Here is a 70,911-nt window from a genome sequence, read left to right as displayed (position 1 = left end):
CTCAAAGCTTGCTGGGTAACCGTGGGCCAGTAGCACCCTTGGCCTGGCCTGCCCCACAAGGTTGTTGTGAAGATAAAAGCAAAGGGAAGGAATCACGGTACACACGTGCTCTATAGGCCTAAGCTCCTTAGAGAAATTGCAGAATTTTATTTGTTAAAAAAGAAGTCATGTCCTGTTTCTCAACATCTGCAGAGGCTTGCGTTGCAATGTTCTTCACGGTTTGCGTATTGCAACTTTTGCAAGTCTTAATTGAGGCTCTAGGTGCCGGGAAGGGAAAAAAACACAAGTAGCAAACCACGTGCGTCATCCCAGTTCTCAGATCCTAGTGTTGAAATGAAGGAGAAAAGGCATTAAACAAAGTAACGCATCGTAGGTGGATGTGGAAAGCCTGGAAACCCAGCAGAGAGAGGGAGAGAAGTGGGCAAGTGAAGGTGGGAGATGAATGCAGGCGAGGGGCCCTGAAATATAGGGTCAGACTGAGCGATGCTCCTTCTCCTGAAGCAGCGGCTCTCAAAAATTTCCAGGCCACCGCCTCCTTGGTCCCATAAACTCACCCCCAGCGCCCACAACCCCACCCCATAAAAGAGCAGTCAACACAACCCATGAAGGAGCATAATCTCATAGAATGGTAGAGTTGGAAGGGACCCCCTGCAACGCAGGAATAGGCAGCTGTCCCTTACGGGGATCAAACCGGCAACCTTGCCTTTGCCAGCACCATGCTCTAGCCAACTGAGCTAACACAATGACATTTGGAACAGTTACAATTAAGTGCACATAGAATCATAGAATCCTAGAGTTGGAAGAGACCCCAAGGGCCATCCAGTCCAACCCCCTGCCAAGCAGGAAACACCATCAAAGCATTCCTGACAGATGGCTGTCAAGCCTCTGCTTAAAGACCTCCAAAGAAGGAGACTCCACCACATTTATTCAAAACCCAATTAGAATTACTTGGTTTCATTAATTCAACAAAGTTGATTCGGAGACCAGCTTTCCAAAGTGAGATAGACATTTATTAAAACTTCCAACCCTCCATGCTGCTCCCCCCCCCAACAGTACCACCCTCCTTGGGCACCTCTGCCCTAAAGTAAGACTCTAATCCTCGTGATTCTAGAAGAAAGACGGTTTCAGATTGAAACACAGGAAGCTGCCCTCTTCTGAGTCCACCACTGGACCACTTCACTCAGTACTGTCTACAGCGGCTGGCTGTGGCTCTCCAGAGCTTCAGGCAGGGGACATTCCCAGCCCTTCCTGGAGATGCACAGGATTGAACCTGGGACCTTCTGCATGCAAAGCAGATGCTCTGCCACGGAGCTCAGTGCAAGAGCAGGCGCCCTGCATGCAGAAGGTCCCAGGTTCTCCCTTTATCAAAGAATCACTTAGCAGGAGATGGCAAAGAAGCAGTCAGTGGAGACAATACAGAAGGATATTATCTGAGTCATTGTAAGGCAGCTTTCTACATTTCCTATTTTAATAGGACCGTGAGGACTGGGATCCTTATTTTTTCAGGGAAAGGAATTATAGAATTGTAGAGTTGGGGGGGGACCCCAAGGATCATCTAGTCCAACATCCTGCCACACAGGAATATTTCACCCAGTGTGGGGCTCAAACCCACGTTCTACCTACTGAGCGGTAGCCCATGCAGAAATCCATCCCCACATCCCATCCCTGGCAACTCCAGGATCAAACAGCAAACGAACCTCCTTAACCAGAGGTGACCCTGAAGAGCCACTGCCAGTCAGAGTAAGCAATACTGGTCTAGATGCAGAATCTGTCGTGAAAGAAGGCATCTTCTGAAGTCACCAGGACTGCAGATGTAGAAGGCAAGGGAGGGACTGCAGAAACATCATGCATTCAAAGCACGCACCCCTGGAATAATCCCGGGAACTGTAGTTTGGTTAAGAGTGTTGGGAATTGTAACTCTGTGAAGGCGAAGCTGCAGTTCCTGGTTGGGCGGAATGAGCTTTGAATGCATGGTGGGTGCAATTGTGGAAGCAGGAGCTTATGTGGACAGGTGGATAATTATGAATGGAAAGATGGACAGGAGAAAAGTTAAATAGCTGCCAGCTCCCCTCTCTTCCAGGCTCACCTGCTCTGATGGATTTGGCCCCCAAGCACTGGCAGCTGCAGCATCCAATTCTCTCCCGGCACAAGTGAGGTGACCAAATTGTTGTGGTTGCTTTTTGTATTTGTGCTGAAAAAAACACAAAGACCCTAAAAAACACGGTGGCATATGCCCTACCCAGCAAAACAAGAGGAAGGGGATGTTGCTACACACCCAGAACCGAGAAACCACATTTTGGCTTCTGCAGGATGGACCCACCCTAGCGAGAAACAGGGCGGTGGTTGCTGGAACTGTCACAAAAAGTTTTAGGTCTGATCAACCTCCCTTTGCTCAAGAACTTGTTGAGCTTGGAGACTGTTTATTCACAGGGGTGGCTAAGCAATTACTCCTAAAGAACAATTTAAAAGCCCCAGAAGATTGGAGCCTTAGAATAGCTTTAATGGAGGTTCCTTGAGCCAGGGAGCTGTAACCTCGTCTACTGTGTACTTCAGAAAGTTGCCTGTCTGTCTGTCTGCTCTTCATTTGGAGACCTCTTAGGATACCAAATTTTGCATGGTGGTTCCTGAGATCAAGGAGAGGCATTTGTCTACTTTTTGAATGCAGTTGGGTGCCATTTTGAATCAAGATGGAGGGCTGCGCTTTTCAAAACTGTACCGATTTGAACCAACACTGTTCTAAACAGCACTGATGTTTTTAGTTTAGCTAGGCATACATTGTGCAATAATCACAGATAACCCCACTCCCAAACTCACTGTGCCCAGGAGGTGATGCGGGTCCTTTCCCCCTCTTGAACAGTACATAGAGTGAAGAAGCTTGAAAGATTGGTGCTCCTTCCCATTTTGGCTGCACACCAAACCATAAATCTAAAGCACATCTAAAGTGCATACATTTCCCCCAAGCATCCTGGATGCTGTAGTTTTCCTCCCCCCCCTCCCCCTTGCAGGCCTACAATTCCCATTACAAGCTACAGCTCCCAGGAGTCTTTGGAGGAAGTCATGTGCTTGAAATGCATGACGAAAGCATGTGAACATCAGAAGACCCTTCTGGGTCAGGCCAGTGGCCCTCCAGCCCAGCATCCTGTTCTCAAAGTGGCCAAACAGACGACCCCATGGGAAGCCAGCAGGAAGGGTTCAAGCACAAGAGCCCTCCCTGCTCTTGTGGCTCCCAGCAACTGGTTTCAGAAGCATTGCTGCCTCTGGCCGTGGAGGTGCAGCATAGCAACTGTGGCTACTAGCCACTGGTAGCCTCATGGCATGTTTGCAGCCTCTCTCCTTCAACTCTGATTTTCAAGGATTAGATTAATTCCACTGGACCAAATTTCTACCTGAACCCCCTTGGAAAATCTCTCACTTTCTTTGTGGATTTCTCTTCCAGGGGGAAGAGAAGTGACCAGAGGGGGTGGCACCCATGGCACTCGCTTGGAAATCCAAGTGTCCACAGTAAGCACGATTCTAGCACTGCAAGAGCTTCAGGTTTCTATTTACACACACACACACACACACACACACACACACACACACACACACACTGCCCAAGCAAGCAAGAGACATGGGTAAAGGTCAAGGACACCCACCAGCCAGGCAAAAGCTCTTGAGAAAGGCCATTGATAGGTGTGATCTGTGGAGAGTCCTGAGGACAAGATGAAGATGTCTGGAGAGCTGCATTTGGCCCCCAAGTGTCATGGACATGCAGAGGAATGGGGGGGGGAGGAATTAGCTGGGGGACCCCCCAAGTGAAGAAGACTCAGAGCCTGGGGACTGACTGTGGGACAATGATGAGTGATCAGAGGGAAAACACTGAGAAGCGTCAGAAGCTGGAGTTCCCGGCGTGCACAGCGGGAGGATGGCGGACTTTAACATCTTTGCTATCTATCACGAGTTAATTTGGCGGCTGCGATGGGAGTAAGCAGCCTCCCACCTCCCCGGGACGACGGGGAGGGCTGCCTTTGCCCGCGGTACTCCTTAACCCGCTTTGGGTCCTTCGGGACCGGTGGGGGAGTCTGGGCACATAGGGCTCGTTTTCAGATGCAGCTCCTGGAGCCGGCCCCGTTCGTGCACGCTCCCTTTAATTGGATATATAAATTTGTTTAAAGATTTTGGGCATGTCTCGGACAAAGGAGTGGGAAGAATGTTGCTAACTGCAGCCCTGAGTGATTAAGAATGAAGATTGGAAGAAGACGCGGACTTTACATTGGTATGTGAAGGAGGGAAAAGAAGGGGGGGTAAGCTCTGGAATCTCCGTTTGTTTTGCCTCAATATCTACTTAACACGGGCGAAACCTCCCCCTAGAAAATCCACTTTCACAGGCAAATGGCAAGTGGACTTTAAAGACAGAATGGAAATTAGAATGGAAATTACAAAAATAAACTGTGTGGAGGTGAAACTTGATCTGGACTTGACTCAACAGAAATGGAGGATCCTCGGCTGGCTGTGACGCAGCTAGAATTAACTGCCGAGTGCTGATGATAGCCTGTGGAGCTGTACACCACTTCAAAGGGAGAAGCCGGATTTGATGGACGATTGATAGTGGAATTTACGAGGGTCTGGCCCTCCCGGAAAGGAGTGGGGACGGCTCACAGGGGAAGAAATTGGTGTGTCGCAGTTTGATTTACAAGTTTGATTTATGAGAGACTTTCAAGATGGCGTCAGCCGAAATGCGATATTGGGAGAGGATGGCTTTTTCCACACAGAGACATTATTTACTATAAGAGTGTCTGCTTGCTGGCATTTATCAGAGGCTGTGAAAATATTGACTTTATGAAGCAACTGGAAAAGATCATAAGAAAGCGCTCCGGAGTCCGAGACATGGGGAATTCACAAGTTAAAAATTTGGCATAATTGGAATTGTTATAATTGGAATTGTATAATTAATTTGGCATTGTAATTTGTTTGGTAATTGGAAATATATGTTGGAAAATCAATAAATATGTTTAAAAAAAAAAAAAAAAAAAGAGAAGCGTCAGAAGCTGAAGAGAAACAGTGAGCAGGGTGAGTCTGTGGCAGAGAGAAGGCCAGAATCAGAGGCAGAATCAGAGGCAGGAGGCTGCGAGGAGGGAGATGAGTCTGGCTGGTGAAGTAGCCAGGGGGGTCTCCCCCTCCTGCTGCGACAAGCTCCCCTCTCATCTCGCAGAAGCAGGAAGAGCAAAAGTTTCAGAGTGCTTGTAACAAGTCTTGGAGAGGAGGGAGCACAGATGGTTGTGGGGAGGTTGAGACTCTGTCTCGGAAGCTTCATGGGCCAGACTTACAGTGCCAAATCCATGGAGATTTTGCTTTTGCTAATAAATTGTTAACTCCAAGTTTGAACAGTGTGATTTACTGCCGGCTGGCTTTTTGGCACAGAGGCTCCCTGGCTCCACTTCCCTATGTCCTCAGACAGCCCCTCCTCCCCTAGAGGTGTGATGATGTCACAAAAGGCAGGTGAGGAAAGGGCCAGTTGGCTCCATCGCTACCCTTGTCAATCCTCCTGACAGCTGAGATCAGCGGCTTCATCTTGCTCTCTCCTCCTTCCTTGGCTTGCTTTCGAATGCTGGCAGATGGAGTTGTTGCTGGAGAAATCTCTGGCTCAGCTTGGTGAGTGGCATTTCCAAACAGGAGGAGGAGCAATTCAGAACCTCTCCTCCAGCCACCTTCTCCCTCTCTTCCCATCACTGGGCAGTTTGTGTCTCCTGCTCCCCTTTCCACCTGGATGAGGCCTTTGGGGGTGTTATCCTTCCACTGCCAGAGGCAGCAGGGCGACTGGGATCCCAATTGGGGAGACCAAACTGCGGGAGGCAGTGGAGGATAGGCGGGCCTGGCGTGCTCTGGTCCATGGGGTCACGAAGAGTCGGACACGACTGAACGACTGAACAACAACAACAACTGTTCTGCTCAGGTCCTGCTTGTGAGGTTCCCAATGGTGGCATCGAGTTGACCACTGTGAGAAAAGGATGTTGGGCAGTGTTAAACTGTTTTTAATATTGTGTTTTAATAGTTACAACCCACACTGGGACCTTTGAGTGAAGAGTGAGTAATGCATTTTAATAGCAGGAGTAGAATCATAGAATTGTAGAGTTGGAAGGGAACTGAACGGTCCTCTAGTCCAACCCCCTGCAATGCAGGAATCCTGCACATTTTGGCAAAGCAATTTCCCCTAGTGTTCAGTATGATATGCACCTGTAGGCACACTTTACCCTAATCCATGCATTTTTGTTCACTTTACTTAGGTGGAGAAAAAGGCACAAAAATTCAGAGAGGTGCAAATTTCAAAGGAGAGCTTTGTTTCATTCTTTCCGAAAGTGCAAATTAGGTCAGATTTTTCATTCAATGCAAACCAAATCAGATTTCTCCCCCACCCCTAGTCCCTAGTGACTGATGCTAGAAGAAATAAATGCCACGTTTTGTGTGTGTGGCTCAGAACACAGACACTTCTCAGCCTTCCTCTCCTTTTGCAGGATCCCCACAAGGCAACTCTCTCATTGTGCTCTTGGGGTACTTGCAAAAGTCACATGCTTGGGCCAGGACACAGGTGCTGCTGACGCAACAGACTAATGCTGTGATTATACAAGGGGAAGGAGCAGAGGGGTAGTGGCACATGATCTCTAGCAGATAACGATGCTCCTTTCTCAGAAGATCTGCAATTGATGACGCAGGCTTTGTCCCACAGGCTGAGAGCCACAGGGCAACAACCTTAGATCTTTCTTCAAAAAAAGGAAGTCAACATGTGCCAGCAGTCAAACAGGTTGTGAGACATGTGTTTTACCGAGCATCAGTCTGGTTCACTGGGCTTCAGTTTTATTTAGAAGGAACCATGGACGGGGAGGGGGGTGATAAAATGAATTCAATGTGCATTTGAAGGCCAATCTATTTAACTGGCACTTTCTGTAACAATGCAGGAACCAAAACACAGTCCTCTGAAATTCACACTCATCTGAAATTTGCAATTAGGTCTCCAACCAAACCATGTTTGCAAAAGTGCACCTACTATAATCAGGGAATTGTAGAGTTGGAAGGGACCTCCAAGGATCCTCTAGCCCAACCCCCTGTAGGAATCACAGCTTAAAAATATCTGAAAGGTGGCCATCCAATGGCGTGTTAAAAAGCTCCAAGGAAGAAGCGTCCACCTAAGGAGTCCATTCTTGAACGGCTCTTACCACCAGGAAGTTCTTCCTGATGTCGTCAGAATCCCAAGGGAGAAGGCAAAAGGGAGGAACAACTTCTCTCAATCCACTTTCTCCATGCCATGCATCATTTTATGAACTTCTACAGTGGCGTCGCTAGGCTCTGCGCTGCTGGGGGCGGCGGCAGCGCAGAGGCACCCCCTGGGGGAGGGGCACGACGCGTGCGCCGTGACGTCATCGTGACGTCACGACGCACGTGTATACAGAAAGGGGGGATTTCCCCCTTTCCGAGGCTTTTTTCGGCGGGGGGATGGTGACCAGCGAGGAGGGGGTGACAAGGGTGACCCCCACCTCGCTGGTCGCCCCCCCCCCGCCGGAAAAAAGCGGCGGAAAGTGGAAAAAGAAGCAGAGCGGCGCTTAAACGCGCCTGCTCTGCTTCCTTTCCAGGCTTTCCCCGCCCCCCCCCGCGGTTTTTTTCGGCGGGGGGGTGGTGACCAGCGAGGAGGGGGTGACAAGGGTGACCCCCACCTCGCTGGTTGGGCCCCCCCCCCCGCCGAAAAAAAGCGGCGGAAAGCGGAAAAAGAAGCAGAGCGGCGCTTAAACGCGCCTGCTCTGCTTCCTTTCCAGGCTTTCCCCGCCCCCCCCCCGCGGTTTTTTTCGGCGGGGGGTGGTGACCAGCGAGGAGGGGGTGACAAGCGTGACAACCCCCCTCGCTGGTCACCCCCCCCGCCGAAAAAAAGCGGCAGAAGCACCCCATCCGTGTGCTGCTGCTCCCGGGGTGACGGAGGGAGCGGCGGCGCGTGGGAGTGGCGGGAGGGGCCGCCGCTTGACACCCCCACCCGCCGCTGCTCACCCTGTCACTGGGGGCGTACCGCCCCCACCGCCCCTCCCCAGCGACGCCGCAGTCTACCATGTCACCTTAGTGCCGCTAATGCAGCAGCAACAACACAGGAGGCAGCAGTTACGAGTCACCATCCTTGCAGCCAAATGGTTTGTATGGACTGGACACAGAGGAACCAGCTGGGGAACCACTAAGGCTCAGAGCCTGGAGAAAAAAGGAAGAGACTTGGAAGAGGTGTCAGAAGAGCTTAGTGAGCAAGGGGAGTCTGTGGCAGAAGCTGAAGCAGGAGAGGAAGGACACTTTGGGAAGAGGCATGGGTGTCTCCCCCTCCTGCTGCAACCAGCTCCCCTCCCCCCCCTTGTCTCCCAGAACCAGGAGAGGCATGGAAAGGGCAGGGGAGAGGCTGGCTGCAAGCAGGGGGAAAGTCCTGGAGAGGAGGGGACTTAGAGGTGGGGACTCTCAGTCTTGGCAACTGGTTTTCTTGGAGTGAGACCACTGGGAATGAGCGCCTCTGTTCCTTAGGTCTGACATGGAACCAAGTGCGTGAAGATGGTGTTGTTGCTAATCAAGAGTTCACTCAGACTTCAAACTGTGTGATTACTGGCCGGCATCGTCCTGTGACATAGTTTGACTTCACCCCCAGAGGCACACTCCATTGTCTCTGGAGACATACAGATGCTGACTCAACCATGCCACCTCCCTATCACATATTGGGGGGGGGGCTGTATCTCATTTCCTCCTGGGCGCCACATTCTCTGTCTTTTTCTTTTCCAGCATAGACATGTGACGTCTCTGCCGCCGCCCCTGCTGCCTCGTCTATCGCCGCTCCAGTTCCTACGTCACATTTCAAGTTTTCTTCCCTTTTGAAGAAAGGCCTTTTGTCTGCTGGCAGCCTTTCCGAAGTGGATGGGAATTATTCATGGCCCATGCAAACCCTCCGCCATCCCAGGGAAGCCTTAATCCAAATGCCTCCCAACCCCAGCAGCCACATTCTCAGTCATATACCGGCTACCCACCGGGGCCATACCCGTCTGGTTATTCCGCCTACCCGGCGTACGCACCGCCATACGGGTACCAGGGCTACCAGCCCTACCCTGGCCCTCCGCCTTCAGGACTAGTCTATGGGCCTGGGCCTGGACATCCCGTGTACATCATAGAGGAGCGGAAGGAGCCCTCAGCCTTGGCCACCTGCCTGACCGCTTGCTGGGCCACCCTTTGTTGCTGCTGTGTTTGGGACATTTTGACGGCCCCCCATCTACCATGAAGGGCCTCTCAGGACCTCAGTTGTGGATTCCCTTACCTCCTCCTCCTCCTCCTCTTCTTCCTCTACAGCTTTGAGCAACATAATAAAATATTTGATTTGCACAGCAATACAAGTCTGTGGTAGACTTCTGCCTTAAGAACTTAAGCAGAGGCCTGCTGGGTCAGGCCCATCAAACCCAGCGTTTTGTGGGGATGCCCCAAGGGGAAGCCCACAAGCCCACCCTGTGCGCAACAGGCCCCTCCCCCTCCTGAGGTTTCCACATTCTCCATCCTGTAGTCCAACAGGACATTCCTTGCGGGCTCTTATATGCTGCTTCCATAATGGACACTGGCCTGGAGGAGGACAGCCGTGTGGTGGGCATATGCATGGCTATAGAATCACAGAACCATAGAACTGGGGGGCTGGGAGGGACCCTGAGGATCATCTGGTCTCAGCCCCTGCGATGCAGGGATACGCCGCTGTCCCATGTGGGGATCGAACCTGCAATCTTGGCGTTATCAGCACCATGTTTTAGCCAGCTGAGCTGTATGTTCCAAATGTTCCTCTTCCCTTATTCCCCCGTACAGCTTCTGTTCTTTTTTCAAAACTCAGAAAACATGGTTTGTTTTTATTTTTTTTAACACAGTGCAATGGCTGCACAATTTCTTCACCTGCAGATGACCTATGGCACAGCTGCTCTAACCAGTTAACCACCTGTGTAGATTGTGCTCCAGCCAGTTCCTTTCTTCCCTCTAAGAACCACCCCCTTCCCATTAGTATTAAATTTATATTCTTTTCACACCCCATCGCCGCCGCCCCCCAATTGCAGCTGCATATGAATGTGTGTCTAGGGACGCAGGTGGCGCTGTGGGTTAAACCACAGAGCCTAGGACTTGCCGATCAGAAGGTTCGAATCTCCGCGACGGGGTGAGCTCCTGTTGCTCAGTCCCAGCTCCTGCCCACCTAGCAGTTTGAAAGCACATCAAAGTGCAAGTAGATAAATAGGTACCATTCTGGCGGGAAGGTAAACAGCATTTCCATGTGCTGCTCTGGTTCACCAGAAGCAGCTTTGTCATGCTGGCCACATGACCTGGAAGCTGGACACTGGCTCCCTCAGCCAGTAACGCAAGATGAGCACCGCAACCCCAGAGTCGGACACGACTGGACCTAATGGTCAGGGGTCCCTTTACCTTTACCTTTATGAATGTGCTCAAATGCGCATGGGTGCTGTGCATGATCTTGAGAGGGGAAGGCAGAATTTAACTCTTTCCACACAAACAGTGGTCCCACTCAACATTTGGGGCTGGAGGAAGGGGAAGTCTACGCTCTTGCCTAGAGGATCCGCTTTACACCCCAGGTGCCTGGAAAGAGGGTTGCTATCCCACTTCCAGCTTAAAGAAGAACCTGATCAACGGCATCCTGACAAACCTTCCACACCTGGAAGCACCATTAGTTTGCAGCCTTGTCCGGAAAAGTTGTTCCAACAGATGTTATGGATGACAAAAGCCAGCAGCTCCAACCATGGCACTTGTGTCAGGGAAAGGTGGTGGAAAGTAGAGGATGGAACCTAATGTAAGTTAAAACAAGGAAGTTCACAGCAGGGGGAAAATGCTATTCCTGCTTTTCCTCTGCAGTTACCTTCAACCACCCCCCCATCCTGTCCAAAGGGCTAGGGGGCCCTTCCTGGACCCCCCCCCCAGACATATGTTCAATTACATATGCTCCAACATTTCCCAGGAAGAAACCAAGACTCCCCCCTCCATCATCCCACTGCTGCCACTTGCCGACTCGCACACCCTGACAAACATCGCACCCGCTATCGCCGCTTGCCTGCCTGAACCCACCACCACCACCGCTGCCACTTGCTCTCCGGCAGCCTTACTGACTTGCTTGTGTGCATGCCTGCCACTGCGCGCCATTGGTGCCCTGCCGCTCAGCCACATGCCACCGCTTGCCCCCAAGTGCACACAAGGAGGGCCACAGTGACATCCTTCCGGAAGCGGTCCTGTGCTTCAGGGGGCTGTGGCCCTCCTGGCACGTGTGGCAGGCGGCAATGGCCAGTCAGCAAGGTGCAGAACCAAAAGAGCACGAGCTAAAAGAACACCTTCTGGTTCCATGCTGTTTTGGTTCCCCTTGGCTGAAATCCCAGGAAATCCCAGGATGGAATCAGAAGCTAGTGCAGCTACTGTAATTCCAGGATGTCCCGGTAAAAATGGGACCGATGGAGGGTCTGCAATCAGGGATTCAAAAACCCTAATTAAAATTGGCCCTGCCCACCAAATTGAATTTGGGCCTGATATGGGGGTGGGTGGTCCCTGGGAGCAGGGATCAGGGCCACAGAGTGCAGTGGGGGGGGGGGAGCTGTGCATAGCCCCAGCATATACCAGTACTATCAGGGCCAGATTTCGGTTTGATGAGGCCCTCAGCTACTGAAGGTAATGGGGCCCTTTATATGTCTAGCTGTCCTTTGTCAACAACAAATTGTCACTGTTTTTTTGTGTTGAATATATGCTATATGGTAATTTATGGACCTGATAGGTATCTCAAACCATTTGTGCATGTTGCCATGCAACCAGTCCATGCAGAATGTAGGCACCCTATATATAGAAAGGAGCAAACCAGTGATATTTTAGGGAGCAGGCTAGCAGGCAGGGCCCATGACTTACATCATAGGAGCCTACACAACACAAAACATGGTTGCTGTAGGTAGGTTTCATTTTATCTGTTTTTTATCATATTTTGGAAATGTACACCCAGTTTTTTCCCTTTAAATTTTTATGGCCCCCCAAGAGAGTGGAGCCCTAAGCTATAGCTTGTTTAGCTTATACGTAAATCCGGCACCGTGTATGGCAAAGTGTAGCATAATGTTAGTGTTATACTATGACCTGGGAGACAAGGGTTCGAATCCCCTCTCAGCCATGTAGCTCACCAGGTGACATCAGGCCAGTCACTCCCTCTTAAGGTTGCTGTGAAGATAAACTGGGGAGGGAGAAAGCATGTCCACCCCCTTGGGCTTCTTGACGAGGTGGAGAAAGCGGCATGTGATAAAAACAGAAACAGAAACAAATAATAGCGAGAATGACATACAGAGGTGCGTCGTATAAGGGGAAATTGCTTTGCAAAAATTAGTATTTTGAGGAAATTGCACATAAACACAGGAGCACAGGAGAATGCTGAAGAATGTTCACGAGGGGGTTTTGTTTTTGTTTTTTGTATTAAAACAAAACTTAAGATTGGAGAAAATGAGAAACCGGGATAGACCGATTCCTAATTACTTGCTACGATTTTGGTGCTGTACGACCTTCTTGTGTTTATAGCTATATGCTGTATTTTGAATGGTGGGGTGTGTGTGCGCGCTTCTGGCACTTATTTTCAGAATGGCTATTTCCGTCCAAGGGAAGAGAAAGACGTTTTTGCCAAGTCCTTGACAGCAACGGCACCTGCTAGAATTTACACAAAAAGGAGAAGCTGCCTCATGACTCATTAGGAAGCAGGTTTGTCAAGCGCATTGAGAATGCTAGCACCATTGACGTAGCCTTACATATAACTGAAATAACGTTACAACAAATTCATTGGCAGCTTTGTGGGTTCCTATTGGCAAGGGAACCCAAATTTTTCTGAGTTCTCTTTTTTTTACTACACTATTGAAAGTAGCATCTTACTGGACACTTACCTGCTGCCTTGAGGGAGGAAAAAAGGCTCAGGATTGGAAACCCCCCCCCCCAAATCTGGAGTGAATTTCCTAAGATGGTGGGGTGGCGCCTTGCACACCTCCTTCTGGCAATTCCTGCCAATCATATTGCTCTGCTTTCCTTTGGACCACATCAGTCTTGTCGTCTGGGCAACCAGGACCTCCAGGCTTGCACCCCAGCGAGGTCACTTCAATGCTGCTAATGCAGCAAAAACAACGCAGGAGGCAGCAGTTAGGAGTTTTTGGTCTCTGCAGCCACAGCAGGCACCGTGATTCTCCAGTGGTTTGACTTCGCTCCCAAAGGCACCGTCCATTGTCTCTTGAGACAGATGGAGGCCAAGAACTTGGAGCATACATGGTATTAATACAGTATGTGTTTAAATTACTGTTTAAATTACTTGTATACTATTTACATTAATACAGTACAGATAACACACGTTAAGCACGTTTAACATGGGACGCAGGTGGCACTGTGGTCTAAACCACTGAACCTCTTGGGCTTGCCAATCAGAAAGTCGGCAGTTCGAATCCCTGCGACGGGGTGAGCTCCTGTTGCTCTGCCCCAGCTCCTGCCAACCTAGCAGTTCAAAAGCATGCCAGTGCAAGTAGATAAATAGTTACCGCTGCGGCAGGAAGGTAAACAGCGTTTCCATGTACTCTGGTTTCTGTAACGGTGTCCCGTTGCGCCAGAAGTGGTTTAGTCTTGCTGGCCAAATGACCCAGAAAACTGTCTGCCGACAAACGCCGGCTCCCTTGGCCTGAAAGCGAGATGAACGCCACCACCCCATAGTCGCCTTTGACTGGACTTAACTGTCCAGGGGTCCTTTACCTTTTTATGCACGTTTTACACATGCTGTTTCAAATTTACACAGTTGAAAGCCTACCAGCTGAAATCACACAAATTTAATGCAAGGAAGGTGGAAAGCTTAAAAGCTCTTTTTCTGCAGGGTTTTCCTCACAGAAACAGCCTCCCAAAGCCTGGTAAGCAAGACGGAGAGCTTAAAAGTGCTCTATCGTGTGTGTGTGTGTGTGTGTGTGTGTGTGTGTGTGTGTGTGTGTAAAAGACTAATTCAGTCCGCTGGCTCTAGAAGATAGGATTGCTTGCACCTGGGTGAGTCCAAGGAATTGGTTTTTGTGTATCTGCGACAACCCCAGAATGTAACTCCTGCACAAGTTGTGAGTTACCTGTAGTCATTTAAAGCAGTTGAGGGGAGGAGTTGGGTATGTTTAGCCTGGAGAAGACTGAGAGGTGACAGAAGAGCCATCATCAAACACCTGAAGGGCTGACATATGGAGCGACCCAAACCAATGGATTCAAATGACAAGAAAGGAGATTCTGACTCAACATTAGGAAGACATTCCTGATGGTAAGAGCTGTTTGACTCCCTTGGAGGCTGGTGGACTCTCCCTCATTGGAGGTTTTTGAACAGAGGTTGGGTGGCTGCCTGCCAGAGACTCTTCAGCGGTGATTCCTGCATTGCAGGGGTTTGGACTGGAGAAATGCTTACGTGATGGACAAGTAATTCTCACCCACCCCTGATGTGTTCCATGCAACCTGGGATGTGGTGGAGATATCAGGGTCTAGCAGCTGACGGTTTGCAGACTGCTACTGGTCTGCAGACCACCACTTTGAGTGGCATTGGACGAGGCGACCCATGGAGTCCCTTCCAACTATTCTATTCTTCTGGGGTTCAGTTCTGCCCACAACCTCCTGGCAGAACAGAGCATTTCAGGAGAGGGGAGGGGAGGCTGTGGGGTGAGCAGCCAAATAGCCATGCTGCAAATCAAGTCTGCACTTGATCAGGGTCCTGAACAGTAGGATGAAGAACTGAGAGTGCCGGCAACTGAGAGTGATGGATCGGACGCTTGAGAACTGAGCTCCGGCTTGTATATATGTACATAATAAAGACTACTCAGACACAGACAGCCTGGCAAGTGCGTTTTCTCGTGGAAAGCTTCCACACGATCCTGACAGTTACTCACGGGAGTATATATGTATTTAATTTTGCATAAGAGCCTCTGGCCAAGGCAGAGGGGCGTGGGGGCAGAAAAGCATCCAGAGAAGTGTGGATTTTGAAGGAGAGCTGAGTTTCAGTCCATGCATTGGTGCAGGAAGTATGGATTTGGTAGGTCTGCCTTGAACTGCAAACTGAATTGCATTTCCCCCATCTCTACTGGCTGGGGCTAGTGGGAACAGATGAGGGGCTTTGTAGTCAAAGACACCTGGAGGCTGTTCTACAAAGAGGTGGGTCAAGAAAGAAATGAAGGCTGCTGTCAGGAACTGGCTGGACACAGACGAGTGGTGGGAACCCCCAGAGGAGGAAGGCTCAGAGCCTGGCAATCGGTGGCGGGACACCATGGAGTGGTCAGAGGGAGTGGATTGGGAAAAGATGCTGGATGCTGAAGGGGCAACAGGGTTTAGTGAGCAGGAAGAGCCTGGGACAGGAAGCAGTTCAGACTCTGAGGCTGGCGCAGAGGAGGGAGGGGTCAAGAGGCTGCTGAAGAAGCAAGGGAGTCTCCCCTGTGTCCTGGTCTCCAAGAATGCTCAGAATAATGAGGAAGGCAAAACAGAGGCCAGAGGTGTGCAGGCGCAGCTTGAGACTGCTTGGGAAACATCTGGGAGAGGAGAAGCCTTAGAGAGGACCTTCACTCCTGGCAATGGCTCCATGCAGCAAGGACTGCTGGGGAGTGTTGCTGGGTGGTGTGCTGTGTCCTTCAATAAAGAGTTAACTTCACTGACAACAAAGCCTGGTGCTGGCCTGCATCTGACTCCAGCCCTGACAGCTGCTTCCAGACCCAGAATATTTAGCAGGACACGATCCACACCATTCTTTTGGGAGCTTTGGTGGCAAATGCTTTAAACAAAACAAAGAAAGAAACCATGGCACCGTCTCAGCAGCAGACTTGCGTCCCTGTTGCCTGTGCAGAGCACATCATTTATTACAGTGCTTGGAAGCTGTGGAGGAGGAGGAGAGGAGGAAGAGGCTACGCAGCAATCCATGCCAGAGGTATTGAGAGGGTCTTGGGGTGCTCAGCCGTAGTTGCAGTCGCAGTCGTAAGTCACCATGTCTATAACACAGCAGCAGCAAAAGATGGCAGCGCAAGCTTTCAGGCAGCAGGTGAAGCAGTCTTCACCCCTTTGCTGTGGGTATGCAGGCCCAGGTGGGTAGCCTCTGTAGCCATATGCATTGCACCTGGGGCAGGATGGACAAGATTTCAGATATGGTCCTGCTGGGTAGCTGGGATACGGTGCTCGCGGGTGGTATGGGACACTCGGAGGCTGGCAGTAGCATTGTGGAGTGTGTCTGTGAGCCATAGGGAACTCCCAAAATACTACTCCTGGGCACAGGACCAGGTGAACCCAAAGCTGGAGCAGGTGGTGGAAGAGCCAGCAGGGGCGGTCACATGTCTGGGCTGAAAAAGAAGCAAATGGAGAATGTGGTGACTGGGCCAACATACCCAAAGACCTGCACCGCACAGGGTTGGACTAGATGACCCTCGGGGGTCTCTTCCAACTCTGCAGTTCTATGATTCCATGACACAGGTCAGCATGACCGGCCTGACAAAAGGATCCCACATGGGAAGCAACAGGCAGCAGCATGCAAATTTGCTTGGGTTTGGACAAAAGGAAGTCCTTCTTCGCTTGGCATGGGGTTAACCTATGGAACTTGCTCCCGCAGGAGGCTGGAAGCAGGGGTGGCCACCAGCTTGGGTAGCTTTGAAAGAGAACTGGGCAAACTCGTTGAAGGGAGGGCTACCGGCATCTATTAGCCATCATACCTCTGCCTCCATAGTTGGAGGCAGCAATGCTAGGCTGGAGACGGCACGAGGGGAGAGTCACTGCTGCCCTTGGGTGCTGCTTGCCGGCCTCCTGTTTGGGTCATTTGGTGGGCCATGGTGAGAACAGGATGCTGGACTCAATGGGCCACTGGCCTGTTCGTTGGATTTGGAAACACCACTCACCTTGGGAAGTGTGAGATCCATCCAGCAAATTCGTCACCCAGCAGAGAGAGAGAGAGAGAGAGAGAGAAATTGTGGCGCCCTCCTTCCCTCTCTCGGCTGGCTCCTCAGCTGTCAGTCAGGAGGATTGAGAAGGGTAGGGCTGGAGCCAATGGGCCCTTTCCTCACCTGCCTTTTTATGACATCATCACACCTCTAGGGGAGGGGGGCTGTCTGGAGACACAGGAGAGCAGTGGGAGTGAGCCAAGGGTCTCTCCCTCGCCCAATGCGGCCCTCAAGCCCTCTCTGCCTGGCCCCTGGGACTCACCTCAGAACAGATTCAACAAATGGAGACCAAGTGGCTGAAAAGGCTGCTTTCGATTTAAACCCCTTTCAGCTGCCATGACCCACAACTTTCCCCACAACTGCCACCTGCCATGCCTCCACCAAGGGAGCTTGTCTCAGGCCCTGCCCCCCAGGAGCCCTTTACTCACAAGGAGTCGCTTTATGAAAACCCAGCACTCTAGTCCTCATGGCATGCTTTCTGCCAAGTCACTGGTCCATCTGCCTCTGTCCTGTTTGCATTGACTAGTCATAGCTCTCCAGACGTGACTCATCCTACCTGGAGAGGCCGGGGGTTGACTTTGGGCTAGAGGTCCTCAGTAACATTCTCCTCCGTGAATTCATCCAATCCCCTTTAAAGCCATCTAGGTGGGAGGGAGGGAAGGAGGGAGGGAGTTCTATAAAGGACTCCCTTTATCATGACAAGTAGCAGGAGTCCTGGGACCCTCTGTCAAATGGACTGGCTGGGTGAGACTGGTGCCCCTCATGTCCCAGGTGGCAGAGGTGGGGGTTCAGCAGTGTCAGCTTGGCTCCCAGCTGCTTCCCCCCAAAGAAGGAGGGAGCTCCTGTGCAGCATGGGGAATTGCCGGAGGCTGGAGAAACTGCCTGGCAGGGAGGCAATCCTAGAAATGTAGAGTTGGAAGTGACCCTTGAGGGCCATCTAGTCCAGCCCCCTGCGATGCAGGAGTGGGGGGCACTTCTGGGAGTTTGCCTGATCCCTTACCACTAACCTGCTGAGACCTGAGAAGTCTGCATTTGGGGCAGCCTTCTGAGGGCCACATCCCAGTGGTGGGCAGGGCCTGAGGCAAAAGTGGGCGGAGCAACAAATGCAAATTCTACTTTTGCTCAGTAGAACAAATGCAAATTCTACTTTTGCTCAGTAGGGTAGTTCATAGACCAAGCATGTCCAAAGTCCGTGGGGGGGGGGCTGTTTTATCCGGCCCCTGTGACAGTTTATTTATTGGGGTCAAATTTATTGGGGTCAAAGCTCAACAACTTTGGTCGGCCCTCATGCATGTTCACTTCATGAAATCTGGCCCTCTCTGAAAAAAGTTTGGGAACCCCGGGACACTCACTCAGACACCCGCTTCATCCTCCAGCCAGGCAAGCAAGGGCACATGTTTAGCCAAAACACTGACGGAGGGTGTTAGGCAGGGTCAGGGACATGCGTGTAGCCAGGGGAGAGTCACAAGGGCCACATGGCAACCCCAGCCCAGCGCTTCCCTTCCAAGAAACCAGCCTCTTGTACCAATGATTGTCGGATTAGGATCACAGATAAAGGAAGGGGAAGATTAGGTGATGTTGCAAAACCGTTTCCAACTGCCGGTAGCCAATCTATAAAACATGATGTCACATGAAGAGAGCCAGTCCGGTCCCCTTTTGTCAACTTCAGAGGCGGAGGGATGGAGCAGCCATGGAGAGTCTGCTTCCTCCTCGTTGGCCTTTTGTCTGCCCACTTGGACACTGGCGGTGAGTAGCCACTTCATCCAATCTGATGGCCAGAGCCGTTGGACTGTGGAACAGTCTCCCTTGGAAGGCAGTGGGCTCTCCTCCAGGGGAGGTTTCTAAGCGGCAGTTGGGCGATGATCTGTCAGGGATGCTTCAGTAGAGATTCCTGCATTTGGACCATGGGGTCACTTCCAACTCTAGGATTCTGCGATTCTATGATTGTTGGGTTGTAGCAACTGCCCTGTGAGGAAAGGTTGCAGCATTTTGGACTTCTTAGTTTACAGAAAAGTCAAGTGCCTTGATGGAGATGTATAAAATGGCACATGGCAAGCAGAATGATGATAGAGGAAACCCCACCCCACCCCACCCCCACCCCGGTGTCTCATAACTCTAGAGCTTGTGGACATCCAATAAAGGCAAATGCTGAGGGATTCAGGGCAGATAAAAGAAAGTGCTTCTTCACTCAGCACATAGTTGAAACTATGGAACTCCCTCCCACTGGAGATGGTGAGGGTCACCAACTGGGATGGCTAGGATTCTTAAAAGATATGCTGGATAGACAAGCCAACAAGCCCACTTCTGCTGAGTGGGGCCCCAGACTCCCCCCCCCAGTCCTACCTTGACGGTTCTGCTATTGATGCCATTTCACGGTGTGGTGGAATCGCGCGCCCTCACCGCGAGGTCTCCATGCCAGCGAGTGCGGGACTGTAAAGCTGCACTCCTTTCTACCCCCCCCCCCCGATGATGAGCGGGGCATCCATTCCCCCCCCTGTTCCTGCCATCCCCCTTCACACTAGTTGCACAAGCACCCACATAAACCCTCGCGATAAAGGGTTTCCCCAAAAGTCCCGAAATGCGCCCCGGAAAAAGCCTCCGAGAAGCGCTCCTGTCAAAAGCGCTCCTCGTACACGCCATTTTCTCAATGAACGGCAAGCCCACCAATCAGGAGCATGCATTCAGCTCAGCCTGCAAAATGGAACGTTCAGTGATGTACTCAACACCTTCACGCTTGACTCCCTGCTGCGAGAACAATGGAACTGAAACTAAAATGTATCCAGCAAGGGAGGTTATTAATTATAACTTGTTACAATGTAGCAACTGGACAATTTGGACTCTGGGTGGCCCGTTTGACAGCTCAAAAACCGTTTATTACTATAAAAATCAATATCTCCTGAATGCAATGTCCGATCTGCTCGATTCTGGTGTCTATCTTCTCCTTTTGAAATAACCTTTCTAGCCCCTCGGTCCCCGCCATCCTCCGATCATCAGAAGTTTATTATTCTGATACTGTATGATTTTTGGACTTCCATCTCAGTAACTTTCATAATCCTTTAAGCGAGAGATCACATACTCATCCAGGTGCAAGAGGAAATGCACCCCTCCCGGTAATCCACCCAAGCACCCTCCGATCAGTTGCCATGGTAGCAGACATCCTCCCAGGAGTTTCCTATTGTTCTCTCCCAGTGGAAACTCTCAATGTATATTGTACCCACCCTAAATCCATTCACCGGTTCCTGCCATCCTTCCTGATATGTAAAACTTGTTTACCTGTATGTAAATTCTGCTAGAACCGCCTCTCTCCCCCTCCCTTCTATGACGTTTCTATGATGTATTTCGCTATGTATCCTGGGCAATGGCAGGAAGTTTTAAAAGTCCGTGACACCCTTTGTTCGGGGTTCGGATCCTCCTGAACCTTGTTGCGCAATAAACTCCTTTGCTTTTGCTCCAATCTCCAGCTGGTCTCCATTGCCTCCGCAGCGAACCATGGGCTTCCTCCGTAGGACCGGGAGCTGAGCAGCCTCTACCCCGGTAATTTTCGTAACAGCTGGAAGGTGAAGAATAGAGGGAGGCTTCAGCCAAGAAAGAAGGCTCAGAGGGGGGGCACAGAAGACAGGCCAGAGGGAGGGAGGGAGGGAGCTGGGAGCAAAAGAAACAGGAGTCTTGAGTGAACAAAAAGAGGCAGAGGCAGGGAGCTGGGTGCGAGGCCTCTTTACATGTAGCTGAACAGAAAGCTAGAAAAGCCCAAGGTTTGCATCTGCTTGGAAGATGTCCAGAAGAGGAGGACTAGGAGGAGGAAGTGGTGCCCAGAGCCAGTTTCGACAATGCCTTCAGGGAAGCAGCAATGATCTCTGCTGTATAGGGGAAAGTGGGGCACGTTGAGCCATGGGGCACATTGATCCTTTCCATTTTAAAACCGTACTTTAGCTTTTATACAAAGTTTGTGGCAACACAAAAACAACAGCAGTGATACTACATACTGTCATTGTGTTTGGGTTTTCAAAGAAGTTTTTTAAAAAATCCAGATTTGTTAAATTAGGTAAGCTTTAGTAAAAAATTGTATATGTATTGTGAACCATGTAGCTCTAAAAGTTCTAAAGGTAGCTAAAATATATTTTCATTTATGTGATCATAGTTAACATAGCTGCAGTATGTACTAAAATATTTGTCATGGCTGCCAGCCTGTTTTGCGTAAAATAGATGTATGTCTGAAATGGTGATGTGGGGCACATTGATCCAATTGGGAATGGGGTACATTGAGCCTGGAAAGGCTGTGTCAAAAATTATGAAAGAAAAGTTGAATGCGAACCAGCTGCTTGAAAGTGACTCGTCTGATTTTGAAACCTTTTCTAAAGATGTAGTAGAGGAAAAAGAAAATATAGAATTCAACAAGACTGTTGTGAAAGAGGGAAACTTTGTTATCGTGAAGATTTTAGGAAAAACCACAATTTCCCATTATGTTGCTGAAGTTACCGGAACTGATGAATATGAGGACTTCATTGTAAAATTTCTAAAACATGTTCTGTCCAAAGTGAATGACCAGCCCAAGTTCACTCCCTCTTCTGAACCAGAAGCTTTGATTCCTTTCAGAGCCGTCTCATTCATAGGGGCAGGTGGCGTGGTGCACCAGGGCGCCAGGCCCCCCAGGGGCGCCCCCGCGAGCCCGCCGGCATACCGGGCGCCCCCTCACCAACCTGCCCCCGCCCCTATGGGGCGGGGGATGAGGGGCCTGGCACTGCAAGCCAGCCACCCTCCGGAGCCCCAGCTGGAGCGCTGGGAAGGGCGCGCAAAGCCCCGCGCTGCTCCAGCGCCACGTCCATCATCCCCCGAGGGGCGGCCAGCGCGGGAGGGAGGTGGGCGAGTGGGGGATGAGGGGCATGGCGCTGCAAGCCGGCCACCCTCCGGAGCCCCAGCTGGAGTGCTGGGAAGGGCGCGCAAAGCTCCGCGCCGCTCCAGCGCCACGCCCCTCATCCCCCGCTCGCCCGCCTCCCTCCCGCGCTGGCCGCCCCTCGGGGGATGATGGACGTGGCGTTGGAGCAGCGCGGGGCTTTGCGCGCCCTTCCCAGCGCTCCAGCTGGGGCGCCGGAGGGTGGCCGGCTTGCAGCGCCACGCCCCTCATCCCCCGCTCGCCCACCTCACTCCCGCGCTGGCCGCCCCTCGGGGGATGATGGACGTGGCGTTGGAGCAGCGTGGGGCTTTGCGCGCCCTTCCCAGCGCTCCAGCTGGGGCGCCGGAGGGTGGCCGGCTTGCAGCGCCACGCCCCCACCCCCCGCTCGCCCACCCCCCCCTCCCGAGGGGCGGCCAGCGCGGGAGGGAGGTGGGCGGAGAGGCGGCCCACCGGGGGCGCCGAGGGATCGTCGCGCCAGGGCGCACGATCCCTTTGAGACGGCCCTGATTCCTTTTGAGGATATTGTAAAATTGTTGCCTAAACCACTCTGCTTTGGAGGAACTGCTCAGTGCTTCTAGGATGGTAACATTTCCATGTTTACTTAATGAGTACAAGTTGAAGTGATGCTGACTCTTAAGAACTTTGAGATATTTTTAAAACTCTTTTGGAAGCTTATACTGTGTAGTAAAAATGCCTTCTTTGCTCTTAAATTGGAATGGCTCAATGTGCCCCAAATGAAGGATCACTACTGGGGCACATTGATCCATTATTTTGAAAAACTTAAATGTGATTTTTTTGTCATTTTATTCCATCATATGTGAAACATTAACCCTTTGGTTTTGTTTGGAATAGTACCTAATAAATATTAAATGCAAAAGTTTTCTGTTATGTGCATTATTTTGAGGTGTGTAGAGCTTAAAGTAAAAAATGGCTCAACGTGCCCCACTTTCCCCTACTAATTTCCTGAATAAAACAGTCTCTGAGTCTCCCTTCTGACCTGTTGGTGAATCTGCTCCCCTGACATGGTAGAGGGTTGTGGGTTCAAGCCCCACATTGGACAAAAGAATCCTGCATTGCAAGGGGTTGGACCAGATGACCCCGGGGGTCCCTTCCAACTCCAGGATTCCATGATAAGGAGGAGGCTGTAAAGAACATACACTTCCAGGTTACACACGGGATTTCTATTCACCAGTCAAAGGTCCACAGCAATCTTAACAGTTGCAACCCAATGCCATCATCCTGAACCAATCAAAACCATTTTGTTCTTCAGATCAGCCCTGATCATAATATCACGGGATGACGTATAACCATTTTTGACATCTGTCTTATTAAGACTTTGGCTAATTCTCCTATTCATGAAATGTCTCCCAATATCCTCTTTCATCTGTGCAAAAGATTTCAAGATTATTCACAGTTTCCATGCCTAGCTGATTTCATGCATACTATCGCCTCCATAGATTCTAGCAGTTTATTCTTCTCACCAAGTACAGTACTTTTTCTACACTGTAAAAGGCTCAAACGAAAACAGAATAATCAAAATGATGCAGGTTTATGAAATTTTTATTTTCTCCATCATCTGCATCAGTTGCAAGGGGGGAAGAAATACTCGCATTTGCTTTGGCCTCCCTGAGGCAGTTGCCTCCCCTTGCCTCATGGATGGGCCATCGCGGCTGAAGCCAGTCAGTGTAGACCATCCTGGGGTCAACAGTCGGATGTAACACAAGATATGCACACTACAAATACAGAGGGTAGCATCCATGCTATTCCTGGGGAGGGGGAATGGTAGCATTTTTAAGCATGCTTACTCACATGTAACTCCTCCCCCCCCCCGAACATGATGGACTTATTTCTGGGAAATGGTGCACAGGACTGCATAGTAAAGGCTGTAAGCAATGTTGATGGTCCTCAGACTAGACTTACCGTACTTTTATTAAAGGACACAACCACCTTAGGCCCATCCATTTCAGTAGCTCTACTCTGAGTAGAATGGGGACGAGCCAGAGTTAGTGGTAGAACATCCCTCTTGCATGTGAACAGTGGCGGAGGAAGAGGAGTGGGGGGGGAGCGATCCCGGTGGGGTGCCATTGTGGCTGGCCCCCCCACCCGCGCTGCGTGCCACACCCCTGCAGGCGATGCGCCACGCCCCCAGGATGCCCGCCACACCCGGGACACGCACCAGGCCCCCCCCCCCCCGGTGCCAGAGCATGAAGCTCCGCCACTGCGTGTGAAAGATCCCAGGTTCAATCCCTGGCCCCTCTGGTGAGTGGCTGCCAGTCAGTGTAGATAACACTGAGCTGGGTGGGCTACTGGTCTGACTCAGTGAGACGCTGTCAGAGGTCTGCACTGGTTCCCAATTTGCTACCAGGCCAAGTTCAAGGTGTTTGTACAAGCCATTAGCAACCTGGTACCAGTTTACCTACGGGATTGCTTTCCCCTTCATGCACCCACTGAACTGCTTTGACTGGCAGAATTTGCAAGAACTCGAACATTTAGTGTGGCAGCACCTGCACTTTGGAACTCCCTGCCTTTTGAGATCAAGCAGGTGCCTTCAATGTAGAAAACATTCCTGCTTAGATGAGCCTTCCCAAATGCTTAGAAAGTGGGAGCAACCTTAAATCTGTTTTACTATTCTAATCTCTGTATGTTTCAAAGCAGGGATGTGAGTTTTCCTTGATTTAATGTTTTATCTTTTGCTCTGAGGCAGTGCATAAATTTTGTGAAATAAGTTCCTAGGACTTAGCTGGAATAAACGCTCACTTTTAAAACTTTCTAAGCCGTTTTGAACAGGCCTCCAGTTGGAGAAGGGGCAGGAAAGAAGAAATCAAAGTGATAAAGCAACGAAAGTGTGTGCTCTGAGTAAGAGCGAATGGCGGTTTCCCAGGGTGGAGAGTCGTTAGGCATGGGCAAAACAGTCAGTTTCAATTTCTCTCACTTTCTCATTCACTGCTGTCCGCAATGCTAAGTTCAGTTCTCCACATTTCCATGTCTGCTTCTGATTTTTTTAAACAAATGGTCCTCATTTTACTGCAACTTTCTTCTAAAACACACATTTTTGTATGAAGTTTTGCCTGATGTACTTTCCCCCCCAAAGCAATTTCCTCATCTATAAGGCACTTTTGTATGTAAATTCCATACTGTAAGAGCATGCATTTTATTATACCCTAATATGTGCATTTGGGGCCACATTGCACCGCTAGAGAACTGCATTGCAAAATCCCCTCTGGCTTTCTTCTCTTCCTCCTAGAACTCAGCTGGGCAAAGGAAGAGTCTTTCTCTGCCTCTCTCGTGGGCTCTGGTGCCCTCTGCTGCTCTGCTCCTTGCACTGGCCTGATGCAACACAAGAGCCTGCTGTGATGCTCAAGTTACAACATTAAAACACGTTATAAATAGCTTAAAACAATCTACAATCACAGATATAAGGTGGATCCTAGAACTATGTACCTCAAATGTCACAAACCACCAGAGTAAAGGTATGTCTTCAGCCTTCTCCACAAGTTGTAGAATGAAGGTGCTAGATCAGGGGTAGGCAACCTAAGGCCCAGGGGCCGGATGCGGCCCAATCACCTCAATCCGGCCAACGGATGGTCTGGGAATCAGCGTGTTTTTACATGAGTAGAATGTGTGCTTTCATTTAAAATGCATCTCTGGGTTATTTGTGGGGCATAGGAATCAGTTCATATTTTTCCCCAAAAATATAGTCCGGCCCACCACATTTTTCAGCAGGGGGCCGGTCCATTGTCCCTCAGACCATGTGGTGCGAAGACTGTGCGTTGGTCAGCATGCCCTGGTCTACACACATAAAACAAATTCACACACAGGTGTCTTCCAAAAACCCATCCCAAACCCAAACCCCAAAAGTCCCGTGGTAACGGGGCAGGACCGTGAAATCTGAAAGCCCCTAGTCATGGCCCAAACAGGTGAGTGCAACCCCCACCCCACCCCCACTTATGAGCTCATTTCTAGTATACCTCATTCCTTCTGATGGTCATCAAAACAACACCAGAGGCAGGTGACAGCAGGGAGCACAGCAATTGAGCTCACCTGTCTTGGCTCCTGGAGGATCTGGAGTCCTGCTCTTTGTCTCTGATGAATCCACCCTCTCACTTGTCCAGGCTTTATCCCAAGCCCACTGGCTTTACAGCACTCCCCTCCACACACAAAAAGAGTAGACAAATTTCCCTTGATTCACCAGCTAGCCAGGATTCCCACCCGTCTCCCTGTCAGTCTTCCAGACTTTGTTCCAAGCTACTGGCTTTACAGGGCATCCAAAACAAAAGGGATGGACAAATTAATAGAGATGTGTCAATGGCTCGTTATGAAGGGGAAATGGAGCCTCCCTTTTCAGGACCAGAATACCTGATGAAACCCAAACCTGGGAGTGAACAATAGGGGAAGACTGCAGGCAATGCTTTTTTTGGCGGGGGTAATCAAGGGTACTGTTGTGTCTTGGGTTCGTAGCACAATAAATCCAGTGACACTTCTTTGTGAACAGCTCTTTATTTTAAAGTAACCGACAAGACAAGACTGGGGAACGGGGGCAGGGGAAGCTCTATTTAAGGCACACTGGTACAGAGAGGATGGATACATTTAAGCGGGAACCAATAATATTCGAACTTTCCGGCGGGACCCAATCAGGCTGTGGATTGTGCTTGTACCCTTAAACTGACAAATGACATTACTCCACCCGGCTGACAGAATGTCTTAATTAATACACAACACTCCCCCGCACCATGTTGATACTATGCACGTAATCTTTCAAGTGTTGCGGTGATCTTCGAATCCTACCAGATCGCCTAACCCCCAATGTGTCACTCTTAGGACTATCCATGATCAGACTTCCCTCCCCAATAACATCGGGTACCTCAACAGGAACTGTTTCGCTAGCTGACTCCCTAGGCTTACCAGCTGTCACCGGGTTGGGTTCACCTGTGGTGATCTCAGCTTCCTGACTCTCTCAGCCCTCCACCTCCTGTGGCCCGGAGCCTTCCTGGCCTGACTGCTGTGGTTCACTGTACGCCGGCAGAGTTGTGCGCGACTCCTCCCCACTCGTGCTCACCCTGCTTGGAACCCGGAGCCTTAGCTGGTCAATGTAGCGGCGCATTACTCTGCCATCCTCTAACGTCACAAAATACGACACTGGCCCACTGGGTCGGGTGACCACCCCAGGCACCCATGCTGGCCCCCTTGCATAGTTCCGGACCCAAACCATATCCTCCGATGTCAGGTATCGGGTTCTATCGCCCTCGGCATGGAATGTTTTTAAATACCCGTTTTGATGATTTCAGTTGATTTTCCTTGCAAGTTTTGATTTTTTTTAAAATTGCAATCAATTGGTGTATAATGCATCCTATCTGAAATAATGTAAGGCTGTCTTCATGTTGCAGTTAACACAGCCACCAAGCACACATTCTACTCATGTAAAGAAACCACAAATAACCCAGAGATGCATTTTAAATAAAAGGACACATTCTACTCATGTAAAAACATGATGATTCCCGGACGGCAGGCCGGATTTAGAAGGCAATTGGACCGGATCTGGCCCCGGGCCTTAGTTTGCCGACCCATGATGAAGGGCAAGCAAATGGCCCAGAAGAGCTGGGGATCATTACCCCTCCACCAGTTTATGTACACCCCCCCCTCAGTACACGTGAGTTTAGAAGGAATCCAATGTACAATTCAGACTTAACGCCCGCCCCGCCCCCCAAATAAACCTATAACAATGTTTAAGCTTCACTCTGGAAAATGAAGAATTATCAGAGTTGGAAGGGGTCTCCAAGCCCAACCTGCTTCTCCCTGCAGGATTGATGAAGCAGGGCTTTGGCACTGTAGAATGCTACAGTGAGCCCAGCCTCTGCTTACAGACCTCCAGCAAAGGGCAGCCTGAGCATCAGGAATGGAAGGAATGAGATTGGCTTGGCCCAAAGGAATAGTTGAAATCAGCTCAGCAGAAGGTGGTGTGTGTCTTTTAACTCACCTGGCTCGACCAGAGAGAAGGACAGGAGGAGGAGGAGGAGGGGAGGCTGTTGGAATCTCCACATCTTGACGTCCCACTTGGCAAGGAGGGTGATGCCTGGTGTTTAAGTGTCCAGCCCTAGCAGGATGTCAGAAAGCTTAACTGGCCGGTGACATCATCATAGATCACCCACTAAAACGGCAAAATGTTACGGGGTGTGTGTGTGTGCTTTAAACTTAGGGATGGGCCATTCTGTCCATTTCCATAACCCAATACATGGTTTGAAGTTATGGTGCCTTCTTACAGCTCATACGTTCATTTCGGAGAGGCTAATAAAAGCACAAGACTGATGCTCAACCATTTGCTTTATTCTGCAATGCAAGAGGGTCAGAATGGGACAGGTCAAGGCACTCAATCCGCTCTCCCCACCCCCTGCCCCCACTTCCAAATTCTGCTTCTCTTGTGTTCAGGGTACACCTCTCGATCCAAGGATCATGCACTGAACAAACGCTCTCAGAATGAAACCACACAAGGCCATTGACTGGGATCTCAAACATTATAGGGCACTTAAACAGCCATGTCCAGCAATAATTTGAAGAACTGTAGTTTGTTAACGGGGCTGAGAGTTGTTAAGAGATCCATATTTCACCCTATAGAACTAAGCTTCCCAGATTTCCTGGGAGATGGCAAGTCACGAAAATGCAGTTGTGAATTAAAGTCCCTTTGGATCCAGTTGTTTCAATAGGAGTGGGAGGGGGGATTGTTTGCAGCATTTGGGGGGGCAGGTGGAATTGCAGAATGAAAGCCATACAGGTTATATATGTTACGGAAATTACCGGGGTAGAGGCTGCTCAGCTCCCGGTCCTACGGAGGAAGCCCGTGGTTCACTGCGGAGGCAATGGAGACCAGCCAGAGATCGGAGCAAAAGCAAAGGAGTTTATTGCGCAACAAGGTACAGGAGGATCCGAACCTCCTGAACAAAGGGTGTCACGGACTTTTAAAACTTCCCACACTTGCCCAGGATACATAGCGAAATACATCACAGAAACGTCATGGAAGGGAGGGGGAAAGAGGAGGTTCTAGCAGAATTTACATACAGGTAAACAAGTTTTACATATCAGGAAGGATGGCAGGAACCGGTGAATGGATTTAGGGTGGGTGCAATATACATTGAGAGTTTCCACTGGGAGAGAACAATAGGAAACTCCTGAGAGGATGTCTGCTACCATGGCAACTGATCGGAGGGTGCTTGGGTGGATTACTGGGATGGGTGCATTTCCTCTTGCACCTGGATGAGTACGTGATCCCTCGCTTAGAGGATTATGAAAGTCACTGGGATGGATGTCAGAAAATCATACAGAATCAGAATAATAAACTTCTGATGGTCGGAGGATGGCGGGGACCGAGGGGATGGAAAGGCCATCTCCTAAGGAGAAGATAGACACCAGAATCGAGCAAATCGGACATTGCATTCAGGAGTTATGGATTTTTACAATAATAAACATTTTGAGCTGTCAAAACAGGCCACCCAGTCTAAATTGTCCAGTTGCTACATTGTTACAAGTTATAATTAATAACCTCCCTTGCTGGATACATTTTAGTTTCAGTTCCATTGTTCTCGCAGCAGGGAGCCTGTCAATACCCACTTAGCGTGCAGTCAAGCGTGAAGGTGTTGAGTACATCACAGTAGCTGAGCTGAACGTTCCATTTTGCAGGCTGAGCTGAATGCATGCTCCTGATTGGTGGGCTTGCCGTTCATTGAGAAAATGGCGTGTACGAGGAGCGCTTTTGACAGGAGCGCTTCTCGGAGGCTTTTTTCGGGGCGCAGATCAGGACGTTTGGGGAAACCCTTTATCGCGAGGGCTTATGTGGGTGCTTGTGCGATTTGTGGGGGGGGATGTCCAGAATAGGGTGAAGGGGGTACCCGCTCATCGTCGGGGGCGCAAGGGGAAGGAGGCGGCTTCCAGGTCCCGCACTCGGCAGCACGAGAGTCCCGCGGTGGGGCCGCGCGGTGGGGAAGGTGACAGCCGAAACTTTTCCTTATCATATAGCAAGCAGAAGGTTTCTTATCGAGCAAGGCCGCAGTTGGTGCTTGCTTCTTCTCTTCAGGATTCCATGGTTTTCTTGATCCAGGGAAGGAACTGGCGATGGTTGCCATAGGAGACAATTCCGTGCACCATGCCATTGCACACCATGGGGCCTCCAGAAGAGGAGAGAAGAGCCCCCAGCATCCGTCAACAACTGCAACCTAGTGAGGTAGGAAGCTGCCTTATAATGAAACTTGGGTGAGAATCAGATTGTTGGCCCATCTAGCTCAGTGCTGTCAACACTGATTGGCAGTGGCTCTCCCAGATTTCAGGAAAACCCAGGCTCCAATTGTCAATCACACAGGGCTTTTACTAGGGCACTGCAAGTCCAGCGAGACACAGCCTCAACTGGCAAGTAGCTGAGGGGTGGCACCCCAAATATGAACGCAAGAAAAGGGGCCGTCATGTGACGGTGCTTCCTTTAAGCCTGAGGCACAGCACCTTAAATCTCGCCTCTCCTTCCTTTGTCTGCAGCAGCTAGAGCAGTAGCTCTTGCAGACATGTTATTTTGTCCTTCTCTCCTGGTTCTCTTGCAAACACAACCTTCACATTCCAAACCATCGCTTGCTCAGCCTCTCTCACACGCATTTCAACTTTAAATTTTATAATTTCTTTAATTTTTATGACACCAGGAAGTGGTATGATGATTAAGCTGTGAGAAGGCAAGTGATTCCGAGTGCCATGCCGCTGCAAGAGCCCACAGCATCAATCAAGTGAGATAGTAGGATGTCAGAAAGCTTAACTGGCCAGTCGCACCATAGACCACCTGCTAAAACAGCAATCATATAGAGAGATGGCGAGTGTACCAAATTGTGAATCATCCCATGAGAAGATGCCTTAAACTTAGGTCTGCTGATTAAAGCAGTTCCCCGCATTTCCACAACAGTTTGCAAATTACTTTTTTTAAAAGATCCATATGAAAAATTCTTCATCATTTTAAAGCAAAGTTATTGCATTTTTATATGCCATTCCTGCTAATATACAGGCAGCTAGGAGTAGTAGGGTTGGGTTTGTTTGTTTTTTAGATTTTGCAATAAAAAAGCTCAACAACTTTTGTGTCCGGATTTCCACTTTTTTAAATATGGCAACCTATATTAATTACATAAATCATGTCACAACTGGATGACAGCCAGTGAGGGCAACCCACAAAAATAGAGCGGGTGTCTTTCTGTACCACATTTGAGGTGCAAATCCTGTAAGTCATTAGGAAGAAAGCAAGAAGACTTTTCAAAGCCACCATCAGGCAGTTCCAGTTTCTACTCTCATGATCCCTCAACTCTTGGAAAATGTAGAACCATCAGATTTGTGATGGAAGTTGGAGGTTACTAGTAGCCCCCTCTGCAAGAAGTAATTAATGTGGTAGGGAGACATGACTGAGCAGAGTCGTAGTTGGGGGAGTGCGGGGGGGGGCACCACACCACGGGGGGCGGCACTTATTGTGCCGAGCCATGCATCTCTCCTAGGAGTGACACGGTGGCTCAGGTGCCTGCAGGCTCGGGCAGCATGGGGCTTCTGTCCATCACCCCCCCCCAGCCGCCCTACAGCTGAGGGGGAGGCGGCAGGCGGACTCCTTGCAGGCTTCATGCTGCTCAAAAAAGCAACCTGGGCCTACAAGGCAGTGGAAGGGAACAGCGCTCGGGCGCTGGGATTCTGGTGCCCTGCCCTGTCTCTGCGTGGGCGTGCATGCCACCCAGTTAGCCAAGCGGCTGGCTACGCCACTGTGACTGAGGTGCCTAAGATTATTCCTGGTGTGGAGAAAGTCTCCCTTTCTTATAACACAAGAACGTGGGGCTATGCAGTGAAGCAGAATGGCTTGGCCAAGTAAATTTTATTCAGAGTGCATTCATCTAATTCAATGGACCTGAAGTACATGATGCCCTTTCATTTCATTGGATCAACTTTGAATATGACTAGCATTAGATCCAGCCTTGAATGCTGGAATGCAATTCAGGCCAAAAAAATTGTAACTTTTAACACAATGCATACTTGATACTTTGGCTGGACTGAGCTCCCCCAAGAGACAGTGATGACTGCTAACATAAATGGATTTTTAAGGTTAGATCAATTCATAGGGGATAAGGCTATTGGTGGCTAGGTTCTGTCTTGTGATTCCCTGTTTGGTCTACATAGAATTGTAGAGTTGGAAGTAACCCTGGGGTCATCTAGTTCAACCCCCTGCAATGCAGGAATCTCAACCCAAGTATCCATGACAAATGGCCTGCTTAGACCTCTTCTTAATAACCTCCAAGAAGTTTCCACTATCACCTGAGGACTCCGTTCCACTGTCAACTGGCTCTTATCATCATTTATTTGTGTAGACTGTATTAAATTTTATCTAAGCAATACAATTTTTAAAAGAAAAAGGATTTTTATTCCTGATGCTTAGTAAGAATCTGCTTTCTGGTAAATTGAATCCATTGCTCTTGAACACCACCACCTTTACTACAAAATAAAAACCTTATGCTGGAAACAATTACTGTATATGACCTTTCTCAGACTGCCCTGTATTGGGAAGCTTTTAACGTTTGGTGCTTTGTTTTGTCCCTTTATATTCTGTTGGAAACTGCCCAGATGCCTGAAATTTTATTGGTGGAAGCCACAGGGGATTGCAAAGGGCACAAGATGATGCCCTCCAGGAACATACAACATATATCGCTTAGTGGCTATGACTAAAAAGGTGCGGGAGGGCGCCTTTAAGCATGCATATTGTATGCGCATGTATTGAACTTATGTTAGAAAGTGCTGCGATGTGCCCAGAGTCTCTGCAATTCAGCAAACAAATAATTTTGAAAGAGACGGTCTGCTGCCCCAGCTGCAAGCATTTATGTTTTGAGCTGTTCCACAGCCTATCCAGGACCTTAAAGAGAGGGCGGGGCGGGGCGGGAAGAAAGCGCCGAGTTGCTCCCTGAACAAGGGCGGGCTCCGCCTCCCCCCGCCCGGCAACGAGGGATCCGCCAGCAGCAAAGCCCAGCTGCCCTCCCCAAGCGGCATGGGGCTGGCTGCAGGCAGGGCAGCGGGAGGGAGGGACGGAGTTACGGAGGGCACAACAGCCGCGCGCCCTGGCGCCCTTCCCAAGCCATCCTTCTGGCCACCTGCAACCTGCCCCAAACCTCATTAACCATCTCCCTGTATCTAATAATAATAAAACATTGCTCTATTGTGGAGGTTTCAGTATGGCCGTAGTCATGCGCATATCTGTCCACAGCCTAAAAATACTTTTTTCTTTTTGGGAACTTAGACCCTTAATGCACTCTTAGCCAATCACATTCCAGGCACCGCCTTTTCCCCGCCCTCCTTTCCGCGACAAGGGGCGTGGCCTCTCGCGCCGGTAAAACTCAGGGCGCCCCGTCCGCGTGCGGTCTCGCGCATGCGCACTGCTCACACGCCACTTTTCTCTCAGGCACGCGTACCCGGCCTGCGTAACGTACCTTTACGAACGTAAAAGGGTCGTGCTCTGTCACGCTTTCGCGACGTGGAACATCATCAACCTCCGCGGCTTCGCCGTCTTAAACGTGGTGGGGGCCGTGTGGAGAGAGATGGGGAAGGGCGGGGCTTGAACTGGCTCCGGACTTTCTGATTGGTTGCTAGGGAGCGTTGATCGTGTGCCCATGCTCGCTCTCTCCGTCGTCGTCGTCCCCATCCTTTACGCGCGTGCGCGCGTCACTCCCCCCCCCCAGCTTTATTCTGATTGCCCGCCTGTTTTACCATCCCCTCTTCGAATCGTGCATCCGCCTCAGAGTAAACGGCCCTGATTGGATTAAATTGAGGAGAGGCGGGCTTTAAGAGCGAGCAAAAGAATCCTGATTAGGTGAAATTGAAATGAGGCAGGGCTTAAGAAACACCTTACCCCGCCCAGTGTTTCCTCCTCCTCGCCTGGTACCCTAGCGCGACAAAGGATCCTAAACCAGTTGTGTTAGACGCGCATGCGCCCACTCCTCACGCGCGCCCGTCCCTGGAAACCTCCGCGCCTGCGCACCGAGGACTATTCTTCTCCTCTTCCTACCCCCGCCCCTTCCGCCCCTTGTCGCCTCGCGCCACTTCGTTGCGTACGTTGGCCCGACCGCTCATTGGCTGGCTCCGTCCGAGCGTCCGGTCGGCGGCGGCGGTTGAGGCCTAGGCAATCCGCGCAGGCGCAGGAGGCGGCTCGCGCTCGTTCAGTCGCTCGCTCGCTCGCTCACTCTGAGGGGGTGAAGAGGCCTTTTCTTCTGCCGCGCCGTTTGAAGAAGGAGCCGCCGCTGCCGCCGCCTCAGCCACCGCCGCCGCCGCCATCATGAGCGTGGAGGCGTACGGGCCCAGTTCCCAGACGCTGACTTTCCTAGACACCGAGGAGGCCGAGCTGCTGGGCGCCGACACGCAGGGCTCCGAGTTCGAGTTCACCGACTTCACGCTGCCCAGCCAGACCCAGACGCCGCCCGGAGGAGGAGGAGGAAGCGGCGGAGCCTCCGCGCAGGGCAACCCCGGAGGAGTCTCGGCAGGAGGAGGAGGAGCAGGCGGGCCGCCCTCCGTCGCCCTCTCGCCGGGGCAGCTGGACGCCCAAGTGAGGCCTGCGAGGTGGTGGCGGGGGAGGGGAAAGAAAGGAGCGGGGTGCGACTACTTACTCGGAGAAGACCCGTTGTGTTGTTATGCCTTTATTATGTTGGAAGCCGCCCGGAGTGGCTGGGGCAACCCAGTCAGATGGCGGGTGTACAAATAATAAAGTTATTTAATAATAGCAATAATAAAAAGAAGTGATTATTAGGAGCAGTGGGCCTAAGTTAGTGCTGCCGCTTAGGCATGACACGCCTAACTAACATGCCTGTTAGTCCTGTCAGTCCACGCCGATGTGTTGGGGCCAGGAAAGTCCTGCTAGGAGTAGGCCCGTCTGAAAGTAGCCCAAGTTAGTTGTGCCTGTTAACTTCCATAGGTTGTGTCCATTTAAGAGCAGACCTGCATCCTATTTAGTCAGGTGCATTAATTTGCTATAGGTTGTGCCCAGAACGGTGAGTTCTACACAGTGTAGGCCCGTTGGTTGCATTAATCATAGGATTGTAGAGTTGGAAGGGACCCCGATGGTCATCTAGTCCAGCCCCCCCCCCATATGCAGGAATCTCAACTAAAGTATCCAGGACAGATCACCATCCAACCTCTGCTTAAAAACCTCTAAGGAAGAATATCAGCGGCTTGTGTCTAAGTCTTACTCAGAGTAGACCTGTTGAAAATTACTTGGCTAAGTGAGTCATGTCCATTATTGTCAGTGGGTTGCATCCATTTAAGTTGAACACAGAGTAAGCCCATTGAGAAGGATGGACCTAAGTTCATCAACTGCGTTAATTTGAGTGGGTTGTGTTTAAGTAAGGTTAAGTAGGCCCATTGAAAACAGTGGGCCTAAGTCATGTATTTTAATGTCAGTAGGTTGTTTCCAATTAAGTCTACACAGTTGGCCCACTGAAAATAATGCACTTAAGTTAGTCATGTCCATTAATTTGGGTCTGAGTAAGTTCTGCTCAGAGTAGGCCTTTTCTGAGTAGAACTTTAGACATTTGAAGTCATTGGTAGCCTATTGATTTCAGTTGGTCTGTGCCAACCAGCACCTAATTTTTTAAAATACTTTGATATAGTATTTTTAAAGGGTGTGGGTTGTATTCAACATTAGCCCTACTCAGAGTTAGACCCATTGAAGTTAATGGGCAAAACTAATAAGCTTAATACAATAATAATAATAATAATAATAATAATAATAATAATAAATTATTTATACCCTGCCCATCCCCAGCCATTCTGGGTGGCTTTCAACAGAATGTTAAAATACAATAATCTTAATACTGGATGCAACCCATTATTTCAGTTGGTCTACTCTGAGGTGTGAATAATGTTGGATACAGCCTATTGAAAATTAGTGGAGCTAATTAAGTTACCTCCTTTAAGGGGTCTGCTCTGATTATGACCAACATTAGATTTCTCAGCTGTCTTCTGTTGTGGAACCCACATGTACTTCCCAAGAGGCAGGGTGGATTTGATTTAAATCAAACTGATTTAAATCACGATTTAAATCACTAGTCAGTAAGGCTCAGGGTGGATTTTTTTTATTTAAATCCACCCTGAGCCTTACTGACTAGTGATTTAAATCAGTTTGATTTAAATCAAATCCACCCTGCCAAGAGGCCTCCTGGCCAAGGCACTAAGCCCATATCGGGCTCCTAACTCCGATCACTGACCATGATGGCTTTTGGGACTGTAGCTCTGTGGTAGAGCACTTCAAAACTCTGGTGAGCTGTTGGCAGTGCTGAACTAGATAGACCCAGTGGTCTGACTCTAAGGCAGCTTCTAATGTTCTTATGAGGGAGTTGAAGTCCTCCAACAACATCTGGAGAGAAACAGAAATCCCCCAGCCCTTCTTTGGACATATACTCAAGTAATCCTTTGTGTGGCACTTGGGGAGGCCGCAAGGGAAGCCTTTCTTGACCCACAATGGGAGATGCCAAATGGAGATTTTTTTATACCATTGTGCACTATTATAAATAGATACATGCCTACGTTGTGTAGCATTTTGCCATTAAAAACATCATTTTTTCCACCCTATAGTTGATACATAAGGAATTATGGGAGAATGTATAGCACACCTTAGTATAGAGCTATGTTGTGTGTGTGTGTGTGTGTGTGTCACAGATATATTTGTACGTATGTGGTTAAAAGTAACTTTCTAGAAAGGGATATTGGGGAAGTGTATGCAAGGTGTTGCTTGGTTAAAACAACACTTTTTTCTCTAGGTGGAAGGCAAAAGGAATATGAAAGAAATGTGCCCACAAAATTGTTAGTGTGTATGTGCCTTCTGTGGTTAAAAATAGTGGAATGGATTAAACTAAAAAAATACTCAGAGAGGAGCCATTGAAATTAATGGACCTAAATTAGTCTTGACTGTTATTTTCAATAGGTCTGCTCTGAGTAGGGCTAGCATTGGATGCAAGCCAATATTTTTAGCCACAAAGAGAGGAGGTGAAGGCAATAGTGGGAGTAGTGCATATACAATGTGTGCATATTAGTTTATAATTAAAGTGTTTTCTAGAGAGAAAGTGGAAAATATATTGGGGAACTATGAGTATCTGTCCCCAAGTATTAATGAGAATTACTGGGCAAGTTAAGAAATACTTGGGGAGGGGGTTTTCAATAACGTGCATGTACACAAGTCAAGTTGCAGGGGAAAGTGAAGGAATACAAGGCAGTATGTGTGTGGTTTTAAAGATGGGGGAAGGAGAAGAAATAATGTGGAAGAGAGCTTCATTTGTGTGTACGTAACCTTTCCTGGTTGAAAGCTGTCTTCTTAGGGTTGATGAAAAGAAATATGGTATGTCTCTGTATTAATTTTAATACAGCATTAATATTAATACAGTACTCCTGAGAGATGGACATGGTGGCTTTTCAGTGGAACTTGGTCACCACTAACCTGTAGCTGAGTTGGTACCAGTGTCTGTAATTTTGTATTAAAGAGCCTTAAGGTTGAAGAAACGTTTCCTGTGTTTGTGTGTAAATTAGGCATAAAATATTGGAGGAATGCAATAGTCTTGCAGATAAGTCCCCCAAAGTCACAAGTCCTCAAGCTGTTACTAGTCTGCTTATTATCTCTTAACTTCTAGCCATTTTGTCACTGGCCCAACTCCTTCCCACTTTTTAAAGGCTTCCCTGTCTCATTATCCGAAGGCAACTCTTACTTGTCACAGGTGACTGAGTAAATGACTCTTTACAAAAGCAGAATATAGTTATGTAGTGTACTTTGTGGTTGAGCAGGAAACTCTGTGTGTGTGTGTGTGTGTGTGTGTGTGTGTGCTCCAGAGGGAGCAGAGAGGAACAAATACGTGGCAAGTGGCAAATACAACATAACCGTTTGTAGTTAAAGCAACCTTTTAGAGACAAGGCAATATTAATACTGGGGGCAGGGCAGGCAGTAGTGTACAAGGTAGTTATAAAATGCATATGAGCACTTCCTGGATTAAGTCACTGCTCCTGCACTAAGAACATGGTTTCTTACCAAACTATGTAAGAGCTTTATTAATGTTGTGTGGATACAGCAACACAGAGAACAGTAGCTGAACCTCTGAATAACTGGGTGTGGTGTGAACTGCGGGGCAAGGTGCACTCATGCCTAATGAACACATCTTCCCCATGCAAGTGCCCAGCTGGCTAAGAGGAGATTCCCAGCCTGCTCTCTGGATTTCTCCTGTCTGGCTGTGTTTGAGGGCTCTGCTTTCAAACCAGGCTTTCTTATGGGCCCTTCCTTTGGAGGAGAGTTTAATTGCCTTGTGTGGGTTGTTAAAGGCAAGTGAAGTTTCTCATTGTGAAGGGTAGAACTTCTGTCTGTACAGGTGTAAGTTTTCGCAGGCCTTCTTTGATAACTTTGTGACTCCTTTATAAGAATCAAATTGTTGGCACAAACCCTCACACTTTACAAGGTAACCTTGGTGATTTTCCTTTCTGTGCTTGTGCATTAATAGAGCTTGATAGATATATCACACGTGGCATTGTCACTTGGTTCCACCCCACCCCCCTTTTTTGACTATATAGATCCAGGAATAATTTCATGCACTGCTTATCTTCCCCAATAAGTGGGTCTTGGTCTGTTACTGCTCTTACAAGAAAGAATGTTTTGTAACAAAAAAGAAAAAAGTGTTTTTAAAATATACGGTAAGCCAAAAGCCCTGTCAGCTAATTTCCCTAATACAGTACTGTAGTGCTCCCTTGAACCAAATGTGTGTTTAAATCATATTACCGTAAGTGACCCAAACTCCATTTGGAACTTTATTCAGACACAAGTTTGAAACTGGTGTGTTCAATTTGTGGAAACACTCTTCCCAGAAGCAACAGCCATATAAGGCAGGGACTGATGTGAGCCTGGCTTTGCTGGTGGAGGCTGATGCAGGCATTGGTAGCCCGAAACATCTGGAGGGAGTGCCAGGTTGGTGAAGGCTGGAATAAACTAGATGCAAGGGGTAAACACATCCATGCTCCTTCCTGAAAATCAATGGCCTTGCTGGGCAGAAAGTACAAAAGTGAGCAGCTGTGAAGCCCACTTGTACCACCCAGTTCAAGCCAGCTGCAGCTTTGAAACTGACAGCTTAGTAAGCATTTCCTTTTTTTTTTTAATAAAGATTTTATTGTTTTTTTTTTTCAAAACAAAGAACAACAAAACACATGGCACAACACATACACAACATTCAAAACATAATGGAAAACAAATACAAACCACCGCCAAAAACACCAATAATTCTTTTTCTTGCTTATAAAACAAAACAAAAAAAAATTTCTTGTTCGAATCTAGGTGGGGTGACTTCCCCCGTTTTCTCTCCTTTGGTTCCAATTCTAATTTATTTTAATAATTTCTAAAATTCAAATCATCCAAAAAAGATCTAAACAAACTTCTTAATATTTACTTTTACTTCAAAATACATCCTATTACTTCTTAACTCAACTCTTATATCTTATATCACTTAAACTGCTGCTAATTAAACATTCACATATCTCTTCACTTGTTCTATTCTTAAAATCTTAACACACTGACTTCAGGGTACCATAATGAGCCATCCCAGTTGTATTTTAAATATTCTCACCCTATCCCTTTTCTAGCCAATTTCCTTCGCCATCTCGGGGTCTCCCCCCAGACATTTCTCCATCTCTCTCCAACAACAGTGTCCAGAATGTCCTCTCTTTGTCTTTCCATAAATCCACAGGTCCAGACATAGTCCAAAAATGTCCTTGCAGGGTACTTCAGGGTACACAGATCATCACCTTCCAGCATCTCCGTTTCAAAATTCCAGTCATCTTCTGATTGTAGATTCACAGGTCTTCTCCCCATCATTCCTGGGCTCTCACCCCAGAAATTGGATATAAGTTGTTTTCTAATCCTGGGTCTCTCACCCCAACAGGATTTTCCTTCGTCTCGGAGTTGCATAGTCATTGTACTTTGTTTCTCAAAAATTCCCTCAAGTTCCCTGCCAAGGTTTCCTTCCAAATTAACCAAAGTCTCATAAGTCTTTCCTGTGGGATATAACTTCCCCTCAACATCCTGGTTCAGCAAAATTAATTTCTGATTTAGCAATTCTAACTTCAAAAAAATAATCCTTTGTTCATGAGTCAATTCTGAGTCCAGAGCCAGTTTAAAAACGAAACCAATCATAATGGAAGCAGGCATAGGGTATCAAATTTCAGTATTTTTCCATCTTAAACCATAAGTTTCCGCCGCCATTTCCCCCAGAGTCAGGGTGAAAAGATTACATTCCAGCAACTTCAAAAAGAAATATTTCCAACAGTTTAATTCCCCTTAAGGGAATTCAATCAGTCTCACTTGTCAAAAAAAAAAAAAAAAACTCCATCAAAACTTTGTATCCAGTACTGCAGCAGCAGTCATCATCGGAAACAATGTTATTTTCTCCGTTTAACAAAGGGGAGGAACGGGCTTCCTTTTTACAATCCTCCCGGGTGCCAATTGTCAATTTTTAGATCCAATTGCTTCGTACTTACGGCATACGGGGTTCTTTCTCTTTCCTTCAAGTTAAGAAGAACGACACGCTCATGCAGGCGGCAGCCGCCGCATCGCCTGCCCGGTTGGGGCATTACCTCCACAGCCCGGCTCCGTGGTCCCTTCACCCCCGCGCCCCTTTTACAAGGGGAACGGGGGAAGGGTTCGGTGCCATCGTGGGCTTGCTGGAGAGCCCGTGCCGTGGGACGCTCGACCCGCGGTTCAGCGGAGCCCCGCTGTGCGGTAGCGGGACTCCTACCCCCGGGCTGGCCTGGGTCGTCTCGCTACCGAAACAACCCACGACCGCCCAGCATGGCGTCCTCGCCGGAAGTCCAGCTTAGTAAGCATTTCCATCCTTGTCTTAGCAAATGTAGCCTACTGTATTGGTTGGATGATGGAGAGGAGGCTCCACTGCCTTGCCTGTCAGTAATCTGGACAATAACATTTCTCTTGAACTGTATTTGCTCTAGATATCGTACACAGCAGCAAACTTTACATTGCTTATTTTCTTTCTTCCTGCTTATTGTTTGTTGTTGTTACTACCACCATCCGCATGTCAGAACCTTCTAAGAAACAGAGAGTGAAAGTGAAGCCCTCTTCTCTGGTCTGATGGTAGTCAAACTTGGCTGTCCAGTTTCTAACCACAAGATTTACCAGTAAACCCCTAAAAGTGTAAAGGATACCTTTTATTTAAAAAGTAGGTTTTGTATAGAAAGTGCATAGCAAATCTCCCACCTATTTGACCTGCTGTAACTGGTGATTCTGTGTAGTAGGTAGTCTTCACTGTGTGGAAAGAGAGATTGGGGCTGCAATCCTAACTATGCTTACTCAGATGTAAATCCTATTTAATTCAATAGGGTTTACTGCCTTTTAAGTGGGGTTAGGATTTGCAGCCCCAACAGCTAATGAGGAGTAAGCTCTTGGTCTGTGGTTTTTGTATTTTGATTCGTGTTTTTGAAAAGCTTTGTCTGTATGGGTGGTTTTGTTTTTGTTTTTGTTTTTTTGCAAACCAGGCACTACATAGTCAGATTATGTTTTAGTATGCTGGGCTTCCCCAAAAACAGCTGCTGCCTTTTCCAGGATCCAGGTGGACATTGCTGTCTCCATTGTAACTGTGCACAAGTCATTCTCTCTCACAGGCGCGCGCACACACACACACACACACACCTTAGCTCAGAGCTTTCCAAATTGTGTGTTGTGACACGTTCGTGTGTCAGCTGCAGTGTCTAGTGTCATACAAATGTTCCCTGTGTTCCTCCCGGGGCTGGAAAGCAGTGTTAGAAAATATGAAAGCTAGGAGGTAAATGGCACCTTAAACCTAGGTTATGGGCACAACAATGGAATGTCTAGGCACACTTTTTTATAACAAGAATACAAAGTTGAAAATGAATGAACTACAGCTAAAATACGTTCATTTTTCACATGGTCTAGTCCTTCCCCTGCCCACCCCCTATTATTCTTAAGAGGGTCTCTTCTCCAGTCTTCAGAGAGTAGCTGGAAGTGGGGAGGTAGAAAAAGGTCCTCCTTTCCTTCCACTCTGCAGTTTTAATCTGAAATCTTAGGCTTTTTAATCTGAAATCTGTTGCTTTTTCAGCCAATCTTGCCTGCTTTCTTTTAGCTCCTCCAAGGATCTTCAGTAGTTTCCTTTCAGGTTTAAAAGCAGACAGCCACTTTTCACACTTAGACTTTAAAGAGGTGAGCAGAATCCAGTTCTGTAATTTGGAAGGAAATCTCTGCATCTATTTGAGTAGCTAGCAAGATGAAATTAATGTAATTAGCACTTTCTTTTTGCTCTGTGCCCTCTCCTTCATTTCACTGGTGTGCTGATGTCCTTTTTGCAAGACATTCGCCATGCTTGAGGTTATAAAATGTGCTTCGGTTTTGTGTTTTAGGAAGGTTTCGGTTTTGTGTTTGTTGCCTTTAAACATAATCATGCTTGACCAGCCAAAGTGTTGAGGGTGGATATGGATAGCCCTGTACACTCTGGGTGTAGGGTGGGCTTGATCAAGTGTCCTCTTCCCAGGCCTGATCAGAGGCTCCAACCAGGTCAGGATGTTGCAGAGAGGTAAACTATAAAGTACTGTTAAAACACCCAGTCACAGAACTTCCTGTCAAAGACTGTACTTAGGACCGGTGTCCTATACAAAGGCATGTTTCCACCTGCTTTTCGAGGGATTTACTTAGTGCATTAGGGGGATGAACTTGCAGAAATGGCTTCCCCCAACCCCCACGTTGTAACCAGTGTTAGAAACTGAGATATATAAGCTGGGCGCCCAATGGATCCTTAAACCAAAGTTACAGTCACCAAAATGTTATGTCCAGTTGCGATTTTTGGGCAAGACGGCCCTAAAGTCTTATTTTTCAAATTATATACTGACTGTGATTGATTCTTAGTTAAACATTGAATAGTTCAGATGACAACCTTGAGCTAAGGTAAGAACTTTGAGAACTTAAAAGAAGAAAAGTCACTTGATCCAGAGACAGTCCACATATATATTTTTCTGAATGTTGACTGCTCCTGCTCAGGCTGCACAGAAAAAGCATTTTGGTTCCTGATTGTGCAGGTAAAATATAACTGATAGAATTCTACAGGATGTGGTATTAGTGTATGAAAACAAGTGCTAGAATCCAAGTAGAGGATTCTTTACCTCAACATGGCTGCCCACTGACTCCATACGTATTATGGAATACTCCTCCTTTCATGCTCTCTCACTGATTCCAATACAATGATGAAACTTCATTTTGCTGATTTATTGTAGGCAGTATTGACTCTCTTCACATATGTGCACACATTGCTAAAGAGTTGAGGGTTTAGAAGAGCCCCTCCCATTAGGAACAGCTGAAGTGCATCACCCCTGTGCACAAGTCAAGACTTGAAGCTGTGCGCCATGGAGGCACCAAAAATCAAGGGCTCTTCCCAAGCTTCTCTTGCTGCTCATCTTGGCGGTAGGGGGAGCATATTAAGGGGCCCTTTGGCATTCCATGTGGAGAAGCATTGCTGGCTTAGCCCCTTTTAAAAAACAATGGCTTACCAGGCAGGGGTAGGCTGAGCAGCTGTAAAATTTGCTGTGCTTGTTTTGTAGGTGAGAAAACTCCCCATTTATTGCTTTCAGCAGTGGTTTTCAACCAGCGTGCTATGGCACCCTGGGGTGCCCTGAATGATGGTCAGGGGTGCCATGGGCAACATTGGCCACTGTTCCTCTTTCTTTCTTTCCCTTCCTCTCTCTTATGCCCTCTCGCAACTCTGCCTCCCAAAGGCTTGCACAGCTGTTTATTGCAGCAGCCCTGGCTCTAAGCTCCGCAGGTGAATGGTGCCTCTGGGAGGCATCTCTCTTTGGGGCAAGGGGGCACTGCTCAGAGAACAGGGGCGGCAGCAGTAGCTGTCTGGAGGGCTCCCGAGGAGAGGGGAGAGGAGAGGGAACACCCTACAAGGGAGGGTGTTCAAAAAGGGTGAGAGTCTGTCAGCTCTGCAGGCAAGGGGTGAAATAACTGGGCTCCTGAACCCCACAGAAAGAATGTAGTTGGTTAAAGGAGCTGTGGACTCAAAAAAGTTGAAAACCTCTGGCTTACAGGACAAGAGGCCTCTATAAATTCTCTGTGTCCTTATTAGTGCTTTGGTGGCCTAGGATGTTGAGCTGAACCTTGTGCTCAGGGTAAATAAGGAATGACGGGGGGGAAGGGGGGCCTTAGATGGCGTGTCACAGCACAGTCTGGCTTGGGAAAGTGTTTCTGGCACTTGTGGCTATCTCGAGGAATCCGTGTTTTGTGATGTGCAGCTCTTGAAGCGCAAGGCTGATGACTGACCGTTGTGAGGAGTGGTTTGAAAGGGAATGTAGGTGGGGGGAGCGGGGCAATAACGAGAGCCAGAAGGAAATAAGACATGTGGAGGAGTGGGAAAACTAACTTTAAACTAAATCTTTCGTAATGAATGCTTTTTGGAAGTCTTTATAAAAGATTATTTTATAATGCCTTTTTGATCAGGCATTATGGTGATGAATTCAAGGTTCTGTGCACTTGACTGCTGTGCATAAGAATTGTCTTCAGGCAACAGAAGTGGGCAGCTTAGCTACATGGGCTAACAACTGAATTGCATTAGCCAGAATGGAGCAGCTGGGTCTGCTCTTCCACCTGCAAGGCTGGTTGTGGGTTTTAAACAAACCCATGTGTCCTAGTGTTTTGTTCATGTCCACCTGACATTTGGCAGTTTCATCACTCCTAGCTCTTGCTTCTGTGAACATCTAGTCCAGGCACGTGCAACAGGTAGATCATGATCTACTGGTAGATCACGGGGTGTTCCTGGTAGATCTCCGGTCTCTTGGGGATCTCTTCCCCCGCCAAATAAAAAGTAAAAAAAGAATAAAAAAGCTCAGCAGCTACTGTTTCATAAAAGAAGTTCAGCCACTCTGGCTTCCTAAGAAAAACTGAAACAAAATAAAAAATAAAAAATTCCTTCCAGTAGCACCTTAGAGACCAACTAAGTTTGTTCTTGGTATGAGCTTTCATGTGCATGCACACTTTTTCAGATACTAAGAAAAGCTGAACAGCTTTGCCTTTCCCAAAAAAGCTTAGCAACTTTTGGTTCCTAGCCAAAAAGTTGACCATCAGATTAAGGTCCACTATTTGAGTGCGGATTCAGGACCCTAAACTGTTTTTTTATATAATAGACTTTTGATTATGTTCTGTGTATATCACAATGCTCATTCAGTTTCATTCATTCATATATTCCATTTCCTTCATTCTATTGCTTCCAAAAAAAAAAGCTGAACAACTTTGGCTTCCCAGAAAAAGCCCAACAACTTTGATCCATCCAACGACAATGGGTAGATCACTGCCAGTTATTTTTTTACACTGTGAGTAGATCGCAGCCTCTTGGGAGTTGGATTCCCTGATCTAGTCCATGGGTAGGCAAATTAATGCCCGGGGGCCAGATCTGGCCCATTCGCCTTCTAAATCTGGCCCACGGATGGTCCAGCAATCAGCGTGTTTTTACCTGAGTAGAAGGTGTTCTTCTATTTAAAGTGCATCTCTGGGTTATTTGTGTGGCCTGCCTGGTGTTTTTACATGAGTAGAATGTGTGCTTTTATTTAAAATGCATCTCTGGGATATTTGTGGGGCATAGGAATTCGTTCATTTCCCCCCCAAAAATCTAGTCCGGCCCCCCACAAAGTCTGAGGGACAATGGACCGGCCCCCTGCTGAAAAAGTTTGCTGACCCCTGTCCATGTTTTGTATTAGGTGAATGGGCCTGACGGCATCCTGCAAAATGGAGCAGTGGATGATAATGTGCCTAAGACCAGCCAGCTCCTTGCAGAACTCAATTTTGAGGAAGACGAGGAAGACACTTACTACACCAAGGACCTTCCAGTGCATGCTTGCAGGTAAGATTGTGTGTATGTGTGTGGACATAATCTAAAATTCAAAGCAGAGTCTAGGAGCAGCATGTGGGCAAATAATGGCTCTATTGGTTGGAGGAGGTCCTCTCACTTGCCTTTTTCGCCTCTGTTTAAGCCTTCATGTGAATTAACCACACACTTTGTACAAATAATCCTCTTGTGTCCGTGCAGCAATATAAGTTAGGAGTCCTGGGTGTGGTGGGAGAGGGGGGTCAGAAATTATACACCAAAAAGGATCCAAAAATCAGTAGAAGCTGCCGCCACCCTTTTGGTCCCACCAGTAGCCCTGAGCCAGGGGTAAAAGGGATAACCCCCTGCAGTTACCAGGCTACAAGTTCAGACAGAAATCACGCTGGTAGGGTCGAATGGATAGGCACCAGTTTAGCTTCGCAGTCGGAACCACAAAACACAGGCAAAGTTGTCATTTCAAAGGTTTATTAAAAGAAAGAACATTAAGTAAAGGTTACAAGCAATAAAAGAAAAACATTGTGTAGTATAATTAACTAGCTTCTCATACTCACGTAGCAGAACTTAGAAAATAAAGCAACCTATCAACCCCTCTCCCGAAGGCAAGGCTTGAAAAGTCCATGGCTGACAGGCACATCCCAGACAATGGCTTAGCCTTAGAGCAATTAGCATTACAAATCCTTGGGTTCTTATCCCCCAAATCCCCACGTGGAGTTGAGTTCCGTAGAAAAGCCAATCAAATTAAAGGTTTAATTGTGGATTGACCAATGGCAAGGTGATAACCATTTAAAAAAACACACAACTTTAATATGGTCAAAGACCAGCAAGTGATAACCATTCATCTTCCAGTTATCGAAGAACAAGGCAGCTGTTAGGTGATTACACTTCAAAGCAGATAGCAGGAGGATACTCCCTTTCGTTCCCAGACCCTTCTTTACACACCTGGGTTTTATCATCAGCTTGGGGTTAGATAGCCTTTTGGCTGACTCATACACATCCTTTTCACACAGCTAAACCAGATCTCACATTAACATATAAATCAGGTAACCTCCTTCCAGCTTCACTAGCCGGAGCAATTAAACTGACATAGTAACATTTCACTTAAGGGGCCCCAGCATATTCCCATAATGCTGCAGCATGACCATTTTCCCAATATGCACCACAATTCAGAACCAAAGATATAATGTACAGTTTCCCTAGTTCACTACACTGGGCATTCCAGGATGTCTTTCAGATGAGTCAGCAGTGTGATGCAGCAGCTAAAAAAGCCAATGCAATTCTGGGCTGCATCAATAGGAGTATAGCATCTAGATCAAGGGAAGTAATAGTACCACTGTATTCCGCTCTGGTCAGACCTCACCTGGAATACTGTGTCCAGTTCTGGGCACCACAGTTCAAGAAGGATACTGACAAGCTGGAACGTGTCCAGAGGAGGGCAACCAAAATGGTCAAAGGCCTGGAAACGATGCCTTATGAGGAACGGCTTAGGAAGAACTTCCTGACAGTAAGAGCTGTTTGACAGTGGAATTTGCTGCCAAGGAGTGTGGTGGAGTCTCCTTCTTTGGAGGTCTTTAAGCGGAGGCTTGACAGCCATCTGTCAGGAATGCTTTGATGGTGTTTCCTGCTTGGCAGGGGGTTGGACTGGATGGCCTTTGTGGTCTCTTCCAACTCTATGATTCTATGACAAGGTGGCGATAGTGCCATTCCTGAGATTTCTGAAGACTTGTCTAGCTAAACTGCTGTGTTCTATTCATGCAAAACAGAGCACCCTCTTTAATTACCGTATTTTTCGCTCCATAGAACGCACTGGACCATAGGGCGCACCTCATTTTTAGAGGAGGAAACAAGGAAAAAAAAATATTTTTCTGGTTTTCCTCCTCTAAAAGCCCTTTTTGTGGTTTTTTTTTTTTTTTTGAGGATCAGCTAAAAGTTTTGCAGCTTTTTTGCAAAGGGAAAAGCCCTGGCTTTTTTGAGGATCAGCTAAAAGTTTTGCAGCTGTTTTTGCAAAGGCAAAAGGCTTTTTTTAGGATCAGCTAAAAGTTTTGCAGCTTTTTTTGCAAAGGGAAAAGCCCTGGGTTTCCCCCCCCCCCCGAGGATCAGCTAGATTTTGCAGCTTTTTTTGCAAAGGGGGAAAAGCAAAGAGGAAAAGCCCCATTTTTATGAGGTTTAACTCACATTTCTGAAAAATCTTAAGGAAAGGGAGCCATTTCTACAGTTTCCAGACAGATAATCTAATCAGCCAGTCACATGTCCTGGGGAAACAAACAACCTCCCTCTGCAGCACATTCAACAAAGGAGGGCGGGGCTGAAAGGGAGCCGGGACTCTTATCTCTCTCCCGATCTCTTGCTGATCAGCTGCTGAGCGGGGTCCTTTCAACACTCCCTTTTCTCTTTGTAAAATAAAAAGCATGATCCTCTTTTGGCCCCTGGGCAATTCAGCTCCAGGGACCACCATTCGCTCCATAAGACACACAGGCATTTCCCCTTACTTTTTAGGAGGAAAAAAGTGCGTCTTATGGAGCAAAAAGTACGGTATCTCAGTTACACCCCATTTTCCTGTGTTCTTGGTATCTTTACCAGAGAGTACAGATGGCCACCTGTTGGCCTCTGCCACAGGTTTCTTGAACCCTGTTCAGATGCTGCAGCATTTCTCTTTCAATGCTGGTTTATTCAACACTGACAATGTTCACATCCTGTGATGAATTAGCAGCTTGCACTGTGGAGTCATAAAGCAGAACTGGGACTTGTATTGCTTAACGCCAACTCTCAGCAGCATGGCGAGAAGGTCTATCTGAAGGCAGCCCTGTTTAGGGAAGTTTTTTAATGTCTGATGTTTTATCACTTTTTTATTATTAATTCTCATTAATTCTGTTGTGAGCTGCTCAGAGTGGCTGGGAAACACAGCCAGATGGGCGGGGGATTAATAATAATAATAATAATAATAATAATAATAATAATAATAATAGGTGAAGCAAGGGTGCAACCCAACCAACTTTGGAGGTTTTGGACTGGGTGAGCTTGAACTAGAAAGAACCAAAGGGAAAGCATGCTGGCTTGCCATGTCTTTGAAGCAAAACTTAACAATGTGTTCTCTTCCTTAGCTACTGTGGCATCCATGACCCAGCTTGCGTTGTCTACTGCAACACCAGCAAGAAGTGGTTCTGCAACGGGCGTGGGAATACGTCTGGCAGGTGAGCAATGCAGCCACAGAAGTGATGGCATGAAGCATTGGGGTTGTATCAAGCTACGTTAAGCTCACTGTAGACCTGTTGAAATTAGTGGGCCGAAGTTTGTCATACCCATTGCTTTCTGGGTCTACTCTTGAGTGGGATGAACATTGGATACAAAACAAAGGCGGTTGCCTCACACCATGAGCCAGATCACTGGTTCACGTAGCCCAGTACTACATAAGATGGCTGGGATTGGACATGAGAACTTTTCTCTCACTGTGTGTGTATGTGTCTCATGCATGTACTGTTACACGTCACCGTTCATTTCCTTGCTGCCTTTTATGCAAAAAAGCCATCAAGGCTGCTCACACAGGTTAATCCAGATAGAGCAGGCATAGGCAAACTCGGGCCCTCCAGATGTTTTGGACTACAATTCCCATCATCCCTAGCTAACAGGACCAGTGGTCAGAGATGATGGGAATTGTAGTCCCAAACATCTGGAGGGCCCGAGTTTGCCTATGCCTGAGATAAAGAATTACAACAATATAATAAAATACACCGCTTAACAACTTTTTTTTAAAAAAAGAGCAGTATCTCCACATCATATTTAAAAACCTGGAATTTGGACTGAAAAACCAGTGTGCCCCCCATGTCATACATACACACACACACCAGGACTTCTGATAAGGTTTCCCAGGCACGAGGTGGCACAGAGTTGGTATAAAAGCTCTCCCATGATAATCAGAGGTATCCTTCCATGCTCCTTGCATTTTTACATTGGTAGGAAAACCAATTTCCCATTCAACCCAGCCTCCCTTTCTTCTGTGTCTTGCCAGCCATATTGTGAACCACCTTGTGAGAGCCAAATGTAAGGAAGTGACTCTGCACAAGGATGGCCCTCTGGGTGAGACCGTCCTGGAGTGCTACAATTGTGGCTGCCGCAACGTGTTCCTCCTGGGTTTCATCCCTGCTAAGGCAGACTCTGTGGTCGTCTTGCTGTGCAGGTGAGAGATTTCCTCTCTTTTATTTTGGAAGCAAATTGCTGATCGGTCTCGAGTCTTAATGGGCCATTGATTTTGAAAGCATTTTAAAGAAATACTGTTGATTCTCTTTTTATCCCCTACGTGTGCCTGTCTAATAAAACTCTTCTCCCCTATCTTGACTGTACAGGCAGCCTTGTGCCAGTCAGAGCAGCTTGAAGGACATCAACTGGGACAGTTCTCAGTGGCAGCCTCTGATTCAAGACCGCTGCTTCCTTTCCTGGCTGGTCAAAATCCCTTCCGAGCAGGAGCAGTTGAGGGCGCGTCAGATCACTGCCCAGCAAATCAACAAGCTAGAAGAGCTCTGGAAGGTGCATGGAAGTGTCTGCACCAGAGAGCAGAGGGATGATTGAGAGAGCCCAGGAGGGGATAAGCAGATCTGTATTGGGGTGTGCTGTTGGGTGGAATTCAGCTTCCTGACAACTCCAGGTCCCTTTGTCATTTTCTGAGGCCTTGGCCATATGGCTTGGAAAATAGACAAAGCCTTGGCTTTACAGCTTGAAGCTGAAATCTGTGAAACACTGGATACTGGAGAGGAGGCTGAATAAGATTGAGAGTTGCGGTTTCAGTCTAGCACAATATTAGAAGTTATGCAAATTGAACAAATCTTCATAACTGAGCACAGCTTGCAGTATTTGCCATAGCACAGATCTTAAGATTATTTGGGTGCAGACTTCTTAAAATGTTTTGGGCGTGTTTGTGCAGTTGCCAACAGAGAGAGCCTGTCTCTTCATGAAACACCTTTTTGTTACAACAAGACACAGTTGGTGGTCAAAATAGACAAACCTTGCAAATTCACCAAAGCCACCAGTCAGCCTACCCCAGCGTAGCTGTGTTTATAATAGAATCATAGAGTTGGAAGGGCCTCTGTGGGTCATCTAGTCCAACCCTCTGCAATGCAGGAATATGCAGCTGTCCCCTGCGGGGATTGAGCCTGCAACCTTGGCATTATCAGCACCCTGCTCTAACCAACTGAGCTATCCAGTTGCATTCTGGAATGGTTGGATTTGGAAATACATTCCATTAGTTTTCCGTCTTGATTTAGGAAGACCTGTTCTGAAACCAGCTGATGGGAGGGGTGTAGCAGGTCTGTTCTATTTAACCACCTCTTCTTTGTAACTGCAGGAGAACCCCTCTGCCACCCTTGAAGACTTGGAGAAGCCTGGTGTCGACGAAGAGCCACAGCACGTCCTCCTCCGATACGAAGATGCTTATCAGTACCAAAACATATTTGGACCTTTGGTGAAACTCGAGGCCGACTATGACAAGAAGTTGAAGGAGTCCCAGGTAAGATTCAGGCCAAGGAGGATGCAGCCACTTTGAAATGGCGTGGCCCAGTGGGCACAACAGTTGCTTTGGTATTTCTTCAGAGGTTTTGCCGCAGTTCTATGAGACTTTGTGAGCTGTGTGCTTTGAAGAAGGTTTGAATGGGACATTTTGATGCAGTCTTCCTCATAGTTTCTTCCCCTACCCTGGAAGTGCACTTGACACACTTCTTCTCTTGGGTTAAAAACAAGAAGTTAATGTAAGGATTGTTATGCTTTTTAAAAAATATAAATATCTCTAAGATGCTATTGAAGCCTAAGACAAGCAGCAAAAGGATCCATCTGTAGAGTGAAAATGTTGGCCTCTTACTGTCCCTGCTCCCTCTGCTGCCACAAAACCAGAGATTGGCACAGGCTATGACCCTATAACAGACTCTTAATTCAGTATCCAAACATTTTGGGTTGCTTTGGGAACTTCATTGAACCCTGGCTTCTAAATAACTATGTGCTATCCCTCATCACTTTTGAATTGTGTTAGCAATAAAGCTGCTCCTGTTAGCTAGGAGACAAACATTCCCTGCTGGAAAGAAGCAGAGAGATGCCCTGTACTCCTAGCAGCGAGAGTGTTTTTAACTATCCATTATCCCATCCTCTCCTAGCAGCTCTGAGTGACTTAACACAAAGGGGGAAATAATTTCCCCTGTCATGGTGATGACAGTGGTTTTGGTTGCTGGTGTGCATCCTCCAAGGAGCCCTCTTTCTCCAGCTTTGTATCCCTTTAGTTTGCATCTTCAGCCTTAAGACAACAGGCCACTGTCACAGAGCGCTTTAGGAATTTGAGAGAGTGCAAGTACCCAGTTAGATGTTGGTCCCCTGGGCATTAACTGTCGCCACCCTGTATCATCTTGTGAATGAGGAGTAGGGTAAGGGCTGGATCTGAAGAAGGCCCAGTTGCTTCTCCCAGGAAGAGGAACAGTTTTTCCAAATTGTAGAGTCATCAGCCCACCCTCTTTCCTTAATGGTAGCCCCTCTTAGGGATCCAGCAACTGCTAAATCAGCATTAGCTTTGAAGTGTTGCCAGGGGTGGTTTAGCAGCCTTTCCTGTGATTGTTCAAGCCAGCTGTGCAGTGCTAGGGAGGGCAGGCAGGAAGCAGAGGGCCAGGTCTACTCTTGAGTACCTTTTATGTCTGTGTTTGTAAAGTTAGAATTTATGTTTAGACACAGGACAACATCACTGTGAGATGGGATCTGGGCTTGAACAAGAAAAGGATTGCCTACTTCACCTTGCCAAAGACTGATTCAGGTAAGAACAGGAAATCGGTAAAGGCTAAGGAGCCAGGAAGTCTGGCTCAGGCACCAGTCAATTGGCAGACTCTGGAAACCATCCACATTCACAAACAGTGAATTGGTGCTTGCTTTGGAAGTACTGAAAGTTTCTCACTCCTCTTTTCAGATATGCGCCTGATGCAGGGGGATGAGATCTGCCTGAGGTACAAAGGGGATTTGGCCCCGCTGTGGAAAGGAATTGGCCACGTGATTAAAGTTCCTGATAGTATCCTTTTAATTTCATGAAGCTGTAAGGAGGACTCCAACATCTCAATTGCACAGTTGAGATTATGTCAAGTGGAGCCCTTAGAACATGCTGAATGCCTGGCATTTGAAGCAGAATTGTGGGAGAGAATGGACAACTCTTCCTGTGCTCCCTTAGAACTGTGTTTATCTGGTGGCACAAAAGAAGCAAAAGATTTCAATTCATGGTTTGTGTAAACACACACACACACACACTCCATCCATATCACACTTGTGCCTCCATTCTTCCTCTGAGGAGGAGGTCAAAGCCCCTTCACATGCCATTCCCAGGCTGATTCCACATCCAGGCAACTAGCAGGGATATCCAGGTTAGCTTGGGCAGGTGAAATGGTGGTGAGCCTTCAGCTGACACCTGCTCTGTAGACTTGCAGCACTAGAACCGTCTCCAGAGGTTGTGGGGGGCAGAAGGTGGGACTCTGAAAAGGAGCTTGCAACTGTTCCATGAAACTGCTACTTAACGAGGTTTTGAAGATTACGGTGATGAAATTGCGATCGAGCTGAGGAGCAGTGTTGGCGCCCCTGTGGAAGTTACCCACAACTTCCAAGTGGACTTTGTGTGGAAGTCGACTTCCTTTGACAGGTAAGTGAAGGCAGCGTCTTGAGAAGACTGTTGCATAAATGTTTAAGGGATGACCTGGTTTGTGCTTGTGTGTCCACCTTCTTCAGGATGCAGAGTGCCCTCAAGACTTTTGCTGTGGATGAAACCTCCGTCTCTGGCTACATCTATCACAAGCTCCTGGGTCACGAGGTGGAGGATGTCATTATCAAATGTCAGCTGCCGAAGCGCTTCACAGCACAAGGACTTCCTGACCTCAACCATTCTCAGGTAACCTTATCCTGCCCAACAGCAAAGGCAGGAGTTGGGTCTGAGAGCTTCCAGTGTCAGTTTCGCAAACTGCTCACCCATGTGAAATTAATGCAATCTCTTTTCCCAGGTGTATGCTGTGAAGACTGTCTTGCAGCGTCCCTTGAGTCTCATCCAGGGCCCTCCCGGAACAGGCAAGACTGTCACCTCGGCCACCATTGTGTACCATCTGGCTAGGCAAGGAAATGGGTAAGAGCCGGAGCAGAGATTGCACTTGAATCTTCTTGGTCAAAAGAGTGCAGCACTATGAGGGCTGTTGAGATAACTTTAGCACCCATCTGGAGGTTATAGCCTGGCATAGGCGAAACACCCCATGCGATTGATAGATAGATTGATTGCTTTTCTATCTCACCTTTTTCTCCAAGGAGCTCAGGGTTCTCCCCTCATCTCATTTATTCCCCACGACAACCCTGTGAGGTAAATTAGGCTGAGACAGTAAGTGACTCATGGCCAAGTGGGGATTCAAACCCTGATCTCCCAGCTCCTAGGCTGGCACTCCACCACACTGGCTCTCAGACTTTCAGTTTCTTCTCATGCACAAATTCCCCTCTGATGATTTTGACTGCATTTATGGGTTATGCCTCTGCTACCCTTAACCCAAGATAGCATTGGCCAGTGTATGCAATCAGCTTCAACCTCTGATTAGTTCTCAATGGAGTGCCCAATCCACTTCAGTGTCTTCTTAGCATGAAATCCATGGTTCCAGAGCTGATGCCAGGGTTACCCTTAGCCCTCGCCTACGGTGATAAAGAAGGAAGAACTCGTTGTAGGGGTTGGTTTTATTTGGCTTCATGTTTTGCTGTTTATCTCATTTGTTTCCAAGGCCCGTGCTGGTTTGTGCCCCGAGCAACATAGCCGTGGACCAGCTGACAGAGAAGATCCACCAGACGGGGCTGAAGGTGGTGCGGCTGTGTGCAAAGAGTCGTGAGGCCATTGACTCCCCCGTCTCTTTCCTCGCCCTGCACAACCAGATCAGGAACATGGATAGGTAAGGCACTTCCTGAGGGGTGCCTCTAGGAACTTAATTCTCTGCCGCCCACCGCAATGGGATACTTGACACCAGTTGGGACATTGACTTGCAATTCCTCCAGCTACCTCATCCCATTGCTGCTGAGCCAGAAGCCAGCCTTCCCTTGCAATGCTGTCACTGTCCCTTGCTCACTTAATGGCACTGCCAACACTGCCTTTATTTTTCATCAGCCACTATGTGGATTTATTTTTTAAAATATTTATTTGATGTCCATTGATAGCCACTTTGGAAGTGCATTGTTAGCAAATTCAGTAGTGGAGTATAAGGTCCTTAAGCAGGGATCTTGTAACCAGAACATTATATAGCATCCCAGAGATGTCTGTTTGATCCTCAGCATGCCTGAGCTCCAGAAGCTGCAGCAGCTGAAAGACGAGACTGGGGAACTGTCCTCTGCAGATGAGAAGCGCTACCGGGCCCTGAAGCGGACGGCGGAGCGGGAATTGCTCATGGTGACCTTTTCCTACCTCTTATACAGGGGCTGTTGCTTACTGTTGGTCAGACCAGGTGTGATCCAGGAGGCTGACTTGTCTCCTTATTCATCATCAGTGCTGTAACAGCAAAGGCATGACCCTGCCTTAAACAATGAATAATCCCAGAGGGTGCAACAGAAATTGCACACACCCACACCCACCCACACACAAAACCCTTCACATAATGCTGAAGAGTGGCTGTAGGCAGGACTGGGGAAGGATCATAGCTAAGCTGTGCAATAAGTCCAACCTCGTTCTGGCTTCTCCAGGTACAGCTGTTTGAAATTGTGGAGAGCCGCTTCCTGTCCTTATAAACAGTACTGAGCCAAATGGACAAGTGGTTTGGCTTGGTACAAGGCAGCTTCTTGTGTTCCTAATTAAAATCACCCCCTTTAAACAGAACCTTGAGAACTGGGATGTTTTATTTTTAAGGAAAGGGCCATAGCACTGTGCAGAGCACCTGGTTTCCATGCAGAGCAGTGGTCTTAATGTAGAAGTTGCTTTCTATGTTCCTTTTGTAGATAGTTTTGTAGCTCCTGAATTTTTGCTGCTTCATCCCTCTCAGAATGCAGACGTCATCTGCTGCACCTGCGTGGGAGCCGGGGACCCAAGACTGGCGAAGATGCAGTTCCGCTCCATCTTGATTGACGAGAGCACCCAGGCCACGGAGCCAGAGTGCATGGTGCCAGTTGTCCTCGGGGCAAAGCAAGTAGGTTCAAGCAGCTCAAAAGTGGAGCTGTCAAGGGGGTGGAGGCAACTATCTCTTCCAGTGCTTGCCACCATCTTTATATATCAAGCAACTTGGGTCTGTGTGAGCTTTTAAAGCCCTCCTGCATTGTCTTAAATGCTTGCCTTTCAAACCTTTAGGAAGAAGACTTAAAGCATTCACAGCCCGTGAGGTCTTGTGTCCACTATAAATAGGAGCAGGAAATGCAAGCTATGGAAGGGAAATCCCAAGAGTTCTGGAGGCTTGTAGAGAGCAGAGGTGGAACTGCTGTGGAGGATTGCTGATGGAAAGACTTGAGTGGATGGGGGGGGGTGTATTTCTACAGATAATTCTCTAACTTCAGTGCCTTAATCATTTGACATCAGAAAGCTAGAAGCTTCCCTCAAGCAGACTTTAGATTCCCAAACTGCACTTCCCTTTTGTAGGCCATCACCTCCAGCCTTCTAGGGATGGAGCAGGGGCTTGGCCTGGCCAGTTTGGGGGGGGGGGTTGTGTGTGCTTGCTCATGTGTGCGGTTCCTGCTGTTGACCTTGGGCTTTGTTTTCCCAGCTGATCCTGGTGGGTGACCACTGCCAGCTTGGCCCTGTTGTGATGTGCAAGAAGGCGGCGAAAGCAGGCCTGTCCCAGTCGCTCTTTGAGCGGCTGGTGGTGCTGGGCATCAGGCCCATCCGCCTGCAGGTGCAGTACCGTATGCACCCAGCCCTGAGTGCTTTTCCATCCAACATCTTTTATGAGGGGTCGCTCCAGAATGGTGTCACTGCAGGTAAGAAGAGGCAGGGGAAGGATGTGGGTGGTGGAGGGGGCCAGCAGGAGTGCCAGGCAGTGTCCCATTCAGGACCTCTGAGGGGGCCTTGTAGCGTCAAATCAGTGGTGTGCAATTAATTGTTGCTGTTTGGTATGTTACAGTGCTACTGTCTTCCTTAGTGTGTTGTGTAAAGCACTGCAATGCTTTTTATAGGGATGAGTTTATGGGACCAAGGGGGCAGTGGCCTAAATGGTTTGGGACCCAAAGGAAGGCCCAGGCCTCCACAGGAGATGCATATGCTAACAGGCACCTTCTTCCCTGTTGCTCTGCAGCGGACCGTGTGAAGAAGGGATTTGACTTCCAGTGGCCCCAGCCAGACAAGCCCATGTTTTTCTATGTGACCCAAGGGCAAGAAGAGATTGCAAGTTCTGGGACTTCTTACCTGAACAGGTAAGTCATGTGGGAAAGAGGAGAAGGGGGTCCAGCCAAGTCTTTGGGACAGAATGTGTAGATGCCTTGCTTGGACAAACATAATCTCTCTCTCTCTCTCTTTCTCTCTCTCTCTCCTATTCATTAATTTATACACCAGTTATATGCCAACACGACATATTTCAATTATGTGTGGATTTTATAACTTAATGTTTTAGAAGCCGTATTAAGCTATAAAGTCCATACATAATTGAAATATCCAATAACAGTTCCATCAGAGCAACTGAAGCATCCTTAATTAAAATAGCCCGCAATAAATGAAGCCAGTTAAAAGGCATGACTGTTAAAACAGTTCTAAAAAGATAGGATTGGTAGTTCAAGGTCATCCCAGAGTGAAGGAGGTGAGGCTGGAGAAGTAATGGAGGCCAAGCATTTTAGTTCTGCGGTCCAAAGGGTGGGAAGTGGACAGGAAGGACATGGTCCAGCAGTGGCAGCTCTCATCCATATACAGTCCTGTCCCCCCCCCAAAAAAGTATTGTCAGATGGAGACTATTCCATGTAGCTTGATCTTTCCCTGGTGAGCTCAATGTGGCCTGGAACTTTGAATAGGAGTCAGTCAATTAGTTCCATATGTGCCTGAAGACTCAGTAGGATTGGAATAGAACGTTTGGGGGGTTGTGGCTGATACCCTGCACATGCCCAGGCCCATTATTCCAACCTGAATTCCAACCAAGAAATGTGCCACATGTGGCTGCTGCTGTGCCCTTTCCTTTGTCTGATGCACTTTTCTTTTCCTCCCTTGCTACTTTTTAAAAAAACAAATACTTAAAACATTTTGCATCTTTGTAGCAGAGTGAATTAGGGCATTATATGTAGATTTATGGTGTTGAGCAAGTTCTGAGGCATTCTGGTTACCTTGGAGACTGTTTCTTGGGCAGTGCTCAAGGGGAGGGACTGAGTCCTCTCTTCCCCCTGCAGGACGGAGGCCGCCAACGTGGAGAAGATCACCACCAAGCTGCTGAAGGCTGGTGCGAAGCCAGATCAGATTGGCATCATCACCCCCTACGAGGGCCAGCGCTCCTACCTGGTGCAGTACATGCAGTTCAGCGGCTCTCTGCACACCAAACTCTACCAGGTACGGCTCTCCCTGTGTTGTCTCTGGGCGTCTTGCAACCTTCCCAAGTCAGCATTAAGCCCGTCCCCTCTCCCTGCTCCCTGGTTCAGAGCAACCCAACTTGTATTTGCAAATGTTTCACTTGGAGGCAGGGTGCATAGAAACCTGACCCACCTATACCATACAGCACAGTACCAAACAGGACTTTCTGCAAATGTATAGCCTCACCTGCTGAAGTGAGTTATATGGAGAGTGGGCTGTTCTTTATCATACTTGTTTTGGAGAGCTCTGTGCTCAGTGGTCCTTCTTCACTGCCTCCAGTTTAAGGAAGGGAAAGGCAACTGAATTAATCAAACTGCATAGCAGTAAATTTATGGACAGCTAGGTATATTAGCTTCCCTCCCCAAATACGGAATGGGAGCGAGGCAGGAGATTATCCCCAGGACTGGAAAGTAGTTTGAAATTGATTTTCAGGAGGTGAAACCACGTGGACGTCATACAACGCTTCCTGGCTAACCATCACTCCCTCTGAAGGAAACTCTCTAGAGATGTGAGTCATTTAGAACGTGCTTTAACAGAGTCCTTTTCTCTTCTGCCCCCTTTCCAGGAAGTGGAAATAGCCAGCGTTGACGCTTTCCAAGGGCGCGAGAAGGACTTCATTATCCTGTCCTGTGTTAGAGCCAATGAGCATCAAGGCATTGGCTTCCTGAATGACCCCAGGCGCCTCAATGTGGCTCTCACCAGAGCAAGGTACAACAGAAGCCACTGAGTGTGAGATAGCTATGTCTGCCAGTCCCAAAGAGCCCTTTGCTTCTGTCTAGCTAAGGAAATTACCGTATTTTTCGCTCCATAAGACACACTTTTTTCCTCCTAAGATGTAAGGGGAAATGTCTGTGCGTCTTATGGAGCGAATGCATGGTCCCTGGAGCTGAATTGCCTAGGGGCCAAAAGCAGATCGTGCTCTTTTTTTTTACAAAGAGAGAAAGGGGTGTTGAAAGGAAGCCACTGAACAGCTGTTCAGCAAGTGATCGGGAGAGAGGTAAGGCTCCCTTTCCAGCCCCGCCCCCTTGCCAAGGCCTCCATTGTTGAATGCAGAGGGAGGCTGTTTGTTTCCCCAGCAACATGTGACTGGCTGATTAGATTATCTGTCTGGAAACTGTAGAAATGGCTGTAGGACTAGAAGCTGCAGAACTGTGAGTTGAACCCCATAAAAACGGGGCTTTTCCTCTTTGAAAAAGAAGCTGCACCACTTTCAGCTGATCTTAAAAAAAGTAGGGCTTTTCCCTTTGCAAAAAAGCTGCACCACTTTCAGCTGATCCTCAAAAAAACAGGGCTTTTCCCTTTGCAAAAAAAGCTGCACCACTTTCAGCTGATACTCAAAAAAGCAGGGCTTTCCCCCTTTCCTCCTCTAAAAACTAGGTGCGTCATGTTCAGGTGTGTGTTACGGAGCGAAAAATATGGTATGTTCTTGTGTAGCAGGGGAGAAAGGTGCAGGTTACTTGCAACTTTTTTTTTTTACCCTTCTGCTTGGAGTCAGGGTGGGGACAATGGGCTTTTTGGAGTGAGTTTTCTCTGTGTTTGTCTTGGTACAAGCTGCAAACAGCTGAACTGATAATAAACCAACTGGCTTGTATAGCCAGTCTTGCGTAGAAGTTCAGCAGCCTTGTAAGTTTCCAAACCCAGTCAGATGGGTGGCATATAAATAATAAAATTATGATTATAAACTGCGCTCTGCATGGATTCATGTCTCTCTTTAACTGGCAAACTCTTGAGAGCGCCTTTTGCAAGATCATTACTACAACAAATGCAGTTCTCCAGCTGAGAGAGCCTGAAATGGAGAATTTAAATCTAGCAGATGCAATAGAGCAGCATGTATTGCCCGAGATCCTTCTCCAAGTGCCTTCCTAATCAGAAGTGTGTGAGGGGCCCGCTTCCCTAAAGCGGGTGCCTGTTTTGCAAACTTCTTGGGACCAGGCTACAACATTTTTATTTATGCAGGCATTTTTTAATTTACAGGTAGGTAGCCATGTTGGTCTGCCATAGTCAAAACAAAATAAAAAAAAATTCTTCCAGTAGCACCTTAGAGACCAACTAAGTTAGTTCTTGGTATGAGCTTTCGTGTGCATGCACACTTCTTCAGATACCATTTGTTTATGTTGGGCTAGATGATCCTCAGGGTCCCTTCCAACTCTACCATTCTATAATCTGCTACATTTCACTCATGTATCGTATTGGGCTTCAGCTTTCTGCCCATAATTTGATACAGCACCCAGGAATCAGTCTTGTTGAAGGGCAGTGCTGAAATCTTTATAGATTAAATACTAAATTGAAGTCGTCCAATGAGAACCAACCTCCAGGGGGCATGCAGGAAGGCCTGAGTGAAAATAGGAGGCTCTTTGCTGGACACCAGGCTAGTCCCCCCTGGGAAAGAAATACAGTGGTGCCCCGCTAGACGAATGCCTCGCTAGACGAAGGCATTCGTCTAGCGGAAGGCTGCCCTGCAAGACGAATTTGTCTATGGGGCTGCCTCGCAAGACGAAAAAAATTTTTTTTTCGTCTAGCGAAAACCGCGGTTTGCATTGCCACTTCGCTAGACGAAAATATTCGCAGAATGAATTATTTTCGTCTAGCGGGGCACCACTGTATAACCATCACCAGGGTGTCACAACTGAGAACACCCCTTGCCTGCCCTGGAATGAAAAGGCAAAGGACATGGAGACTGGCACCCAACGGAGAGTGGAGCACTTAGGCAGGTTCCTATGGCTGCAAGTGGTCCTTCTGGTGGCCGCAGGGTGCTGGTAGGTTCTGAGTGCCAACAAGGTGGTGAACTACACAGCAATGCTTTGGTGTGGACTTCATTCATTCATTTAAGGTATGGCGTCATCATTGTTGGGAACCCGAAAGCGCTTTCCAAGCAGCCCCTCTGGAACCACTTGCTGAACTACTACAAGGAGCAGAAAGTGCTGGTCGAGGGGCCCCTGAACAACCTCCGTGAGAGCCTCATGCAGTTCAGCAAGCCTCGGAAGCTGGTCAATACCATCAACCCCGTAAGTGCCACTGGAGACCCTACACCTGTGCCCTGCTTTAGAGATTAGGCTTCACTGCCCTTCTCCAGCACCCTAGAACTGCTGGGACTGTAAACTGCCCCTCCCATGTGAGTAAACTTGTTCAGCTGCCTTACGCTCAGCGGTGCAACTTTTGGAGTACCTTTTGCCCATGTCTTTCAGACAGGGTCCCATTGCATAGGTGAATGGCGAATAAGGGGAGAGGAAGCAGCTTGAAATATCTCGCCCATAAGGAGTTCCCATTCCCAAGCATCCTGCCTTTTGGATCTGTAAACAACCTTGCAGTGGGGGGGGGGTGGTGGTAATAATACAGTAGTAATATAAATTATCGGGTTTATTATTAGTAAAACAAGCCAAGATGAAACAGCTGAAAAGTGAATCCACAACACACAGCAGGCAAGGTTAAAAAACACAAATAGCTTCATGCAATCATTGAGCTATCTGCCTGAAAAGACCCCAGAGGAGAACCTGATGTACCCTCTTTCAGAGGAAACACTGCACTTTTGGCGCCACCACCAATAAGGACGTGTCCCTCTTCTGTTGCCACCAGGCACGCCTCTCTTGGTGGTAGAATGTGGAGCAGGGCCTTGGAAGGCCTCTGTGATTGGCAGGCAGGGAAAAGCCATCCTCCCTGCTAAAGGAAAGAAAGTTCTTCCTCATGGGAGCCATCAGAAACAGTTTGTGTAAACATATTTTAAAGTGATCTTTATTTTCCGCCCCCCCCCCCTTTCTTAGGGAGCTCGGTTCATGACAACTGCCATGTACGATGCCCGTGAAGCTATCATCCCTGGATCGGTGTATGATCGCAGCAGCCAAGGTGAGAGAACTTAGGCAGGTGGATCTCTCAGTCCAAAAGAGAGGCGTTTTTTTTACTCCAGAGCTGTTCTGCAGCAGATTTTCCTTGTGCCACACAAAAGAACGAAAGTTAAAACTAATACCTCCATGGACCATGTATCTGTGGTGGGTTGAAAGGCCTGGTGAAGAGAGCCTTGTGCCTGCAGCTTTGCTGTTCCCTGTCCTTGCTGTCTTGGGACTTGTTCCCTCTGAGCTCTTCCCCCCTCTTCCCCTCAGGCCGGCCCTCCAACATGTACTTCCAAACACACGACCAGATCGGGATGATCAGTGCCGGGCCCAGCCATGTCACCGCCATGAACATTCCCATCCCCTTCAACTTGGTGATGCCTCCCATGCCTCCACCTGGCTATTTTGGACAGGCCAATGGGCCTGCTGCTGGTAAGAGATTGTGCCGCACAGACAGGCGCTTCCATGGCTTTATGACTTCAGAAGTGCAAAGTGGCAAGGAAGGGGGTGGGGAGGGATTTTGGGGTAAGGTTGCAGCTTCTTCCATCCTCCCAGCAGTGTATGTTTGAAAAACCTCATCAGGCAGGTCTCTTGATAATAACAATAATTTTATTATTTGTATTCTCCCATCTGGCTGAGTTGCTCCATCCACTCTGGGCAGCTTACAATATACAGTCATACCTCAGGTTACGGCTGCTTCAGGTTGCGCACTGCGCCGAACCCGGAAATTCCAGAGCGGGTTACTTCTGGGTTTTGGCACTTGCACATGCGCAGAAACACTAGATCGCGCTTTGTGCATGCGCAGCAGCGGCGAATTGCAACACGTGCATGCGCAGATGCGGCGCTGCAGGTTGCGAACGTGCCTCCCACACGGATCACGTTCACAACCCGAGCATCCACTGTATATAAAAACATAATAAAACATTACACATTAAAAAAAACCTTCCCTATACAGGGCTGCCGTCAGACATCTGCTAAAAGTCAGATAGTTATTTATCTCCTTGACATCTGACGGGAGGGCATTCCACAGGACAGGCGCCACTACCGAGAAGGCCCTCTGCCTAGTTTCCTGTAGCTTCACTTCTCGCAGTGAGGGAACCACCAGAAGGCCCCTGGTGCTGGACCTCGGTGTCTGGACTGGACAGTGGGGTTGGAGATGCTCCTCCATGTACACACCAGTGGCAGAAGTGATCCATATTGTGAGCTGATGGAAGGGCATCCTCCCTCAGTTGAGTTTACATTGAGATTGATTGCTGCTGCTTGAGGACAGCCAGGAGAATAATTGCAGGCTTCTTTAGTCTTCTATTGGTACTTCAGAGCAGGTGTGTCAAAAGTCTGTTTTGGGGGCCTAATCTGGTCCCCGGTCGGTTTAATCCAGCCCCTGTTTATTTCCTGGGGTAAAATCCTAAAAAACCCTCGAAAACTTCAATCCTAAAAAAAGCTCAACAACTTTGGTCGGCCCCCATGGCCCTTCACTTCATCAAATCTGACCCTCTTTGAAAAAAGTTTGGACTCCACTGCTTTAGAGAATTGAGGTACCCAGTTGTCTGTCAACTGATTAGGTAGTGAAAGCTGAGTTTTTGGATTTTGCTGCCTCCAGCTGCAGAGGCAGAGCGTTTCCATCATGGCTACTAGCTTTCGATAGTCCTCTCCTCCGTGAATTATTCAGCCCTCTTTTAAAGCCATCCCATTTGGTGGCCATCACTAACTCCTGCGGGAGAGAGTTCCATAACTTAACTATGCACTGCATGGAGAAGTTCTTTCTTTTATCAGTCTTGCTTAAATATAGTGAATTAATCCCAGTCAATTAGTTGTGGTGGAGTCTCCTTCTTTGGAGGTCTTTAAGCAGAGGCTTGACAGCCATCTGTCAGGAATGCTTTGATGGTGTTTCCTGCTTGGAAGGGGGTTGGACTGGATGGCCCTTGGGGTCTCTTCCAACTCTAGGATTCTATGATCAATAACTACATAGATTTTTGCTTATTTTATTATTCATTCATTCAATTATATGCCACCCTTTATCAGAAGATCCAAGGGCAGTGTACAAAATTATAAACACATTACTGGCATACTGACAAGGCAGCCTGTATTGGGATTGATTTAATACAGTGAAATGGTTTATATATTTATCAGATACAGAGGGCGCTTTCCAGCCTAGCTGCTCTCCCAAGGGCATCACAGGGTGGTGCTAACTGCATCAGTGTCTTCTCTGCATTGAGATTTGTTTTCTCTTGTAGGACGTGGGAACCCAAAAGGCAAGACCGGCCGTGGTGGGCGCCAGAAAAACCGCTTTGGGATCCCAGGGGCCGGTCAGTCAAACCTCCCCAACAGCCAGGCCAGCCAGGACGTGGTCTCCCAGCCGTTCTCTCAGGGCCCTTTGACTCAGGGCTACATCTCCATGAGCCAGCCGTCTCAGATGAGCCAGCCAGGCTTGTCCCAGCCAGAGCTGTCACAGGTAAAGGAACTTAATTAAGGTGCTGGTGTATTGTGTGTGCTCCAGAGTACAGATATTTACACTTCTGGAGGTGAATTGAGGCCAGAAAGAAATGGCCTGAGGACCATTCAGAATGGCCCCCTGCCTTGAACTGGAGGTCAGGAGCCCTTGCTGCTCCCTGCCTCACAGGTAAGTATGAGATATGTGTCCACCTGGCACTAAAATTGTATTTCTGTTTGAACTGCCTGTTTAAACTCTGAATCGTTCTGCTATTCAGTGTATTCTCTTTGGTCTTGCCTCTCTCTCCCCACCCCCACTTCAGTCTCTCAACTGGAAAATAATCTCTCTTCTCCTTCCTCCCACTTTTTCTCTTCAGGATAGTTACCTTGGTGACGAGTTCAAATCTCAGATCGACGTGGCCCTGTCGCAGGACTCTACTTACCAGGGGGAGCGCGCATATCAACACGGAGTGACGGGACTGTCACAATATTAGAGTGTAAGGTGCTTTTCCAATAATAGAGTTGGGGAGAGAACAGGGGTGGCGGTCCCATCAGCACCCCTCATCACTGTGCACACGCCACTGAACGCCCGGTTCAGTCTTTTGTTGAATGGAATCTGAATGCTGTGCTAATGCCCCCACTCCCTCCAAATTATTAGCATTGGAACTGGGTTTTTCTTTTCACATGTGCCCTGTTTGCCAGCGGACTGGTCTGCCTTGTTCTTTTTGTTCTCGCTGGCTTTGACTGGGAGGTTTTGGCCTATCCAAATGTTGCCCTCTTGGGGGGGGGGAGATGGGCTGCCTTGGGTAATGACACTTGGTCCTTGATGCTTTGTTAAGATGCTGGGAAACAGTGAAATCTACTCAGCCTCTTTGCATTTCTTCAATTAAGGAATGGTCAGAATTCCGGGGTCTCTTGTGAAACTCCTCACTCAAGGCAGCGTAAGCTTGTGGAATTTGGTTGCCACAGAATGTAGAGGTGGCTGCAGACTTGGCACCTTGAGGTCATTCCTGCTCTTGGAGGCTGAGTGGCTCTTGGCCCTGATAGCTGAATGTCACCCCCAGTCAGAGGCAGCAGTCCCAGATCTGGAGAACCTACTGGAGGCAGGCATCTTCCTCCCACCTGGCTTTTGAGCTTTATCTAGAGGCATCCTAGATAAAGCACAATTCAAAGTGTTGGTGCTGACCTTTAAAGCCCTAAAAAACGGCCTTGGCTCTGTATACCTGAAGGAGCGTCTCCACCCCCGTTGTTCAGCCTGGACACTGAGGTCCAGCTCCGAGGCCTTCTGGTGGTTCCCTCACTGCAAGAAGTGAGGTTACAGGGAACCAGGCAGAGGGCCTTCTTGGTGGTGGTGATAATTACTATTAGCCATCAGGCACCGGTGGGGAGGTGGAGAAACTCTTGCCTTAAACAAGTCTTGTATTGAGTGGTGGAGAAAAAATGGTACGTGCTGGGCCTAATAGCAGAGGCTGTTTGTAGCCATGGAATCTGCATCCTCCAGACTCCTTTGGGTTCTGCCCGCTGAGCCATTTATGTGCTCAGAGAAGCCTTTCTCACAACCCACAGCCAAGGCTTGTGACAGTAATGGCATTTCCCTTTTCTTTTCCTGACTTAGGTTGAAGGAGAAGAGCTAAGCTGATGTGGAGCTTAGTTCAACAGCATTTTATTCTGGGTAATAAAAATAAAATAAAATGGATACCTGTTTTCCACTGCTAAAACTGAAGCAACTCTGTGAGAGCAACAGGAGAGAGAGAGGAAGAGGGAGAGGAAGAGAGAAACCAACGGAGAGGAGAGCGAAGAGCACGCGAGCGAGAGGAAGAGAGAGCCCACTGCTAGCTCACTGAGACAAGGAGATTGACCAGACGGAGGTGGGAAGAGAGAGTAACGGAGGACCGACTGGCACCTCGCTGGGACGGGGAGTCAACTCGCCCCAGAAGAGCAGAGTGGTCAGCAGAGTTCCCTGTCCTCCCCCCCTGTCAACACACACTGAGAGACAGAGAAAGAGAGAGAGAGATTCAGAGAGAGAGAGAAGAGCCTTGGAAGCAAGCTTTTGTTCTTGTGAGCAGGACGGGGAGAGGAAAACCCCCATCTCAGAGTTGTTTGCGTACCCATCTCTCTTCCCCCTTTTCTTTTAACCAGAAGTGGCATCTGTTGGCATCTTCTTAAAGGAGCAAGTGTATCATCATCATCATCATCACCAGCCTTGTCCACCCAAGAGGACCCCAATCCTCCCGAGCTCGTGGGAAAGCCAGCTGGCTGGTACCCTACTCTGAGATGTGTGGTTTTGCTGTCCAGGATCCAGCTTCGAACCTCACATGTGTGTGGTGTCGCCCGCGTCCTGAATGGACTTAAATAAGATGGGGTGTTTCTTTTTTTCCTTTTTTTTCCTTAAAAAGAAAGAGAGATTCTTGCAAAAGAAGCACTGGATATTTTTTTAGAAGTTTGTCTCTGAAATCTTAGTAGTGGACCTGGGCGGGGGGGTGGATATCCTTGTTCTGAGAAGCTTAAAAAAAAAGATATATATATATATAAAGTTTAATGCTTAAAAATTAGAACACCACTCTTTTAAAGATCTTTTTTCAGTGTGATTTCAGTCAATCAGCCTCTTCTTCAGATGGTAGGGTAGCAGTGAGCAAGGAAAGCCAGCACATCCCTGCAGCGAGGCAGAAGATGGTTCAAGTGTGTGTGTTTTTTTGTCTTGCTTTCAATTGGCTTCTGCCTGGGCTCTGCTCTGTGTGATGACAACAAGTGGTTGTTGTTTTTCTTTTCTGTAAGACTTTCCATGTGCTTCACGAGAACAGGGAGTGGGTGCCTGTGCCTGTGCCCTTTTGCCCACCCCCGCCCACCCCCAAGAGGGGGGAAACAAAAAAGGACACTGCTTTTTCCTGCCTCCCACCCAAAAACAGTAGTGGAAACTGGGGATTATATTGGTTTTGAAGTAAAGACTCTTACAAAGATACTTTTGAGGCAGGTTGGGTGGGGCGGGCAGGCTGAGAGCAGAGGTGGCCGCGGAGAAGAGGGTCTCATTCTTGGAGCATTTATCGGGGTGGGGGGATTGTCATTGGGGGTTTGATGCAGCGGTGCGGCTGTGGAGCAAGTTCAACGCCAGACATTTAAACCAATCTTGAGGCAACGTCTGGTGGGGTGGGGTGGGGGGGTCACAAGCCTTCACTGGTGGGGTCCTTCAAACTACAACTGCTATGAATCCGACTGGGAAAGGGCACCCCCTGGGGGGGAAGGGAAAATGCCGCCTTGCTGCACTTGTAGCAAAAAGCATTATTTTATCTGCATCAAAAGCTTTCTAGGAAAAAAGCTGAAGTAGGATTTCCTGTTTAACCTCCTGCCCCCACCAGCCCGGTGATCCATAAATGTTGCAATTTCCTTTACCTCTCTGAAACAGTTTGATCTGCCTTCTAGCTGTGATTCTCACCCCCCCCCCTTCTTTTAAACAGCTTGTGAATTAATTTTTCCCAGTCAAAGGGCTCTTAGCATCTGTTTAGCTATTGTGTGTACTGAGGAACTCGGTGTTTACTTAACATGAATGTACTTAAGAGAACTCCCTGCGCTTTAAAAAAAAAAAAAAGAATAGAGATTTTGGAAATCTGTCTTTCTCGTTCCTCTTCTCCCCCCCCCCCCAAACCAAAGAAAAAGAGCAGCCCTACCCCATCCTTCTGCAAGAAGTGTTCTTGGCCTCCTTGGTATCCATTAGACCTGACAACCTGTAGGGAGGTGGGGGGCAGGCAGGGAGATCTCCAGTTTTAGACTTCTGCCATGTGTAGTAAAGCGAAGGGGGTTGTGGGCTGCCTTCCTTCCTGTGGGGCAGGACTCTGTCGGAGGGCCTGCTACACCAATTCCCACCCCACTGGGTAGGCTATGTTGGCTGCGTAGGTTTTCAAAGCTAGACTTTTAAGCGCTATTGTCCCTTTTTTGTGCAAGGTGATCCACTGAGTAAAGATATTCCTCCCCCCCCCACCCCCAAATCCTTCTGTGGCTGCCCAATTCCTTCCTCCCCTACTCACATTTTGCTAGTTAGCACCTGCTTCTGCTTTGTGCTGGGTTACTTTCCCCCTCCCCTTTGTAGCAGTTAAAATGAAATCCTTTTGAGTTTTTATATAAATCCATTTAAAGAAAAAAGAAAAAAAACATCAGTGCAGCCCCGTGTTTATTTTTATTTTTTTCCCCATCTCAAGTTTGCTTTAAAATCTGTTTGTCATCAAATTAATAAAGAGCCTCTTGCATTCAGCCTCTGGGGACTTTCTTACATTTTGTAATATGATGTACAGTTTTTTCCATGTGCACTTTTTAGTTTTAGAAGCCTGAACGTTTTCTGATCCAGGTTGAACCCAATCTTATTGGGGGTTTTCCAGGGCGGTGCTGCCTAATCTGTGGCCATTCAGCTGAACTCCCATAGGATGCTGGATGTTGGAGTCTGGCCACAGTTTAGCCACCCTTTCCTACAGACTTCGTAATCTTCTTCCAAATGAACACTCATACAAATAATGCACATGTGACAGAATTGCACTTGTGTTTATTGCCCAACCTGGGATTTTCACTGTATGATCCCTCGGCGTGCTGGGGGTGGGTGACACACGGCTGCTGCTCTACATGTACATATTTACAGAGTTAATATTCTGGCTTTGGGTAAATTGGAGTCCAGGAACGATTACGCTTCCTTGGGTGCAGCTGTGTAGAATCACATACTTGGATGCTTCCCTGCACGCTGGGGTAAAAAGGTTGTAGAATCTTCTGCATGATTTGTGCATCATGGATGGTACAGTCCCCCTTTGGCATGTTGTAGGCTTTTTTGCCTTCCTGGGGAACTTTCCCCTTTGTTTTATAGATAGCTAAGATTCTCTAGAAGTGGAAATTGGCACATAAGATCCCTCCTGCATGTCACAAAAGGCCTATCTCATCTGGTGGCAGATCAGATGTCCTTGGCAAAAGTTTGCTCACAGCTGAGCATCTATAAAGAGTGTTGACAACTTGTTCATAAAGTCATCCTCTTGCTTTAAAAAAAGGAAAAGCTTTTGAACTTTCCATTGATGCAAAACAGATGAAGCTGGCAGACAGCCACCACCCTGGATGTAGAATTAACCTGTGCCTCCGTGGATAGCTGAGGGTCCAAAATGACTCCCAGGCTGCACACCTGGTTCTTCAGGGGCATAGTGACCCCACGAAGGACCAGGGAGTCCCCCATACCTGCTTTCGCCTGTCCACCAGAAACAGTACTTTTGTCAGAATTCAACCTCAAGCTGTTGATCGCCATCCACTCTCCAGTCTACCTCAGTACTGTCTACACAGACTGGCAATCTCATCAGGGATTTCTGGACAGGAAGCCAGCTGATGCTGCTGCAAAGCAGGTACTCCATCCACGAACTTACATGGCACCTTCAGCTCCTGCAGAGGAAGGCTGCAGGGTGTATGTGTACTACTAATACAGGGTGAGTCTTTCCCCCCCGTAAAACCGCGCTTCCTCCGACCATGCTTCGCAAGACGAAATTTCCGCTATACGACAACACTTGCGGAACGAATTAATTTCGTCTTGCGAGGCACCACTGTATTGCATCCAAAATAGGATGCCCTCCAGTGCTTTAAACCCCCAAGAGGTGATGGTTCCCATGCAAAACTAGGCAGGCCTAATTAACCAGTGTTGTGTAGTGGTTAGAGCGTTTGCATCGGACATAGAACAGGGTTTGAATCCTCTCTCTGCCATGAATCTCATTGGTGACGTTGGGAGCCAGTCGCCATCTCTCAGCCTAAGCTACCTCCAAGGATGTGGGAATTAAATGAAGCAGGCAGAACCATGTGTGCCACCTTGAGCTCCTTTCAGGAAAAGGCAGTAGATAAATGTAACAAATGATTAATTAATTAATTACATAGAATTGTAGAGTTGGAAAGGACCCCAAGGCAGTGTTCGAAATTAGCCAAGTGCCAGACACATTTTGCACTTGGCTACTGGCCACTGCAACCAAGTGAAGATGCCTGGGTGCCAGGATGGTGCCTGACCTCTCCACCATCTGAAGGTGCATGCCTGGAGATCCTTGGATCTGGACTGTTTTCACACACTTAATACCCCATCCTGTAGAATCTATTTTATTTGCACAGTCATAATGAATTTCAAGAACCAAAACGCTTTTTCTGTGTAGCCTGAGCAGGAGCAGTGAACAACAAATAGTTAATTGTTGTCGCTTGTCTTTACTTCCCTCACCTCACTGCCCTGCTCACAGTTGTGAAGAAGATTCCTGTGTCACCACTAAGAAAAATGGGTCGGAATAGGCCAGTATATATGAAGACTGTCTCTGGATAAAGTTACTTTTCTTTCAGTTCTCAAAGCTCTCAACCTAGCTCAAGGTAGTCATCTGAACTAGCCAGATATTTAACTGAGAATTCATCACAGTCCATCCTTTGAAAAATAAGGCTTTAGAGTTGTCTTGCCCCAAAACAGCAACTGGACGTT

General features: G+C 48.1%; 1 protein-coding gene across 4 annotated transcripts; it reads left to right on the top strand.

The window, feature by feature from the left end:
• Positions 1 to 34,111: 34,111 nt before the first annotated feature.
• On the top strand, positions 34,112 to 66,969 carry UPF1 (UPF1 RNA helicase and ATPase). 4 transcript variants are annotated; one of them, XM_033136952.1, is made up of 24 exons: positions 34,139 to 34,405; positions 45,589 to 45,731; positions 48,815 to 48,904; positions 49,720 to 49,887; positions 50,054 to 50,234; positions 51,049 to 51,210; positions 52,407 to 52,491; positions 52,642 to 52,740; positions 53,241 to 53,358; positions 53,445 to 53,604; positions 53,714 to 53,832; positions 54,467 to 54,631; positions 55,008 to 55,122; positions 55,709 to 55,852; positions 56,420 to 56,633; positions 56,948 to 57,065; positions 58,023 to 58,179; positions 58,766 to 58,908; positions 61,031 to 61,205; positions 61,959 to 62,040; positions 62,295 to 62,456; positions 64,259 to 64,476; positions 64,832 to 64,951; positions 66,070 to 66,969. In XM_033136952.1, the coding sequence occupies exons 1-23, from the start codon at positions 34,139 to 34,141 to the stop codon at positions 64,946 to 64,948; spliced, it is 3,402 nt and encodes a 1,133-aa protein (XP_032992843.1). In that variant the 3' UTR covers positions 64,949 to 64,951; positions 66,070 to 66,969. The 4 variants fall into 4 exon arrangements, with proteins under 4 accessions (XP_032992845.1, XP_032992843.1, XP_032992844.1 ...); XM_033136953.1 differs by having other exon boundaries at positions 64,832 to 64,956; XM_033136954.1 differs by lacking the exon at positions 66,070 to 66,969 and having other exon boundaries at positions 34,112 to 34,405; positions 53,247 to 53,358; positions 64,832 to 64,948.
• Positions 66,970 to 70,911: the final 3,942 nt, after the last annotated feature.

The sequence above is a fragment of the Lacerta agilis genome, chromosome 18 (assembly GCF_009819535.1).
Source record: "Lacerta agilis isolate rLacAgi1 chromosome 18, rLacAgi1.pri, whole genome shotgun sequence".
Taxonomy (NCBI): domain Eukaryota; kingdom Metazoa; phylum Chordata; class Lepidosauria; order Squamata; family Lacertidae; genus Lacerta; species Lacerta agilis.
This window is presented reverse-complemented; position numbering and strand designations above follow the sequence as displayed.

Excerpts from the sequence above, each read along its gene's own strand:
- UPF1 (XM_033136952.1), top strand. The coding sequence starts at position 34,139 with ATGAGCGTGGAGGCGTACGGGCCCAGTTCCCAGACGCTGACTTTCCTA. Across the intron at positions 34,406-45,588 it reads CGGGGCAGCTGGACGCCCAA|GTGAATGGGCCTGACGGCAT; the intron begins GTGAGGCCTGCG and ends GTTTTGTATTAG. Across the intron at positions 57,066-58,022 it reads GGGACTTCTTACCTGAACAG|GACGGAGGCCGCCAACGTGG; the intron begins GTAAGTCATGTG and ends TTCCCCCTGCAG.